The sequence below is a fragment of the Ostrea edulis genome, chromosome 1, assembly GCF_947568905.1.
Source record: "Ostrea edulis chromosome 1, xbOstEdul1.1, whole genome shotgun sequence".
Taxonomy (NCBI): Eukaryota; Metazoa; Mollusca; class Bivalvia; order Ostreida; family Ostreidae; genus Ostrea; species Ostrea edulis.
In genome coordinates, this window is record NC_079164.1 from 33,770,257 (window position 1) to 33,842,345 (window position 72,089).

Below are 72,089 nucleotides of genomic sequence, written 5' to 3' on the forward strand. Positions count from 1 at the left end.
CATTTAACCAAAATACAGTTGTAAATTGATCATTAATTTAATACATGAAATGCACCAATAAAAATATTTCTGAAGGAGTTTAATTTTTGAGTTCCCATTGAGTTTTCAAAAAGATTTATGAATAATACAAAAATAAAGGTGGTTTCATGGGAAACGTTTGTGGTAAATGTAGGTTTTTAGCAATATCAAAACATTTACAAATAGTTTTACATTATTGAAGTATCATATGTCCTTAAATAAAAGAAGAATTTCAATAAGGTTACCGTGTAGAATTATTTGAAACTAAACGATGCACATATAGTTTAATTATTTTTTCCCCTTATCGTTGTCGATGTATATATACATGCAGTTCCTAAGATCGGTAAAGTTGGCTACTAGTAACCAGCTACTAGTAACTGGCTACTTAAAAAGAGAAAAGTTGGCTACTAGTAGCCAACTACTTGAACCAGGAAAAGTTAGCTACTAGTATCCAGTTACTAGTAGCCAGCTACTAAAAGTATGAAAAGTTAGCTACTCGTAGCCAGCTACTACAAAATATAAAAGTTATAATTACTGATTATATAGTGATAGCTCGCTACCAGATAAAAGTTAATGAGTTTGAAAATTATTATCTATCAGATTTATTTCTAAAGAGGACGAGGAGTCGTATGAAATTTCATGCTCAATTATCCCCAATTACATAACGTTGCAATGCAAAATACGAATAAACTTTTTCAACTGAGTGTTTACTTTAAAAGTGATACGGATTGAATTCAGACCTTCAATCATTTGATATACCATCCATTTTGAGATATCTGCTACTTTTACAATTTGATTCGAGTTACCCTGAAATTTCAACATAAGTGTGAATACCGTAAGAAACTTTATGTTTGACTTTATGTTTGTATTAGATATCTGACGAATTTACGACTATACATATGGCAAGAAGTGATAGATGGTATTTTGGTACTCCACGAATTTTCAGATATCGCTCTTTAGGAAATCAGTTACTTATACATTTTGATTATCGGTACAATGAAATTTCAAGATCCGTGTGAACTCCGTGTTTATATCATAAATTTAACTAACTTACAACGATACGTATGGCAAGTAGTGATATTGGGTATCCTGATATGTCATCAATTTTCAGATATCACGCTTAAGGAAGTCAGCTACATATACCTTTTGATGGCAGGTAAACTGAAATTTCAAGTTTTTCGCAAATATCTTAAGGAACTCTGAGTTTGTATTAGATATCTGACGAATTTACAATTATCAAAGTGAAGAAGAGTGATATTAGGTATCTTGACATGCCATAAATTTCCAGATATCACGCTTAAGGAAGTCAGCTACTTATACCTTTTGATTCCTGGTATCCTGAAATTTCAAGTTTTTCATAAATATCTTAAAGAACTGTGTTTGTTTTAGATATCTGACTAGTTTACAACTGTCCATGTGAAGTGGAGTGGTACTAGGTATCTTGATATGCCATCAATTTCTAGATATCACGCTTAAGGAAGTCAGCTACTTATACCTTTTGATTCCTGGTATCCTGAAATTTCAAGTTTTCCGTAGATATCTTAAAGAACGCCTTGTTTGTATTAGATATCTGAGTAATTTATAACTATTCATGTGAAGTGGAATGATATTAGGTATCTTGATATGCCATCAATTTTCAGATATCACCCTTAAGGAAGTCAGCTACATATACCTTTTGATTGCAGGTAACATGAAATTTCAAGTTTTCTACCAATATTTTAAGGAACTCTGAGTTTGTATTAGATATCTGACGAATTTACAATTATCAAAGTGAAGAAGAGTGATATTAGGTATCTTGACATGCCATAAATTTCCAGATATCACGCTTAAGGAAGTCAGCTACTTATACCTTTTGATTCCTGGTATCCTGAAATTTCACGTTTTTCATAAATATCTTAAAGAACTGTGTTTGTTTTAGATATCTGACTAGTTTACAACTGTCCATGTGAAGTGGAGTGGTACTAGGTATCTTGATATGCCATCAATTTCTAGATATCACGCTTAAGGAAGCCAGCTACTTATACCTTTTGATTCCTGGTAACCTGAAATTTCAAATTTTTCATAAATATCTTAAAGAACTCCTTGTTTGTATTAGATATCTGACAAATTTACAACTATCCATGTGAAGTGGAATGGTATTAGATATCTTGATATGCCATCATTTTTCAGATATCACCCTTAAGGAAGTCAGCTACTTATACCTTTTGATTACAGGTAACCTGAAATTTCAAGTTTTCAACAATATTTTAAGGAACTCTGAGTTTGCATTAGATATCTGACTAATTTACAATTATCAAAGTGAAGAAGAGTGATATTAAGTATCTTCACATGCCATAAATCTCCAGATATCACGCTTAAGGAAGTCAGCTACTTATACCTTTTGATTCCTGGTATCCTGAAATTTCAAGTTTTTCATAAATATCTTAAAGAACCCAGTGCTTGTATTAGATATCTGACTAGTTTACAACTATCCATGTGAAGTGGAGTGGTACTAGGTATCTTGATATGCCATCATTTTTCAGATATCACTCTTAAGGAAGTCAACTACATATACCTTTTGATGGCAGGTAAACTGAAATTTCAAGTTTTCGCAAATATGTTGAGGAACTCTGTATTTGTATTAGATATCTGACTAATTTACAACTACCCAAGTGAAGTGGTGTGATATTAGATATCTTGATATGCCAACAATTTTCGGATATCATACTTAACGAAGTCAGTTACTTATACCTTTTGATTACAGGTAACCTGAAATTTCAAGTTTTCTACCAATATTTTAATGAACTCTGAGTTTGTATTAGATATCTGACGAATTTACAATTATCAAAGTGAAGAAGAGTGATATTAGGTATCTTGACATGCCATAAATTTCCAGATATCACGCTTAAGGAAGTCAGCTACTTATACCTTTTGATTCCTGGTATCCTGAAATTTCACGTTTTTCAAAAATATCTTATAGAACTATGTGCTTGAATTAGATATCAGACTAGTTTACAACTATCCATGTGAAGTGGAGTGATATTAAGTATCTTAATATGCCATCAAATTTTAGATATCACGCTTAAGGAAGTCAGCTACTTATACCTTTTGATTGCAGGTAAACTCAAATTTAAAGTTGTTAGAAGATAGTTTAAGGAGCTCCTTGTTTGTTTTAGATATCTGATTAATTTACCAATGCACACATGACAAGATGTGATATTAGGTATCTTGATATGCCATCAATTTTCAGATATCACGTTTAACGAAGTCAGCTACTTATACCTTTTGACTCTAGGTAGCCTGAAATTTCAAGTTTTTCATAAATATCTTAAAGAACTCTGTGCTTGTATTAGATATCTGATTAGTTTACAACTATCCATGTGAAGTGGAGTGGTACTAGGTATCTTGATATGCCATCAATTTTCAGATATCACCCTTAAGGAAGTCGGCTACTTATACCTTTTGATTGCAGGTAACCTGAAATTTCAAGTTTTTCATAAATTTCTCAAGGAACTCTGTGTTTGTACTAAGAATCTGACTAATTTACAATTAACCATGTGAAGAAGACTGATATTAGGTGTCTTGATATACCATCAATTTTTAGATATCACGCTTAAGGAAGTCAGCTACTTATACCTTTTGATTGCAGGTAAACTGAAATTTCAAGTTTTTCATAAATATCTTAAAGAACTCTGTATTTGTATTAGATATCTGACTAATTTACAACTATACACGTGAAGAGGTGTGATATTAGGTATCTTCATATGCCAACAATTTTGAGATATCACGCTTAAGGAAGTCCGCTACTTATACCTTTTGATTGCAGGTAACCTAAAATTTCAAGTTTTCCGTAGATATCTTAAGGAACTCTGCGTTTATATTCCATATCTGACTAAGTTCCAACTATCCACGTGAAGAGGAGTGATATTAGGGATCTTGATATGCCATCAATTTTCAGATATCACCCTTAAGGAAGTCAGCTACTTATACCTTTTGACTCCTCGACACCTGAAATTTCAACTTTTTCATAAATATCTTAAGTAACTCTGCTTTTGTATTAGATATCTGACTAACTTACAACTATGCACATGAAGAGGAGTGATATTAGGTATCTTGATATACAATTAATTTTCGGATATCACCCTTAAGGGAGTCAGCTACTTGTACATTTTGATTGCTGGTAAACTGAAATTTCAAGTGTTTAGTAAATATTTTGAGGATTTCCGTTTTTGTTTTAGATATCTGATTAATTTACCAATGCACATATGACAAGGAGTTATATTAAGTATCTTGATATGCCTTCAATTTTGAGATATCACGCTTAATGAAGTCAGCGTGAAGTACATTTTGATTGCAGGTAACCTGAAATTTCAAGTTTTTAGAAAATATTTTAAGGAGCTCCGTGTTTGTTTTAGATATTTGATTAATTTACCAATGCACACATGACAAGATGTGATATTAGGTATTTTGATCTGCCATCAATTTTCAGATATCACCCTTAAGGAAGTCAGCTACTTATACCATTTGATTCTAGGTAGACTGAAATTTCAAGTTTTCCGTACATATCTTAAGGAACTCTGCGTTTGTATTAGATATATCACTAATTTACCATCTCACATATGACAAGGAGTGATATTAAGTATCTTATTATGATATCAATTTTCAGATATCACGCTTAAGGAAGTTAGCTACTTAGACCTTTTGGTTCCTGGTTACCTGAAATTTCAAATGTTTTGTAGATATCTTTTAAGGAGCTGTGTGTTTGTATTAGATATCAGACTAATTATCTACTTTCAACCTGAAGAGGAGTGGTATTAGGTATCTTGAAATGCCATCAATTGTCAGATAGATATGTTAGATACTTGACTAATTTATCTTTGCCGATATTACAGAGCTTTATATGAACTGTCTTGATATGCAATCAATTTTGAGATATCACGTTCGACGAAGTCAGCTACTTATACCTTTTGATTCCAGACATCTTGAAATTTAAAGTGTTTTGTATATAGCTTAAGGAACTGTTAGATATCTGACTGTAAACTATCCACGTGAAGAGGTATGATAATAGGTATCAAGATACCTAATATCACTCCTCTTCACGTGGTTGGTTGTAAGTTAGTCAGATATCTAATACAAACGCAGAGATCCTCAAGATATTTACGGAAAACTTCAAATTTCAGGTTACTTAGAATCAAAACGTATAAGTAGCTAACTTCCTCAAGGGTGATATTTGAAAATTGATGGCATATCAAGATACCTAATACCACTCCACTTCATATGGATAGTTGTAAATTAGTCAGATATCTAATACAAACAAGGCGTTCTTTAAGATATTTATGAAAAACTTGAAATTTCAGGTTACCTGTAATCAAAAGGTATAAGTAGCTGACTTCCTTAAGGGTGATATCTGAAAATTGATGGCATATCAAGATATCTAATACCATTCCACTTCACATGGATAGTTGTAAATTTGTCAGATATCTAATACAAACAAGGAGTTCTTTAAGATATTTATGAAAAACTTGAAATTTCAGGTTACCAGGAATCAAAAGGTATAAGTAGCTGGCTTCGTTAAGTATGATATCCGAAAATTGTTGGCATATCAAGATATCTAATATCACACCACTTCACGTGGGTAGTTGTAAATTAGTCAGATATCTAATACAAATACAGAGTTCCTTAAGATATTAGCGAAAAACTTGAAATTTCAGTTTACCTGCCATCAAAAGGTATATGTAGCTGACTTCCTTAAGAGTGATATCTGAAAAATGATGGTATATCAAGATACCTAGTATCAGATTTTGTCATATGTGCATTGGTAAATTAATCAGATATTTCAAACAAAGACGGAGTTCCTTAATATATTTTCTAAAAACTTTACTTTTCTGGTTACCTGCAATCAAAAGGTATAAGTAGTTGGCTTCCTTAAGCGTGGTATCTCAAAATTAATGGCATATCAAGATACCTAGTACCACTCCACTTCACATGGATAGTTGTAAACTCGTCAGATATCTAATACAAGCACAGGGTTCTTTAAGATATTTATGAAAAACGTGAAATTTCAGGATACCAGGAATCAAAAGGTATAAGTAGCTGACTTCCTTAAGCGTGATATCTGGAAATTTATGGCATGTCAAGATACCTAATATCACTCTTCTTCACTTTGATAATTGTAAATTCGTCAGATATCTAATACAAACTCAGAGTTCCTTAAGATATTTGCGAAAAACTTGAAATTTCAGTTTACCTGCCATCAAAAGGTATATGTAGCTGACTTCCTTAAGCGTGATATCTGAAAATTGATGACATATCACGATACCCAATATCACTACTTGCCATACGTATCGTTGTAAGTTAGTTAAATTTATGATATAAACACGGAGTTCACACAGATCTTGAAATTTCATTGTACCGATAATCAAAATGTATAAGTAACTGATTTCCTAAAGAGCGATATCTGAAAATTCGTGGAGTACCAAAACACCATCTATCACTTCTTGCCATATGTATAGTCGTAAATTCGTCAGATATCTAATACAAACATAAAGTCAAACATAAAGTTTCTTACGGTATTCACACTTATGTTGAAATTTCAGGGTAACTCGAATCAAATTGTAAAAGTAGCAGATATCTCAAAATGGATGGTATATCAAATGATTGAAGGTCTGAATTCAATCCGTATCACTTTTAAAGTAAACACTCAGTTGAAAAAGTTTATTCGTATTTTGCATTGCAACGTTATGTAATTGGGGATAATTGAGCATGAAATTTCATACGACTCCTCGTCCTCTTTAGAAATAAATCTGATAGATAATAATTTTCAAACTCATTAACTTTTATCTGGTAGCGAGCTATCACTATATAATCAGTAATTATAACTTTTATATTTTGTAGTAGCTGGCTACAAGTAGCTAACTTTTCATACTTTTAGTAGCTGGCTACTAGTAACTGGATACTAGTAGCTAACTTTTCCTGGTTCAAGTAGCTGGCTACTAGTAGCCAACTTTTCTCTTTTTAAGTAGCCAGTTACTAGTAGCTGGTTACTAGTAGCCAACTTTACCGATCTCAGTTCCTAATATTTACATTTCATGAAATATTTTTAGCGCCAACATTATTGCATTGAAATCTTTTGGGGGAGGGTCTTCTCATTAGTAATCTAATTTTAGAATTGTATTCTTACATTTGTAACAAATATATCCCATATCATACATTGCCCGTCATATTTTCATAAGTAACCGGTTTTTCCCTGTTGAAACATCAATTTTAGATATGTCCGCACAAAAACAACGGAATGAGATTTGAGCATAAGAACAATTGTAATTATTGTATTAATCTTTTATGAAAATGTCTTTTAATTCTTTTCATGCTGACGTCACAATTATTTTTAATTTGTCGCGTTTTTGAATCTGCGAAATGTCTGGTTTGTTTTACAATGTAGCAGACGTCAATGTACAGCGAGATCGGAGGTGCTCTACAATTGAAATCTAACACAGAGAAACCGGTAAGAAGATTAAGGAGTTGATATATGATAAAGATGTAGTAATAAATGCAAAATATTCAACAAGTGCGAGTACATGATCTTGCAAGCAGAAACGGGAGATTGATACTAGTCAGCTGTTCCCCACAAGTAATCGTATAGTGCGATGTGTGATACATATTATGTTGCATTCAAATGACAAAGAAGGCCTTCTAAAAGAAAGAAAACTTGAATATATAACATTCATCTGTAGGCATTGTTTTAGTTGAATTGCGATACATTAACTGTATACTGCATGCTGATTCAATCCCGTCAGGATCCGTGTTAGAATAGACCCTCGGTACCCCCCTGCTTGTCGTAAAAGGAGACTTAATGGGGCGGTCCTTTGGATGAGACCGCAAAAACCGAGGTCCCATGTCACAGCAGGTGTGACTCGATAACGACCCTTCCCTGCTCAAAGGCCGTAAGCGCCGAGCATAGACCTACATTTTACAGCCCTTCACCGGCAATGGTGATGTCTCCATATGAATTGAACAATTCTCGAGTGGGACGTTAAACAATAAATGATATAATCGACTCTGATTAATATTACATGGTTTTCTCAACGCAACTAAGACAAAAAATGTAAGATGCATACAAAACACACTAACTTTGTACAACAAAATAGTATACAGTTGGTAGGTAAGAGAGTTAAGAAATTTTATATTAAAGTCGATACTGAATTACATGTAACAGATCAACACAAACGCTGTAGAGCTTTTTAACCGACTATCACGTCATATCAAAGCACATGAAACACAAACAAACATATCACTTAGAAACATTTCATGCAAGAATATACAGATAAGAATTATAGAGGGAAAATAAAACACGGTTAAAACAAAAGTGAATGTCAAACAAACACGCAAAATAGAATAACTTGCAACAAGTGGCCTCCAGGCCCCCGGTCTCCCGAGTATTAGTTAAAAGTATCACTACTGTAGCTCCCAGGGCTACGAAATGTAGAATAATTTTCCGGTTCTACATATCTAACATAAATTCTAATATTCAGCAGTAGTATACTTGCAACACAAAATGTGTTCTTTTAAAAAACACTAATGTCCCCGAAAGTGTCCATATTGATGAAAGACTTTACATATGATATGTTATATAACACCATATGACTATTCTGGACCAAGAGTCATAACTCTGGGTGGCAAAATTCACAAAACACACAAACTTTGTACAACAAAAGAGTATACAATTAACGGCAAACTAACAAATCGACTTTATGATAAACGGGATGATTTCAACTTCTCCATCGTCAGCTTCCCACATTTATGTAGCAATATTTCTTTATCGCCTGCATTTGGTATTTACATATCTCAACTGATTCGATACACAAGAGCTTGTTCTGCGTATAGTCAGTTTTTAAATCGAAGCAGGCTACTGATACACAAGTTGATGGTGCAGGGGTTCCAACAGTCTCGTTTGAGATGGACATTTCGCAAGTTCCATGGTCGTTATAACGATCTGGTTTGCCAGTGCAATCTTTCGTTAGTTTTCCTCACAAAGTATCGGCAAAATAAAAGAAGTCTTTCAATTGATAAAGACATTTAATCACTATGACCATTTTGGCTACACCCTGGGCCCAAATCCCTACCCCTGGGATCATGAAATTTATAGTTTTGTAGAGGACTACCTGCTTCTTCTATTTATTGATTGATTGATTGAATATTGGTTTACGTCCCTCTCGAAAATATTTAACTCATATGGAGACGTCACCACTGTCGGCGAAGGGCTGTAAAATTTAGGCCTATGCTCGGCGCTTATGGTCATTGAGCAGGGAGGGATCTTTATCGTGCCACATCTGCTGTGACACGGGACCTCGGTTTCTGTGGTTTCATCCGAAGGACCGATCTATTTAGTCGCCTTTTACGACAAGCAAGGGTGTACTGAGGACCTATTCTAACCCGGATCCCCACGGGATTCTATATATTTATTCAGTTGCAATTTAATATCAATAACATTAAACGTTATCTAAATGTTTTCACTTAAACACTATCTGCCAAGTTTGACGTCGCCTTGGAGTCAGAATCTCTACCCTGGGGATCATAAAATTTACACTTTTGGTAGAGGCCTTCTTGCTCTGCATGTCTGCATTCAATTTTTTCTTACAGATGTGCAGTTCAAGAGAAGAATTTTTTTTAAAGAATTGGACAACTTTAACGGTTTGTGCTCCAGCCTAAAACCCCGAAGGTGCAGGAATTCTTTTAATATGTCCCCTTATCCCAAAGATGCTTGATATTAAATTTGAAAAAAATTGAATGGATGGTTATCAAGAAGTTAATGTTCAATTCTCAACGCACAACGGCCGACGACGGACGCAGACCAATAGCAATAGGTCACCAACGTGGCTCAGGTGACTTAAAAAGCGAAGCACTATAAGTAAGTAAGCATATGAATATAATTTAGAATTTCTCTTAAGCCATACCACAGCAGAGGAGGTAGCAATAAACTATAAAAGTAGACAAATATATTTTGATAAGTCATATTAATCACAACGTACAAAATCAGCTGCACAGATAGAAAGAGCAGAAGCAACATAGAAACTAGGTGCACTTGACCTAAGATCAGCATTTGCAATTGCATGTAGGACCCGACTATCTGTCAATAAAGCTTTAAAACTGACTTAAGGTTGTAAGATCCCTAGCTTCATTTGGTAAAGAGTTCCAGATCTTAAGAGCACTTTGCAATCCAGACGTGGTTGTTTTCACACTGGACACAACAGCAGTATTTAAATATCTAAAGCTGTAAAGGGATTTTTAAATGTAATGAGATCATGAAGATTTGTTTATGATTTTTTTTTCATAACCAGAGTGCGTAGTGGTCTTGGGAGACGACAATTTTAATAAAAAGAACTCGATCTATAATCGTCATACACGTACATGAAACCGAGGATCCTTTCCTGCAGTTTCTCCATTTTTATAACATTCTTTTCAGCGTAAAAATACCAGGTAAGAGAATAATAACTAAACTTTTATAGAATAAAGGAATTAATGGTGAGCTTACTCAATCGATTATGATTGCATCCTATTATTTTCAAAACATTCAGTTGTACAGCCGCTTTCTTACGAATGTTAGCAATGTGAGAATTAGAATTTAATTCAATCGAAAGTCAATACTATGGTTAGTCGTAATAGTTTAAATTCATGTTAATTAATTTAAATGAAATATTTTTTATTGATTATTGTAAATTCTGGTTTATTATAATTAACAATAATCAAATTATTAATTAGATTATCTTATATACTTATACCTTTTACCGATTGTACAGTTATTAGACATATTTTACTACATCACAACGAAGAAACGATGTAAATAAAGTAAGTCGCAGTGTATACAAATGTGTTGATGTTTGTTTCTTTAATTTTTTAAAAAAAATTCTTTTCTTTCAATTCTATTTTTGTTAAGAGTTATCGGACTTGAATATACTTGTATTTGCCCTCGTGTTCCGCGGTAAATACCGGCATCGGAAAGATACCGATAATACTGTGCACCTCTACAATGTTGCTGCATACGATACAAATGAAAGGTGAAGACAATGAACAGTGATTAATCTCATAACTCCAATAAGAAATACAAAATATAGAGTTGGGAGAACACGGACTTTTGGATATACCAGAGGTGGGATCAGGTGCTTAGGAGGAGTAAGCATCCCCTGTCAACCGGTCCACCCGCCGTGAGCCCCATATCCCGATCAGGCAAACGGAGCTATCCGTAGTCAAAATCAGTGTGCCAAGAACGGCCTAACAATTGGCATGAAACATGTCAGACAGCATTTGACCCAATGATATGTTGTATTGGCAAACTAGATCGTTAAAACGACCATAGAATTTGCGAAATACTGACTTTATACGAGACTATAAAGTTGAGTTGTTAGTTTGCCATTAATATCTACTTTCAATGAAATGTCCAAGTATGAAGCAGAAATGGACGACTCTATGGTGTCTTTTATTTAGAGTTCACTGGGATATATCGACATATGAATGAAAATTATTATTGTTAATAGAGAATACGTCGTCAATATATCTAAATGCCGAAGGCCACAGCAAGAGATTTTTTCTTCTCAAGTAGAAGTTTTTGAATAACGTTTGCTTTATATGAATATAAGAATAAGTCAGCTAACCAAGGATCACGATTCGTGCCTATGGGAATTCCACCAGACTGTTGGAAGACCTGATCACCAAAGACCACGAAGATATTGTCAATGAGGAACTCTAGCATATTTTTTATTTCAACTTCAGAGTACTTGTGCGTAGAATCAGAGAAGAAATATGCATCTTTGAGTCTCACTTTCAATAATGTCAAATGAATTTGAAGCTTTCAACTGTTTCACAGTATCATAGTAACAGCAATTTTGACATAAAAATATGGGTATGTAATATTGAATAGTGAACAACTTACTCCAATGGATTTAGATAAATTAATAAATTATATCTTTGATTTACAAATCCTGGCCCGGCAATGGTGTGCCTCTGTTGGTCCAACCAAAAGTCATCAATTGTTGGAAGAAGATAGGTTCTCTGTATTTTGTGGAAAGTTGTATTCCTAAATATTGGTAGACGTATAAACTGAGAGAGCCATTCTACATTGCGAAAGTTATATCTAGAAAATAAAATTGCTGAAGCTAACAATAAATCACCACTATGCATTCTCTTGTTCAGAATTGACTGAGAACACCACTTTTTCAAAACATGGTCATTTCTGCATGCCAATGCCTAAAAATAAGCAAGAAATAATCAAAATTTGCTTGACAGATTTTGACCAATGTTGAGTGTGGTTCAATTTTGATGACAGCTGTAATGATATTAGTGTGATAAGTAGAATTGACTAACCCACTTAAATGTAATATAAAGCCAATGATATTCTTGACCAGAGTTACATCTGCAGCACACTTGTTACAAGTATTGTTGATATTGATAAGGGATACGAAGTGCATGAGGATTTGCTGATACACAAATAAAGGTGTCTGATATAAGGTTGTTGAAATTCTGATGTTATTCTAATAAGGCCAGGGTCCACATCTGTCTCATCATCCATCAATCCACCTTCGTCAGTACTGTCTTCGTCATGAAGATGACCATTTTTCGGCCCTCTCAAACAATGTATTGTTTAGTCGAACAGTAGAATTAACATTTGTGTACTTTGATCTCTCTTTTTGTAAGATAAGGTTGAAACTCACCAAACATAATACCAATAGTTGAAAATGAAATGTAACTAATCAAAGAAAACAATTTAATAAGTAACAATAATTAATTAGAGTTATTCGAAAACTGAGTTCATGTTTCTCATTTGAACTGTCATCTTCAGAGTCAGACCTTTCTATCTCTGATATTCCTATGACTGAAAGTCAGCAAATATCTGACTACACGTAATTATGCCATGTAATTTGTTTCTTAAAATAGAATCACAGACCCTCTTTTGTTTGACAGACCTCTAACACCCTCCCCGATATCTATCTATTTAAAAAACGGATGTCCCGTGTCACAGTAGGTGTGGTAAGCTGAAGAACCCTCACTGCTCAGTGGCCGTAAGCGCCGAGCATATGTCTAAATTTGAAGCCCTTCATCGGTCTTGGTGACATCTCCATATGAGTGAAAAAATCTCGAGAAGGCCGTTAAACAAGATACAATCAATCAACAATACTAAATTGACCAACGACATAAACAACAGTGAATTGTCAATTTTTCGGGACGACTCGTCCCTTAAGAACCCTGTCTGCCCTTCTTAAACACCTACCTTTCATATGGGGCCATCCATCTTCCCTCTCAGCTACAGATCTTTTGCTGGACCATGCATGTTTTCACCGGAATTTCTTTAGCAACTGACCACGTGTCTTAGTCTCGTATTTGCACCCATCTATATGCTAGGAATCATGGTGACACCTACTTGTTGTATATGAGCATTTTTATTAAGCACTTAGCTGTATTTGACATGTATCCTACAGTTATTGCATACATTTTTACGCATGTAATATCACTTCAAATATGGGGTATTTCCATTTTTTAAAAAAGTTGAGGCCTATAGTGCGAAACTGTCCCCTGCTTACTCAAGAGATGCACATCATACGTATTAATTTACCCCCGCGTTTATGTTATATTGACATATGCAGAGGAATATTAGATTACATACATACATGATAGTACGTGTAGTTATATCAGGATGAAAATTTACTCTCATGAATATTATTTTATCAAAATACTTACCATACAAAATATTACCTTTCTGAGTGTTTAGAACGAAAGCAGTTATACAGAAATCGTAAGAATAACCTTAGGAGCCCCACGAAATCGGAGGAAATTCTACAAAATCACATTTTAGTTTTAAACATCTTTAATATTCAAGTCAATGGGAAATGAATAGCCTAGTGGTTAGCAAACAAGAAACCAGGGTTCGATTCCAGCACCGGGCCAAGTTATTACAATTTCCGTATCAGATTTGATGTTTAAGGGAAAGTATTTCCTCGAAGTCGAACATTTCCATATTCATTTACATGATATTTATTTACAGTTTAGGGCTCACAGCGGCTGTGACCGGTCAACAGGGGATACTGACTCCCCTAGGCACCTGATCCCACCTCTGGTATGTCCAGGGGTCCGTGTTTGCCCAACTCTCTATTTTGTATTGCTTATAGGAGTTATGAGATTGATCACTGTTCATTATCTTCACCTTTCATGAATGTAATTTAGAATAAATACATGTCTTCGAAAAAGCTCCTGGTACTGGTTCTCATTAGAAAAATATGATACAGCCCATGATAACATTTCTCACATAGATAGGGATTTGTATGATACAGCCCATGATAACATTTCTCACATAGATAGGGATTTGTATGATACAGCCCATGATAACTTTTCTCACATAAATAGGGATTTAAATATGATACAGCCCATGATAACATTTCTCACATAGATAGGGATTTAAATATGATACATCCCATGATAACATTTCTCACATAGATAGGGATTTGTATGATACAGCCCATGATAACATTTCTCACATAGATAGGGATTTAAATATGATACAGCCCATGATAACATTTCTCACATAGATAGGGATTTGTATGATACAGCCCATGATAACATTTCTCACATAGATAGGGATTTGTATGATACAGCCCATGATAACATTTCTCACATAGATAGGGATTTGTATGATACAGCCCATGATAACATTTCTCACATAGATAGGGATTTGTATGATACAGCCCATGATAACATTTCTCACATAGATAGGGATTTGTATGATACAGCCCATGATAACATTTCTCACATAGATAGGGATTTAAATATGATACAGCCCATGATAACATTTCTCACATAGATAGGGATTTAAATATGATACATCCCATGATAACATTTCTCACATAGATAGGGATTTGGTCACTTTCAACTTGCATTTGAAAATTCTGCATATTTTATCAATGCATGTATGACACGTTTGCCTTACGCGGATATTTTTTTTTCATTTCGAAGAATGGTTGACTCTGAATACTCGTATACTGTACATTACATTTAATATAATTTTACATCATTGAGATTTGATGGGAAAAAGTAGAATTTGTAGTACATGTACTTTTATATTTCACTTCATTTCGTACAAGTAAACCTCTTCAATATATCAAAAATATAAGTTCCTGCACATCTCCCTTTCGATGACCCCGAACAGCTCTTTACTCTGTTGATATGCCGTTCTATAAAGAGATGGGAACCACGAGGAAGTGACAGACATGTATGGTACTCTATACAGAGCAAAGAACAGCATGCCAAGTACTTCTTGATTAGTTTTCAAAAGCGTTATCTTGCCAGCATGTAACATCATTTGAAGCGTTCGATTTCATTTTAAAAATCTATCACCGAAGTACATTATCACCCAGTCTATGTAGCAGGACAGATCTGTAAATGGGAGGGATAATTTTCATAATTATAGAAAAATCATGAAAATTTTGTGTTTTATATTCAACAGCAATCAACTTCAAAATTCGTAGCGCTTTTCTCTTGAACGACTCAGGGGTGACCAATATAGGACTCTTAATCAAATATTTTTCAACAATATGTCACATGACTATCCCTTAAAACCACAAACGCCGACGATGCTGGAATATCGAAAAAGCTCTTCGAGGACTTTCGTCCATGGCGAACTAAAAAGTTTGACAAACAGACCAATTTTAGGAACTGATGAGTTGTACTTTGATATCCAAAGTTTATACCAAACATTTTGAACTGATTTTATCGTTTGGGAAATATTTTAAATTTTATTTCTTTATCACGAATTTGCAAAAAATATGAATTATTTGTATTTTTCAAAGTATCATTATCGCTTCATCGGTCAAAAGCGATGATTACTCTCCCTTGGCACCTAATTCCAGCTCTGGTGTGTCCTAAGATTCGGATTTGTCTTTCTCTAAATTTTGTATTCTTTACAGCATATATGGGATTGATCAATAATACATGTATACATAATCCAGCATCCATATTTTTGTAGAGCAGGGGATTATTTTCTCCATGATCAAAACAACGGCGGACGGGAGGTTCGCAATTTACTCATGAAAAGTGAAGATAACTAAAGGTGACTAATCTCAAAAATCCCACAAAGAAGATAAGATTAAGAGTATGGTCAATCAACAGGGAATACTTGTTCCTCCTAGGCACCTGATTCCATCTCTGGTGTGTTTAGAGACCCGTGTTTGTGATTCTCTTGATTTTGTATTCTTTATAGGATTCATGAGATTGATCATTGTTCGTTATCTTTACTTGTTGATAGTAAATATTGTCAATAAATATTGTTCAATAATTTTTGTCCATACCCTGCCCATCTTTATTCATCATTCTAAAGCGCTGCATTTGGTTTGGTTGAAGATCACCAACTGAAGCATTATATTTCGATAATACTTATAAATGTACTTCAATCAATCAGAAACAATTAAGAATGGAAAGAAAATACATGTAAGGGATATTCAGCTAGCTGAATCACTTTAATCGTTTTGATATCAAATAGGGAACAAGGAAATATGTATGACAGCTTTATATTAATGATTTTATTTCAAGGGTTGAATCATTGGGTAGTCGTGGAATTAAATCCACTTTTTATATAGAAAAACGAAAACACTTTCAAAGAGGAGAGAATCAATACCGTCTTCGTCGATATTGTACAGAATCCATAGTTATTAAAAATCATCATATACATAAATATAGGAAACACCTTCCTCCCTTTCAGAATATGAATAAAGATAACGAACAGGGTAAAACAAATATAGATATTGTCAATGATATGCAAACACAGGGTGAAAATCAACCATGTCAACATACTACGACAGAGAAATTGTACATGTCTGTGAAAGTATGCAAATGTAAGATTAACATTAAATGATCAACTTGTATAATTGTAAGCTTTTGAATGGATTTGAATTTATCCTTATAATAAATGGGAGGTGTTTAACCAGTAGAAAAATTGAATCTACATATACTTACTATATTCATATACATGTACTGAAAAATTTAATCTTTTTATTCAAGAGTATAATTCTTTGATCCCAACGCAGGCGTCTTCATGGGTCCGTAGTTGGCCCCTTCTGAATTTCTGAAACTTATGGTATTTATGAGATTGATCACTGTTTGATACCTTCACGTTTTCATTCTCTGCAATATGTCTATTTTCCTCTTTACAACATACGTTAAATCTACATTTGGATTATTGAATAAAGTATAAGGATATCACCACTTTGCTATAAAATAGATATTTCTTCAAGTTTTTTAATGATATTATATTATCTCTAATAGACTACAAGTTTTTATGCTTTTATGAATTGATGAATCTTCATTTAACTGGCTGAGGCTATTACAGGTGCTCATCTGGAAGGGGAACCGGGAGTCCAAATTCTCCGCCCTGAACTCGGTGGAAAATAAGATAAACGTATCTACCTATTCTTAAGTACATTTTAAAGTTGTAAAAAACTAAGTGGTTGTTCTCAGACCCTTGGGAAATTATATATGGCGGAACGTACGGGGTCAGGGAAAAATGTCGGATCCGTGCATGTAAATGTAGTTACATTAACCCTATAGAAAGCAGCGTCAGCATATGATGAGCAAAATGCCAATTGGAGAATATAAATGTCATACGGGGAAATTAAGATCAAAATATTTGGTATAAATGCAATCTTCTCACACTAAGATACAAATCTGTACTACATTGTACGTTTCTACATGACATCGGCAATATCACGTCAAAACCTACAATGACAAAAAATACGAGCTCAACGCACAATTCCGATTTGTGACGTAAATGTCATACCGAAGGTCAATGTTAATATATATCTGAAATTCTATCATAAAAGTTCCCAAATGCTGACTTTAAATGAGATTGTTGAGCCCCATGCAACGTCACCTTATTTGTCAGTAACCTGACCAAAATGATAATACGCAGTACACGTTTTCATGAATCTAATTAATCACACCATATGTAGATAATGATGAAATGTTGCTACATAAATATGAAGGTTAACGACGGAAAACCTGTTTTCATTAGGTTAATTTTTAGTTTACCGTTAGCATCAATTTTAAGTAAAAATCAGATATGAAACTAATTATATAGTCGTTATAATGATCCAACTTTATAAATAGTAACCTTCATTAGGTCAAATACTGTTTGGCGTGTTTTCTACCAATTGTTTGACTGTTCTTTAGATACCGATTTTGATTACGGATTGCTCAGTTTACCTGATCAAGATGGGTGTGGCGGGTCAAAAGGACCGGCCTTGGCACATGAACGTAGCTCTGGTGTTTCCAAGGGTACATATTTCCTCTATTGTTCTCAATGTTTTAATTTTGTCTAGGATTTATCAGATTATCAGATGTTTTCGTATATGTATGACGTTTAAGGAAGATACCTTGCACTTTGTTGAGAAGTGATCCAAACATAGAATTAGACGGTCCAACGGAAGACGAATGCATGAAAAAAAATAAAATAATACAACCAATTAGCGAGTGGAACAAATTGATTTTAGGAAATTTGTTTGAAAGTACGCGATGAATTTTATCCATTATAGATAGCGTATGAATTGAATTTCAATTGTTTGAACTTTTTGTATTGCATTTGTAATTTTAGGAAATAACACTTCCTCGTTGTTGTTGGAATATAGACGTATAATGGCTGGACTGAATTCGTTGGTGCTAGAATTTGTTGTGTTTCTTCTCTCAACTAACTGTCAAAGAATATGTGGACCATAAAAGTAATATCTATATCTATCTATCTATCTATCTATCTATCTATCTATATATATATATTTATATACATGTATATCTGTGTGTGAATGTGTGTGCGTTTTCTCTTGATTTTGTTATTTTTTATTTAAATTTTTCCAGCATTAAACATACAAATACAAACATATACATGTACATGCATGCACAGCTACATATTTTCATACATGTTAACATATCTTCTATCAAGCCTAACATGTACAACTCATTTGAACAATTTGATTATAGAATAGACGTAACAATAATTATTCAATTTCCAAATTTAGTTATCGGGATGTAAATGAAAATAAATATTTGTGTTCAAAAAAAGATTTGAGGAAACCCTGATGAATGGTTCCCAACAAACAACTAAGATGCAGTATCTAACAGCAGGTGGTCTAAAATTCTCAAACATATTTCCTATTTTCGTGGAAAATTGATTATTATTACAAGATGTAGGGCTCACAGCGGGTGTGACCGGTGTGCTTACTCCTCCTAGACACCTGGTCCCACCCCGGTATGTCCAGGAGTCCGTGTTTGCCCCTATCTTGATTTTGTATTATTTATAGGATTGGTGAGTTCTCTTCAATTGTCCTTCATTGGGAATTGATTGATTGTATGTTGTTTAACATCCCTCTCGAGAATTTTTCACTCACGGAGACGTTACCATTTTTGGTGAAGGGCTGCAAAATTTAGGCCTATGTTCGGTGCTTATGGCCATTGAGCAGAGAGGGATCTCTATCGTGCCACACCTGCCGTGACATGGAACCTCAGTTTTTGCGGTCTCATTCAAAGGACCGCACCATTTAGATTCCCACACGACCATTTGGAATTGAAAGGGGAAAAAATAATATTTTATTTCAATAAGATGACCTGATTAGTGCACGCACTATTCTTACCCAGGGCCTTCCACTTGATACACACAATTATATATACAAGAATAATCACTTAAAACAGATTCTCAAAAACATGAACACAAGGTTATGTAACAAGATTCAGTCCATATTACTTGATATAATATTGAATATCAGTAATACACAATCACAAAATCTAATATTCCAGATTGCAAAAAGAAAAGAATTTGAATCTTCATTTCTAACAGGGGATGCTTACTCCTCCTAGGCACCTGATCCCACCTCTGGTGTGTCCAGGGGTCCGTGTTTGCCCAACTATCTATTTTGTATTGCTTATGGGAGTTAAGAGATTGATTACTGTTCGTTATCTTCACCTTACATGTAAACTTCCTGATTTATCAATAAAAGTTACGATACATTCTATTTTCGATCATAGTGAATAGATCCATAACACAATGACAAGCCGTTCTACACACTGATGGATACCGTGAGGAAGTGATATACTTGTACACTACAAATCAAATAAGAAGGATGGTATCATATCTATAATAACCCTTACTAGTATTTGAGAAAAAGTGAAAACAACGAACAGCGATTTATTACATAAAATCCTTTAAAGAAAACAAAATTGGGACCAGGACCAGCATGGACCTCTGGAAATACCAGAGGTGGGATTCCCAATCAATCTGTCTCATTGTTCATGAACCCTATATCTTGATCAGATAATCGGATTAATCCGTCGTCAAAATCAGTATGTAGATAACGTTCGGTCGAAAATTGGTATAAAACATGTCAAACAGAATTTGACCTAATGATACGCAGTATAGGCAAATAAGATCATTATAACGACTATAAGAGTTGGAATATTCTGATTTCCAACGAGACTCTTGAAACCTTTGTTACATCAATGAATTTGTTTTCAGCCTGCCTCGGTTTAAAAATTGATCATATATACACACTGATTTTGACTGCGGATAAACTCCGTTTACCTGAACAGGAAATAGGGCTCACGGCGGGTGTGACCGGTCGACGGGCGACGCTTACTCCTCCTGGGCACCTGGTACCACCTCTGGTGTGTCCAGAGGTCAAGGAACTGTGGCTAATCGGCGATCGTCAAGCTGACCATCATCAAATTCTACTTCATCACTTGTGTTGAAGACTTCTACAAATTAGAGCATTGACTAGTTTTAAGGGCATATCAATGAGAATTCGAATTTGATTATATATCGGACATTTGCTACATTCGATTTTTCTGATATTTGACTTTTCTAGACCCATTGTCTCGAGCTGCTGAGACTGTTGTACAGTTTGGGTGTAAATTCCAAGTACAACAGTATAGTGGTATGATTGATCAATATCAATAATGATTTTATGTGTGATTTCAAATAATCAAAGTACTGAATGTACTGAAACGAGGTGACGTTTGGCAGTGACTTCAGCTTGTCTTTGGACATGTCTTTGGACAAGAGGCATCATTTCTACATTTGCCATTGAAACTACATACAATTCAAAAGCTGCACCCTCTTCACGCCCAAAGAGCTTTCTCAAAAGAGCTTGTAAATTTGAAAAACCACTGACTGTCAACAAAACAGAACAACCGTCTGCCTTAACATTTGCGTTTGCATCACGTGCATGTGGATCGAAAACATGGAACAGATTGCCTGAGCAGAATACAGCAACAGAACTGCCATTGCATATAAATATACCTCCATCTTTGGTATTTGCAAAGCATAAATTCAGTGCTGTAGCAAGAGAGAGGAAAGGGCCGTTATCTTTAAAAGTGGATTGTATTTCCCGTGCATAAACTGGTAAAGCAGACACATGAAGCAACTGATTTTGAATGCAAACATTTTTGGGCAAGTCCTCTGGCTTAAGATGTTCATGTGGACAGGCCTGTCTTGCATGCTTGTATAAAACATCACCTTTTTCGAGAACAAAATGAATATCATTCGCATCCCAATCTCCAAACAATTTTTGGTTAACTGCATTAAATGCAATGCACACAAGTGAATTTGCTACACATTGTTTACCTCTGCTATATTCTGAGAAAGTTTCTGACCCTTGATGAAAGTTGGCAGACACGCATTTCAAAATTATGGGATCTTTTCTTACATTGTGACTTTTTCTTTTTTTGACAGATTTTGGGCTCTCCCTTTGATGACTATCAAAATCATGATTTTTTCTTTTTTTGCTACCCTTCATATCTGATGACGACAACAACTGTCAACTCTTGAAATAACTCATTCAATTCTTGAGTCAAAGTTAAACCAGTCCAAGAAAATTTCCACTCTTGAAATATCAACTCTTGAAAACAAGTGTCAACTCTTGAGATAATTCATTCAACTCTTGAGATAAATCATATTTCGTGACAAAGAAATGTAAACTTGATTTCCAATATATTACTTCCAATGGAGTTCTTTTCTTGAATAACAAATATATTCACAAAAACATGTTCATTTATATTTCTTAATCAATGTTTACAATTATCTGACTTGACCATGAAAGAGCGCGGGAAATGGCGCTCGGCCCTTTCGATCGAAGATTACATGTTTACACCCAGATTTAGTATTAAAATCTCAAAATATGCGTCCAAAAGAAATATTTTGGTAAAATTGTACGAAATTAACACATTGCGTTTCAGATAATTATCTTGAGTTAATGCGTTGGCAAGAATATGTCAGTTCTCTCAGGCAAGACGTTTTCTCCTTGTTGATAAACAGGATAGCGTGGCGCGTATGGATACAGAGAAATAGTGCAGAGTTTAATATTAAAATTCTAATTACACACAATTTCTGCTTGATAAATACAACATATCACATACAAGGAAGACTTCTTCAATCTGACATAAAACAGAATTTATATATAACAGTTTAATAAAAATGGAACATAGTATCAATGTGAACTATTTTTTGATAGGCGATAAATCGGCTAATTAACATAATTTTCAGACATAAGAGGAGACAGCTGTTTACCCAGAATTCCTAGAGAAAAATAGACCATGTTTTCCCCGTCTATATGTGAAAATGCGAATGAATACAGAAGCAAAGCAAATCGTTTCCTACAGTCCAATTCTGTTTTTCTAAGATCGTGGAATAAAATGTTGGCAAACGACAAATAATTTTGATCTTGTTTACAAACCTAAACACTAATTCGCGATTCCTTTTGATGTGTGGACTTTGTTTCATATCGAAGGGATAAAAATTGCGATTTCATAAATTCTTATTTAACTCGCTTATCGTAGAGGGTAAACATATGGATCCTATATCAATCTCAAAGTGAATTGTGACAGCTTTTACGTTGCATTAGCATATGTGACAACAAATTTCTTATATTAAAAATCAAAGTGATTTCGCAAATGGTAGTGATTAAAACAGGGCGCCATTGAAGCTGGGGTCTGACATACGAGGCTGACTTACGTCACCTCGAAAAATTACTGCGCTCCATCCAGTGATAGTAGACACATGTATGTATTAACATCTAGTGTGTGATTGGTGAAATAATATTAAGCCCAGAAGGCTCATTCAAGATTCGAAATTCAAAATACGAGATTCGAAATTCAAAATACGAGATTCGAATTTCGAAATTCAAAATCCAAATTAACCAATCAAAATGTAGGTCACCATAGATTAACGGTTAGAGGGTACATGCATATACATGTAAACTTGAAATATGACAGAAAGCTTATTCTTCTAATATGTTTACCAAACAAAGAAACATTTCTTCTAAAACTATAATTGGTTTGGTGTATGCTTAGCATGTAGACAGGCCCGTACAAAGCCGGAAGGGAGGCAGGCAGAAAACTTGTACCAGCTCCCACATATTAACTCTGCAGGTCAAATAATAACGAATACACATCATGATTTACCTTAAAGTGAAATCTTATATGAAGCCTATTAACCGATGATATCCCTCCAACAATTGATTAATCAATTATTCTAGTTTGATTTTTTTTTCAGTTATCTACATGTATATATAAACAATGGAGGAAATTTGAACCATGAATATATATTTATCTCGGATCTATGTTGTATCTTTTTACATTTGTACATTTGAAATTGGGATCTGATAAACATGGAATCCACACATTTCAGAGAAATTATCGCCGCCAAAAAAAAATCAGAAAAAGGGGGGATGGGTGTTGGTAGTAGTGTCGATACTTCAGGTGCCTGTGGATATTTGGTCAAACACTAAAATGGGTGGTTTGTTCCCAGTTAGTTTTCCCTTCCCCTCCCCCTTTTTGAAATTGCTGGCCGGCTACCGGTCTGGTTAAACACTCGATAATCAATACCGGAATTACATATGTACATTATAATTTTTCCTTCATACATGTAGTTCACAGGTGCTTGAGTTCTCCCCCCCCCCTCCGTATCATGAGTTGAGTTATAATATGTTTGTTGAACATCTCTTTAATGAATATCAACAATGTCTTGCATACCCAAAAGGTCCAAAATATATCAAAATAAGCCCTTTTTATAAATTTATACCCTCACTGAGTATTAAGGGTATTCAATAATAAGGCTTATTTTGAGTTATTTTGGCCTTTTGGAGTAGGCAAGACATTGTGACATGCATCAGAGAAATTTTGAACAAAAATAATTAAATCAACTCAAGTAGGCTATTCAGGTGATGGTAGCGAGGGGGGCTGAACCCATGCGCCTGTGCCATTGTTACCTCAAATATGTACAGTTATCTTCATGTAAAATGAAATATAAGAATATGATCATTCAAGCAGAAAAAATGGTATGCGGGTAAACCTATAGATTAATCGAAAATCGGAATCCATTGCTACGTGGTCTCATCAGTTAATTCTATCTATTTTGTATTGCTTGTACTTCGTTACTAGCTTGAAAATACGGATGTATATTTAATTGCTGTTACAAAATTTAGAAATTCATTTCAAAATTAAGGATTATCTCCCTCATGCATAGCTCTTATCCTTGGACGAATTTGGCTCCACATTTTTGGCACGCTGTTTTTGGCTATATTTAGCTCTAAAACTTCATAGTTATTTCAGATTTCAAAGATTTCGGTTGAGCATCACTGAAGAGACATTATTTGTCGAAATGCGCATCTGGTGCATCAAAATTGGTACCGTATAAGTTTTACATTGTAGGAGTTATGAGATTCATCACTGTTCGTTATCTTCACCTTGCATTCATATAATCTTCGATTCCATATCAATTAAAGTGTACTATTTGAGGTGTATTCGACCTGGTTCAACCCCCCGCCCCGCTTTCTATGAACCTGACTTTCTACAGGCCTGTTTGCATATAATGACATGATTTATAATGTCAAAGTATTGCCCATAATATGAATCAGTGGGACGCAAGATAATTTTTAAAACGTGGATAGATATTTTTCTGTCGTAATGACACATGTAGTTAAGTTTCCTGGACCCTAAAAAATGTAAAGAGAACAGAGTCCAGGGAGAAATATTTATTCATGGTTCGAATTTTCTCTATTGTTTATATATAATAGATAAGTACTTGACCTAAACACCCACAGCTACGGGCCTGCTAAGCATACATCATAACATTTATAGTTTTAAAATGAAAAGTTTCGCTGTTTGGTAAACATATTAGAAGAATATTCTTTTTGTCATATTTTAAGTTTATATGGATGTACTCTTTACCCTTTAATCTATTGTGACCTACATTTTGATTGGTTAATTTGGATTTTGAATTTCGAAATTCGAATCTCATATTCTGAATTTCGAATCTCGTATTTTGAATTTCGAATCTCGAATGAGCCTTCTGGGCTTTCGTAGAAAGCCGCCTCTTGTGTATATTTTCTAGACATAAACTTGGTCTACATATAGAGAAACAAAAAGGTACAGTTATATAATTTGAAATGATATAAAAATACCCCCAGCAAATGATAAAACCAAATGTAACCAAGATCAACAAACCTTTCAATCTACGCGAGTTTATGAACAAATAAACACTTATTTCCCTTGATATAAAACCTCAGTCAGCTAACCTAACCAAAGCCTACAAAACATTAATCAAATCAGCCAAATTATCAGGGGTCAACCTATTGAATGATTTGAAAATTCTTCAGAAGTTCATGATGCATTCGCTACATATTTGTTTTTACTCGTATTTTTAATGATGATAAATTGATATTGCATACTGCACATTACATTTAACATTATTTCCAACATGATTGCGAATTGAGAGGGAAACAAATGAAATTTGCAGTTCTTTTTTAATTTTCATTTGTTTGTACGACTAAACTTCCTTGATTAAGCAAAAATAAACAATTCCTTTACTTTGTTCCAATGACAGGTGGTTCCTGAAAGGGAACCATGAGGAAGTCATCGGTTTTACTTCCTTCCACGTATATAACAACGAAACCAATTGAATTTGAAAACAGCTACAAGTATGTCAAATGTGACCATGTTAACTCGTAGAATTGTTACAAGTATTTAACTTTATTACATCAACATGTCCACCAGACACCTAGTGTATATAGAAAGACTGATCAGAGAAAATAGATTATCATTGAAGCGATATCATGACAATTCTGTTTCTGCTTCAGTATTCCAGCAGTTTCTATATGGACGATATTGACATTTTCCAAACGCCGAACAGTACACACCATCTGCTTATGTTGAGTTTTACAATTTAGTGTGACTGGCTGGATTCAAGTAGCATATCATTATCGTCATTATACATGATTTATAAAGCGCCACATATGATATAAAGTTATTGTAAAGCACTGTACAGGATTATTAAAAAATGTACATGGAAATGACATAAATTTGGAAGTACATAAAACAAATTAAATATATATCAATAGAAAGAACAATTAAGATCTTCAATAAGTTAAGAAATGTGAGCATATGAAAATTTTAAGATTTGCATTAAAAAGAAATGCAACATTGTATACAGTCCGTGCATTAAGATAAACAAAATTCCAAGAGTAATCTGGATATGTTTTTAAAAAAAGCAAAATGTTAAGCAAAATGTGTTTCCAATCTTCTGGTCGGGCAATGTGTTCCGCAGAGCAGCACTAGACACACCAAACCGTCTATTTCCAGATATTTTGGTCCGTACGCGTGGCTGAACGAAAAACATCGAGTTTTCAGAATGTAGTGATCACGTTGGTGTATACCCTTTGACGAGTTCTTGTAGATAAAGCGGTGATGTTCCTTATAAAGCATTGAAAATAGATACATGTATCATCATCTTCTACTGGATTGATAGTTCGATGGGAAACCAGTGTAAAGAAACAAATACGGGTATGAATTGCACATATTTCGTGGTTCGTAAAATTATTCTAGCTGTGCTATTTTGGATCTTTTGAAGCCGAAACACTGAACTCACACTGATACTATACAATAAGGTATTTTCATAATCTAGCTGAGAGGTTGCGAGAGAACATACCAGGATCTGACACGCACTCCCAGATATCAATGGCCTTATTCGTCATATGTTACGTAACTGATGGTACATGGAACACGACTTGGCAATATCACGGACCTGGTTATCCATACTGAGTGTAGAGTCGAAATCTCTCCAAAAATTTTCACACAGGAAGATATTTTAATTTCCTTTCCATCCAAGTTGATAGAGAACTCACTGAATGCTTTAATTTTGTGTTTTGGCGCAAATACAATGCGCTATGTTTTTTCTTAGTTCAATTTCAGCATATTTGATATTCATCCAATTGCTTATTTCAGATAAGCAGGCGTCCAGTCTAAGTTGATCCAGTTGTTGTTAGGTTCTATAACCATGCAAAGATGTGTGACATCTCATGCTGTATTCTCAGAAAATGTTGCAAATGGATTTTGCGAACATGCTGTACAATTTTGGATGCAGAACAGAGCCTTGCAGAACACCAAACATACCACTTGAAAGATACTATACTTACATACATATTTCTTTTATTTAACATTGTCACTAAAATTTGTTTACTAAGACCACAACATATATTTTCCTCGATTCAAACACGGACCCCAGGAAACATCAGATTTGGGACAAGTCCGATGGAGGAGTAAGCGTCCCTCATGACCCCTCACACCCCTTTGAGTCGTATATCTTGATCAGGTAAACGAAGTAATCCGTAGTCAAAATCAATGAAAAAACTTAAGATATCGCACAGTATCCCATATCACCAATTATATAAAGAATACAAAATTGGTAGTAGGGCAAACAAAAATCTCTTGGGAATAATAATTTCCTACTGACTGTTCACACCCGTCGTTTTTAATCAGCTAGACGGTGTATTCCTTAGTCAAAATCAGTATGTAAAGAACGATCTAACAGTATTCGATCTGATGACAGGTTTGCAAATAGACCATGGAATTTGTAAAAAGATAGATTTAAATAGGATTGTTGAAAACCCTGTAACATAAATTAATTTGTAAGTAACATGCCTTTGTTTAAACACTGTTCATACGCAGAACGTGTTCTCACTTACTGAACCAATTAAGAGACAGAAACACCAAATACAGGTGATAATGGAATATTGTTACTTGTTACTTAAATTTCACGATGGAGAAACTGAAGTCATCCTATTTGTCATAAAGTTGAGTCTTTAACGTATATATGTTCAGTAAAACATCCAGCTATCAAAGAGATGTTGAATTAGCTGGGATAAATCGAATCAATATCTGAATGAAAGTAAATACTAATGATAGATAAAACATCGTGATCTACTTAAATTATAGTTGAGTGTCACAGCAAGATGTTTCTTCTCATGTTGAATCTCTTGAATAAGAACTGCCGTTTACGGCTACAAAAACAGGTCAGCTAATAAAGGAGCACAATCTCTGCATATGACAATGTCAAGACTGTTAGGAAACTTTATCTGCAAAGACTACATTGATATTGTCAATGAGAAACTCCAGTGTCTTTTTAATATCAATTTTGCAGTACCTGGGTATGGAATCTAAATTGTGTTTAACTGATCTCAAAACATGAATATTTATGAGTTCCCTTCTATATTTGTGTATTTTTGTTACTTGGTAGTTCTGCTAATTTCGACCGAAAATAGAAATCGGAACTTGTATCCAGTTTTTCATTTATTTCTTTATATGGTTTGTAAAGTCTGACACCCAGTCGCGAATTCAATTCATTTTAATTATAATAAGGGTTTTACGTATATCATTGATGCAACTGACTCCTATACTTTAACGGTAAAGTTCTGCAATTCAAAGTTCAGTTTTAAGGGACCTAGGAAATGATGAGAGATAGAAATGGAAATTTTATTAATATTTTGAATAATCACACTTTGACTTTCATGAAATATATCAATCATTTTAAAAGCAGAATTCAAGCTAGATTGCTGTTGCCATAACAATTATATTTTACTTCGTACATGTATTAGTTCACACCCTTCAATCAACAGGCAAAGATGGGTTAAACGGATATATTCGGTACTGGATTCTAATTGTAAAATGTTGGAAAAATTTGGAACTACTTTTTTCTTCTTGACATTTTGAAAATGATTTTTAAAAATCATCAACGCCTTATACCTTTTGTACCTATATTTTTTACTAAATACGTCACCAGACTGAAACAACACGTTAACATTTCAGAAAACAAACACAAATCTGACGTGTTATAATACATCACACAATGACTCCCATAAGTCACAACTGCACTAAGCGGCATAGTTCTAGTGGATATGACTTTAAACCCGCGGAGAATATGGAACTAATCTGGTTTAACGTAACTCTCGCGCCTGTCTAGTAAACCGTTTTTGATACATTAATCACTATATCCCTGCTGAATGCATAGTGCTGGGCGATATGTGAATTATACATGGTACCTCGCATTGCATTTTAGAGAATATTCTAAAATGAAATGTAAGGTGAACTAAACAACCTCAGGACACACTCTAAACAAAATACATAACTACCGGTATTTCGTTCCAAATGTCCTGCCCAATTGTTGTTCTATGTCGTATTAGTCAAGTTTTCAGTGGTGTTTGGAAAGTCATTCCCAAAACTTTTTAAAACAACCAATGGTAGAGTCGTTTCCGTTGGCAACATTCCATCAGTTATAGTTCTTGCATAACCTTATTTTTCGTTTCGTGTGAGTTTTCTATTTTAGCATTCTATGTATGTCTGTTAGTAAGTTTCTTACACTGTCACATTTAGAACCTGGTTGACAGATCTCTCATTAGTATCTGATGTTTTATGACGGTTAATCAAGCTCCAATGGGTTAAATGTAATTTTAAATGGCATTTTCGCAGAGCTCCACCTAATGACTAGTGGCGTCTCTACACGAGCGAATTCTCGAATGGGTCAGAAAACAGTATACAGGCAATAAAACATACATACGCTGTATATTTCAATTACGTGTATTTCTCATGGAATTATTTCAAATTGTATATGTAATATTACAAAATGTAGGGTGACTTATTTCTTTTGCTGAATGTGGTAAAAATCTGGGGGCAATGACTCTTACACTAGATAAACAGCAAATCATGTGCACTAAGCATGTGTTGTTCATATATTTCCAAGATGTACTGTATTCATTTACAATAAATTTCTGAATTTCAATATCATTGCAACGGAAACTATTTCCGTGCTATATCTAAGCGTATATCTTCCTGCTTGTGAAGTATAAAGTGATGGCTGGGTTAGATGTAAAGTTTGTGTTTGGAATGCTTGCACTCTTTTTCCAAAGTATCTGTAAAACCAACCAAAGAATATGTGGGCCACCACGGTAAGATATAATTCCATGTACCGGTGTTTTGAAACTGATATTTTAGAACTTCCAATATTTGTGTAGCAATATTTCGTTATCACCTGCATATGGTGTTTATGTTTTAACAGATTCGATACGCGAGTTTGTGGTCTGCGTATTACATGTGTCAGTTCTTTAGAAATCTAGTGACCAATAAGTAAATGTTACAGGGGTGTCAACAGTCTCGTTTAAAGTCAGCATTTTACAAATTCTATGGTCATTATAATTTGCAAATATAAGATATCACTGGATCGAATGGTGTCTGACTTGTTTCATACCAATTGTTTGTCTGTTCTTTACATACTGATTTTGACTACGGATTACACCGTTTACCTCATCAGGATATAAGGCTCACGGTGGTCATGGCCGGTCAATAAGGGATGCTTACTCCTCCTAATCACCTGTGATCCCACCTCTGATGTTCGTGTTTGCCACTCTCATCATTTAGCATTCAATATTGTATATCCATTTGAGGGTCGGATATTTGAAAAATGTTCTTCTGAGTGTATTTGTCTACCCTATTTTCTACTTTTGTCACCTTTTATTGAGTTTTCTCTTTCTTTTGACGCCAATCGGTAAATTGTGTGTATGCCTATACTGTATCAAGAAGCTATTCCTGCCCAATTATGAAGGGTATGTATGGAAATCCACAAAATGTTTTCTTGAACCTCCTATACTTATGAATTTAAGAATCTATGACATTACATGGAACAAAGCCAAACCCTTCCAAACCATTCCAAATAAGTTATGATATCTTCCTCTAGGTCTCAACACAGGGAGCACAATATCTGTTGTTGGCCGTTACACATTTTTGAGCTAAGGCCGTGGACAGGTAGAATTACCGAGATTGCTCACTGTTTTTTCTTCACTTGTTCAATTTAGACCTTGCATTATCTGCCATGAATTTCATAAAAGAATAGAACACTGACGATGATTTTGTGAATTCTTCATTATTGTTATTCGAGTTTTTGTTTGTTTGTTGTTAATATTTTTCTTTGTTTCTCTGTCTTGGTGGTGTATATGTTTACCTTTTCATTCATTTCGTTTATTGATTTTATGTACATGTATGTATCATATTGATTGATACATATTATTTGATTTCCGTATCAAATTTATGACTGCATGAATGTATAAAATATCTCGACTGTGAATGCTAGAAAACGCGCTAAACTTTCTTTAAGAAGACTTGGAGACACATATGGTAGTGTTCGTTTAATTTTGTCTATTTCGCATTTGTTAATAGGCCAAAGATGATTTCAAAAATTGTATATTTCAGTTAACGTCCATATTTTCACCTTTCATTGATCCTCCGGTAACCAGCTACATGTACATTTAAAGTGGAACATTACGTAATCAAAACTTATAGACTGGGAAGGAATCGTATAAATATGATTTATTGAAATATGGAGATTCTTGTATTATCATATTTTTTAAATATCTAATACTAGTATGATTTATATGTATCCATTTATCAAAATGATATCTACTTATGGGATTTCTCTAGGTGTATAATTTTGATCATGGAGTCATAAACAGTTTTGTTTTCACATAACCGATCAGAAGACATATGTTATATACTGTATACAAGGTAAAATTCGCTCTCGATTTATTTTCACTCACGACTATTAACTAAATGGGCAATTTTAAGCCTGAGCAAATTTAAATTCCTTTGTTACCTCGGACTAGAAAGAAAGAATTCCGGGTGAATTCATATCTGGATTAAATCATTTTCAAATGTGTATGTAGGAAGGTATCGGGGCAAAAATTCATTTGTATGGAGTGATAAATGCTGCAATCCACCTAATGTTCGCTATAGTTTAATTTTGGTCCATAGAACACACATAATGGATTTAAATAGTATAGAAATGGTGTTTCCTTATATGCCACAGATGGGAAAGTGTATGGCAAAAGCAATGTAATATTATATTTTATTACACCATCGGATACTAGTTAAAGGCTTGGGGTAAATGCATTTCAATTTATCAAAATATGAAAATACTAAATGAAACAAGTAACATTTCTGGTCATAAAAGTAACACAAAAATTAGATTCAATTCATACGAAATTCATTAAATACGAATTTGAAATCGTCAAGCCTAAGAAATACAGTCCATTAAAGTAATTTATAATTTGCATTTTGCCGTCACAAATTTGATGATTATGTTCGGTATAACATATCATTTTTAGGTAGTGTTATGCCTAAAAACATTGACACTGTGTAGGAATGAAAATATGATTTCATTTATTTTCAAAATTCAAATAAATACTTTCAAGAGGTTCAAACTGGATTTTTATAGTACATGTATTGTCAGTTCTTTCGGAAGTATATTTTTAATTTGTAAATTGAAGTAGAATTATGCAAATTAACAGAAAACAGTGGTAATAGTGCTTGTTTTAGAGCTAACCTTTTAGCACTAAAAATCTATTTTTGATTTAATGAAACAACATAGAAGAATCATAGCATTACACTCATAGATGATTTTCTTCTAATAATTCACGTATCAAGTAGTTTAACGCTAGTAGATTGGAAATAAATAATGACCTTTTTGCGAAATTTCATAGAAGTTAGAATGGCCTACAAAGAGTATTTTCAGTTTTCAAAACTACACCCATGGCTTACCTCAAAATTCAGATGAAGATTAATAACATGGGGGCTAAATTTTCATACAAATTCCAGGTAAATTATTTTGCCCGACTCTTTATTTTGTATTCTTTATATGAGTTATGAGTTTGTTCACTGTCCGTTATCTTCACCTTTCATACACATTTTTAAGAATCAGTGTTCTGATTGGGACAATATATCAACCACATTAACACAAGGAATTTACAACATTTAAATTAGTCACATTTAATATCCCAGTCAATGGGTCGAATGAATATGAGTTACCGTACCTATTCTGGATTCCTAAATTACATAAAAACCCTTACAAACAAAGATTCATAGCTAATCCAGTAAGTGCTCTACCAAGCCCCTATCTTTGCTCCTCATGACATATTAACAACTGTGAAGGAGAAACTTCAAACTTACTGTGCGGCTACATATGCCAGAAGTGGTGTACATCAAATGTGGATTCTAAAAATATTTCAAGAACTTTTAGTAAACTTGAAATTACAAAGTTTTCCCAAATCAAGAACATCAAAACCTATGACTTTACAACACTTTACACAAGCATTATTCACGATAAATTAAAAACTAGACTTTTTGACACCATAGACAATTGCTTCTTCAACACAAGAGACCCATGGGCCACATCGCTCACCGAGTCACCTTGGCTCATATTAAAATTTTTTCTATATATTCGCATGTAAAACTTTGATCCCTATTGTGGATCCAACCTACTCCCGGGGGTCATGAATTTTACAAAATTGAATATGCACTATGTCATGAGGCATTCATGTAAATGTAAACTTTTCTGGCCCAGTGATTTTTCATCAGAAGATTTTCCCTATATATTTGTATGTAAAATTTTGATCCCCTACTGTGGCCCTATCTTACCACCAGAGATCATGATTTTTACAAACTTTAATCAGCACTATGTCAGGAAGCTTTTGTGCAAATGTAAACTTCTTTAGCCCAATGGTTCTTAAGGAGAATTTTTTAAAAGATTTTTTCTATTTATTAATCATGTAAAATTTTGATTCCCTATTGTGGCCCCATCCTAACCCCAGGGACCATGCGTTTAACAACTTGAATCTGCACTATGTCAGGAAGCTTTGATGTAAATCTCAACTTTTCTGGCTCAGTGGTTCTTAAGAAGATTTTTCAAGATTTTCCTTATATATTTGTATGTAAAACTTTGATTCCCTATTGTCGCCTTACCTTACCCCTGGGGCCATGATTTTAACAAACATGAATCTGCATTATGTCAGAAAGCTCTCGTGTAAATTTCCACTTTCCTGGCCCAGTGGTTTTTGAGAAGAAGATTTTTAAAGATTTTTCCTATATATTTGTATGTAAAACTTTGAGCCCCTATTATGGCCCCATCCTACCCCGGATGCCATGATTTGAACAAACTTGAATCTGCACTTTGTCAGAAAGCTTTCATGTAAATATTAGCTCTTCCGGCCCAGCGGTTCTTGAGAAGAACATTTTTAAATTATCCCACACATTTTTGTGACTATCTCCCCTTTGAAGGGGGAATGGCCCTTCATTTGAACAAACGTGAACGTGTATATATATATATATATATATATATATATATAGAGAGAGAGAGAGAGAGAGAGAGAGAGAGAGAGAGAGAGAGAGAGAGCTCATATATATATATATATATATATATATATATATATATATTTCTATGTGCGTTAGTACGTTATAAGTATGAGGTAATTTTTATGAATCAAAAATATATGTTTGAAATCAGTTGTTTATGTTTCTGCACGTGTCTCAAGATCTGACTGTAATTTCTATGAATATATCAATTAAATTTATCTGTTTGAAACTCAATTGTTTTATCACGTTTCTGCACGTGTTTTGAAGATCTGACGGATCACCGGACTGCTGTCCTTACTTCTATATTGATGGTGACCAGTGTGTAGGTAAGTTGTGTACTAACAACAATCATTGACTGTGTTCCCTTAATTATTGACAAACACACGGTAGTGTCCAGCAGATTTTATCTGTGTAACTAATAAGTTTGAACGGAATAGCTGAATATGGGACAGTTGGGGTTTAAGGTTAATTTCCTATCAATGTCTGTATTTGTAACTCTCTCTAAAGTAATGATTTAGGTAACCTTCTGTTAAAAATGAAGAAGTCCGATTAGGATCCAGATGCTGAGTTTGACTTACACTTTCTGAATGTGTGACAAAATTAAATATCTACGGCATATTCCTTCTCAATTATTACTTATCTCAATATCTTGGACTTCCAACCACAGACAGTTGACCACTGGATTTAATTTCTATTCTTATTTTACGAAGATATTAATTTTCCCCATTTTGTGTACTAATGAAAAATATTCCGGTTGGTTGTATATTTACACACGTACACTGAAAAAAACCCCTCGTAAATGTGAGAAACACAAACTGTCATTTTCTGACACTGTCTCAATGTTTTCGCTCTAATTTTACCTTTAGAAACAATTGGACGAAATGAATTCGATGCACTGACCTGACAGACCCTCTAGTGTCCTCTGTGGACCGTCAGTTTTATGTGTACGCATTATAAATAGCCCCTATCCTCACTTTAAAGTAACAGACATTGTCACATAAAGAGGAGGATAACACAGGTCAAATCATCATTGATGTTACTTGACACACCATTGGCTACCCACTCCTATCTTAAAATCTTCGTTATAATCACACAGCAAGAAAACATAGATCGTGTGTGTTATGTTTATTACATTCATTAGAAATTCGAAAGCGTTGAAATAGTGGTCCAAGGATCAAAATTGAGTCCCAATAAGGGCCACAAAGCTTAACATAGTATTATCGAATTTTTTTATTGGTCATATGAATGTAGAAGAAAATAATTTTAGAACATCGTACCCTTAAGAAGTTATTGGGTCTATAGCAATGAACACATGTTACCAATACTCCCCATAAACCGTAAACGCTAGAGACATAGAACATGCACGAAAACATGACGCATAATAAGTTTAACAGAGAATATCCGCATTCTCACAATATCAAAGTTTTGTAACTGCATACCCTCCATACAAACACAAAACCTTTACATTGTGAGAATGGAAAATCCGAAGATGCATGTACATAATGATGGATAATATCCCTGAAAGTACAATATTTTACCATAAAGCACGCAAAACTTTTATTCATTAAGAAACGAGATCAACTAGAATGGAATTGTTCATCTTAACCTTTTGAATTAATTAAGTCAAGGTCCAGCATTTTTACGAACTACATGTACATTCTATTTAGTGTGCTAAGATACCCATAAGGTATGATAGGCATAAGTATTGATTGATTGAATATTGTTTAACGTCCCTCTCGAGAATATTTCACTCATATGGAGACGCCACCACTGCCGGTGAAAGGCTGCAAAATTTCGGCCTATGCTCGGCGCTTATGGCCTTTGAGCAGGGAGGGATCTTTAACGTGGCACACCTGCTGTGACACGGGACCTCGGTTTTTGCGGTCTCATTGTCGAAGGACAATGTCGCCATTTAGTCACCTCCTACGACAAGCAAGGGATACTGAGGATCTATTCTAACCCGGATCCCCACGGGATTCAAAGGATCTCCGAACTTAAGCCCTTTTTGGAGTAACAGTTATACTTGCATATCCATATTATCCATATTGCCACTTAGCCGTGGAGACACGAAGCCTTCAATGATGTACTTGCGTAAGGAAAAAGCTACAAGCAAATTTGAACCGATTGGATTCGAGGTCCCCTTACAACAGTTATTGCTCCTAAAGGTACATGTATTTCTGTCAAACACATTTTGGTATGTTTGAGTAGAGTAAGATGGAGAATTTGAAAGAAATGTAGCGTATTTCTTTGTTAGTTTCTTGCAGTTAAGTCTAATTAAAATGTCAGCAGATCTTTAGCCACGGCCACGTGATCTTCCACAAATAGCGGAAACGTTAAAAATTGCAAACATATTTCAGCACATTATTTCCTTCAAGGATTTCAAGTAAACAAGAGGCCCACAGGCCTTATCTGTCATCTGAATACTAGTGAAAAGGTATCACTACTCCCAAGTCCTATGGAATCTAGAAAGAAAATCCCTGTTTTGAATATCTAGCTAAATTCTAATGTTCAGCAACAGTGTAAAACAAGATGTGTTCTTAAAACTTCAATGCCCTCAAAAGTGCATACACTGTAATAATAATATCCTTTATTTATACAGGATTGCACAATTAGTTATATAAACTAGTTTACATTGTGGTCCTGTCAATAACATATATACATATCGAGAACACACACACACACACACACACACACACACACACACACACACACACACATATATATATATATATATATATATATATATATATATATATATATATCACAAAACATGGAAATATCACAGTTTACATACCTACAGATAAGAACTAAATGAAAAGAGACCATAAAAACATGAGTATCATTGAGGATCAAAATAATGTTTAAGATAGGCTGATTTAAAAGATGTGGTAGCTGTGCATTTTCTTATAAACTCTAGTAATGTGTTCTATAAAATTGCTGCTGAAATGATAAAAGATCTTCTTAAATATTCTGTTTTGGCTCTTTTAACATAAATAAAATTAGCAGAGCTCTGATGGAAGGCTTTACATAATATAATAGGTTTATTAACATTAAAACATTAAAAGATATGACTAATTCGGACCCATCCTATAGAGTCAAAACCCTGGGTGTGAATTTCACCATTTTTGTACATCCTTTTCTGTTATTCCTAGATTTTATACAGTATCAGCAAATTTTCACATAAATACTTTATATACAATCTATGTACTAAGTTTGTTCTATATACTAACTTCAATGCAAACATTCATTGTTAATCATACATACATGTATGGTAATTCTTTTTTTTTTCAACTTCTGTTGCATTTAATTGATGAACGAAAAGGTTACCGAATCAAGATGAGGTGGATAGACCTCTAATTATTCGAGAACAAGATTACTAGATTTTCCAATAGATTCTATAGAAAGTATTCAGGCTTTTGCTGCGCCATGAAAGCTTTCATCGCAGTTCAATTGAAACCGCATATTTGCTTACACAACGTAAACACTTCGTCCGCTACAAAAATGTAAGGAAATGTGTGCTTCTAGAACTAGAAGAACATACGATATCAAAACGAAGTGATGAAAATATTGTTAACTTAACATTGAGAAATATGTTCATATATGTTGACAACCATATCCCATAACTTTATTTTGAACAGAGTGCCTAGCGGGGTATAAACCAGATAAAAAAAATAACTGTACGGAGCCTTGTGATTTTCCTGATTATGGTGCCTACTGTCAAAATACTTGTAATTGTTCTCAAGAGGATTGTCATCACGTCAACGGATGCCCTGTGTTAGGTAATACAGAAGCAAATAAATCTTAGTTAATAGTTAAGGCACTTACTCCTTGTTTAAAATTCAGTGTCTCTTTAAATGATTCAAAGTCTAGTAATTTCTATATTATTTATTTCCTGGACATTAATGTATCTATAACAATACACTCATGTTCATATGTTGACATCCATATGCTATAATTTTATGTTGAACAGAGTGCCTAGCGGGGTATAAAACAGATAAAAGATATAACTGTACGGAGCCTTGTGATTTTCCTGATTATGGAGCCTACTGTGAAAGTACTTGTAATTGTTCTCAAGAGGATTGTCATCACGTCAACGGATGTCATGTGTTAGGTAATGAAGAAGCAAACAAATGTTACTTTTAAATAGTTAAGGTACAGCCAGTATTTGCAGTATTTGTTTACAAACAAGAGACCAATGGCCCACATCGCTCACGTGAGTCACCTTGGCCAAAGTATAAAGAGTTTCTCTAAATGTTCGCATGTAAAACTTTGATCCTATTGTGGTCCCAACCTACCCCAAGGGGCAATGGCTTTTACAAACTTGAATCAGCACTATGTCAGGAAGCTTTCATGTAAATGTAAACTTCTATTGGCCGAATGGTTCTTGAGAAGATTTTAAAAGATTATATATATATATATATATATATATATATATATATATATATATATATTTGTATGTTAACTTTTATCCCTTATTGTGGCCCCAACTCTACCCCTGGGGGCATGATTTTAGCAAACTTGAATTTGCACTATGTCAGGAAGCATTCATGTAAACTTGTAATTTCCTAGCCCAGTGGTTCTTGAGAAGATTTTTAAAGATTTTCTCTGTATACATTGTATTTGTATATAAAACTTTGTGGCCTCATCCTACCCCCAGGGCCATGATATGAACAAAACTAAATCTGCACTATGTCAGGGAACTTTCATGTGAATTGTAATTTCCTATCCGAGTGGATCTTAAGATTTTTCAAGATTTTCTCGATATATATGTATGTAAAACTTTGATACCCTATTGTGGCCTCATCCTAACCCAGGGCCATGATATGAACAAACTTAAATCTACACTATGTCAGGGAGCTTTCAAATAAATTTCAGCTCTTATGGCCCAGTGTTTCTTGAGAAGATTTTTAAAGATTTTCCCTATATATTTGTATGAAAAACTTTGATCCCCTATTGTGGCCCCACCCTATCTCCGGGGGTGATGACTTCAACAAACTTGAATCTCCACAGTGGTTCTGTAGAAGAAGTCGAAAATGTAAAAAAGTGTACTGACTGACGGACAGAGAGACGGTCAAACGACGGAAAACAATCGATCAGAAAAACTCATTTGAGCTTTCAGCTCAGATGAGCTAAAAAGGCTTCAGATCCCTGTTTACAGAAGCAAGTAAAATTTATAAGTATTTATCAAACGAAATTCGCATTAACAGCAATGCTTGCACTTGTAAATTTTGCGTTAATAAACTTAATCTTATTCTCAAACTTGATGAGGAAATTCGGGGTAAAGTGGACGTGTTGAAATCTGAAAGACTAGAGTTGATCGGATAATTATCTAAAGGGAGCTGTGTGGTTACGAATAATTTATGGTAAAATTACACCGGTGAAGTCAACAATGAAGCGTCCATTAGTTACAACAGCTAAAAAGTGTCTAGTTTGTTCTCAATCGACAATCCTCGGATTATTCCGCTACGAGCACGCAAATGACCTCCGAATGATTTTCTTTCCACCAAAAAAATTATGGAAGTTCACCTGTTGGTTGACTAATGAACATAAATATTCATGAGGTCGAAGATTTTTTTAATCGTACAGCCAGGGAATTTAAAGTGCTGTAAACGGTCATGACTTGTGACGATAAGGTACAGCTACCTATAGATGTCATTCTCGGTGCTTGATAATTCAATTTCAAAATCCATACCGGTATCATTTCGTTTTTATATTTCCCTTTAAATGATGATAATCATATGTGGATGTGAAAATGTTATTGCTTTAAGATAACGCTTTTTAGATCAACTGAGCTGAAAGCTCAGATGAGCTTTTCTGATCGCGTGTTGCCCATCCCTGTTTGTCTGTCTGTCCGTCTGTCTGTAAACTTTTCACATTTTCGACTTCTCCAGAACCATTGGACCAATTTCAACCAAACTTGTCACAAAGCGTCATCGGGTGAAGGACTTTCAAATTTTTTTCAAATGGAAGATAATCACAAATATGCAAAAATATGGTGGGTCCTTTAAAAATCTTCTCAAGAACCACTGGACCAGAAGAGCTGAAATTTACATGAAAGCTTTCCGACATAGTGCAAATTCAAGTTTATTCAAATCATGGCCCCCGGGGATATTATGGGGCTACAATTGGTGATCAAAGTTTTACATACAAATCTATATGGAAAATCTTTAAAAATCTTCTTCTCAAGAGCCACTGGGCTAAAAAAGTAGAATTTTACATGATAGCTTCCTGATGAAAGATGAAGATAGCGAAATTGAAGATAACTAACAGTGATCAATCTCACAACTCCTATAAACAATACAAAATAGACAGTTGGGCAAACACGGACCCCTGGACACACCAAAATGTGATTGCTGGTCAGGGGATCTTTACGCTTCCTAGGCATCTGCTCCCACCTCAGATGTGTCCAGGCGTCCGTGTTTGCCCAACTCTCTATTTTGTGTTCCTTACAGAAGTTATGAGATTGATTACTGATCATTATCTTTATCTTTTCATTCTACCTAAAGGTACCACAGCGAGTTTAGTAACTACAACAGAAACCACGCTCTTCAGTGCAATTGGAACTATTTCAGGTGAAGTAATTCGAATGCGAAAAATCTCAAGTTAGTCTGGGACATTTGACCTTCGAATGTAGAATTTCTTAGCATTTGGTGACTAGCATAGGGTTTTACTATCTCAGCAGTAAGTATCTTATGAATGAATGTTTTATATGCATCTAAGTTAAAGTCAGTTATAGTCCTTTCTATGCAAAAAATACGGAACCAAAAATATAGCACAAATGACGTCACACAGATTGCGGATAATAAATTTACAGAAAATCAGTACCCTGGAATTATCACTTATTTACAGATTTTCTTTCGTTGTTCAGGAATTATATCTGGTTATCATCAACAGGGTCTTGTTATCGCATGTGTGATAATACGAGCTCCTCCCACTTTGTTATCGCATGGGCGGTACTAACATCAGAATTACACAATAGAAACATGACAGAGATAATCAGTTTTCGTGAAGTTACTTTTGCTGATTCACGGGTAAAGCGTGCGCCGTCGATGTCTGGGGCGTTGAAGCAGACAAGGAGTGTTATGTAACAGACATACCCGTGACCTTTATTTCAGTCATTAATGTTGAATAGCTCTCTCTCTCTCTCTCTCTCTCTCTCTCTCTCTCTCTCATTTTATAAAGAGTTTGCTAATGCTTTTCCTACTTTAATATTTGTGTTATACATGTTTTCTTACAACATTTGTACAAATGGATGTAAAGAATTAAATTCCTGAAAAATAATGTATGAAGCCACCAATATGTGATTCATACTGACGGGGATAATCAGTTTTCGTTAAGTTAATTTTGCTGTTTTACGGGTAAAGTGTATTAAATTTTATTTACACATGCATCGTCCTACGATGGTATATGACAATTTACCATTGTATTGAAGGTATGGTTCATTAAAGGTAAAATGAAAAGCTTTTGAAATATGTGATAAGTTGGACATCTTCTAGCATCCTCGTAAAATTTACAGTATCAAAGAGACGCAGAAGGACCGCGCATCTATTTGATAATGTGAATATTACTCGGATGCTAGAAGATAACCATTTCTTATTAAATGGTTCTTTCATAAAGATAGTATACAACGATGTCATTGCTGTGCAAATGCTATGCTAGACCTAGTTAGTTAGCTATTTCAAGAAAATGATACCGGTGTGTGCATTTTGTCAATTATTCAATTAAAATACTTGAATATTTGATATTATTGGTGCGATGGTCTTATTAAATCTGTGCCACAATAGCCATATTGTGCAGACAATTCTGCTTATTGTCATAAGAATATTGTGTCAATTCATATTGTATATGCTTTTGCACCGAACTCGTATCGTTGATGTTTGATATCCATTTGGCAAGCTTCGACAGATTCCATTTTGAGGAAAATACACATCACACCAGCTCTTATTACCCATTTTTCATGTATAAAGAGATCATTGGATTAGGACATCAGACACTGCTTTCAATGTTGTGATGATGTATAAAATGTGGAAAGTCTTACTAGTCCACTAATATGAATCTGATGGGACTTCTTTTTTTCCAAAATACACAAGGACGTAAGCCTAGTTATGGACATCGAATATAGACGGGGTATCGTCTGGCTAGGAGATTATAAAAGTTGGCTCGGGCTCCAGCTCCAACTCTAGCTCGAAAAAAATATTTGGAGTATGGCTCCAAATAATTTTAAAAGTTATAAAACTGGGTCAAGCTCTGGCTCCAAATCAGGCTCAAAAGTTAGTCTCGAAATTTTGAGCCAGAGCACATAATCGAAATGTGGGTTATAAAAGTTTTGAGTATGGAACACACTCGCCAAATGAAGTATGCCATGCTTAATAGCTTACTCGAGATTTAAAGTATGTACTCAAAGTGTCGTTTGCTTTTATGAAAATTGCTGCATGCCGACAAATGACATATAGGGAACGTGCTCCACGCATTATCAGAGACAGATCATGCAACCCTTTAGAAGAATTATCTGCAGATGATGTTTTTGCAAGATATATATTCCACTCACACACCATTATGGATCTCTTGCGTCAGCTGCCAGACATATCATCTCCAACTCAGCGGGACCTTCCAATTCCACCCATCCTTCAATTACTAGTAACGCTGAGATTTCTAGGTTGGATTTTACAGATTTTATAAGGCTTGAAATATGTCCTAAATAGTAATTTTTACTATTTTCTGTCATTTTTAATGTGAAATTGATGAAATAATGCAAATTTTAAGGGTTTTTGGAAAAAAAGTAAGTTCTCCCCAAAAAAGTTATTAAATAAATAAAAATGTTGTCATTAATTCTCTGAGAGTAGAAGAAAATATCGCTTTCCTTTATCGTTTACATTTTCTAAACAAGATACCATGATTTACCTTAAATACTATAAGTTTAGGGGGGGGGGGGGGGGCTTACTGTCCCTGAAACGTTCTACTTCCCCACTTGATATATATGTATATATATATAAGGAAAAAGATTACTTGTGTAAAATTCTTGTGAAGTGAGACAAAATGATAATGGGGGGGGGGGGGGGGGGGGATGTGAGGTATTTATTGACTGTCAGAAACTGCCTAATTTTTGTACATGTACCAGCACTCGTCCTGTGCAACATGTGCATGTATAAGGGTTGAATTCATAACTGCAGGCTCTTACATTCTTTTCTCATTCAGAACTAACACCCCCCCCCCACACTTTTAAACCAAACAATAATTATGTTTTGTAATAATGAAAATGATTTATTCTATTTTGGTGAGTTATCTGCAATTTTCCTTGAATTTTCACAGTTGATAATCCTGACATTTGTGTTTTATAAATTAAATTGCTGATATAATAAGACAATTGCACGGGACTAGTGCTGGTACATGTACAAAAATTAGATTGTTTCTGACAGTCAATAAATACCTCACATCCCCCAACAATCCCCCCCCCCCCCCCCCATTATCATTTTTGCATTTACAAGTTTGGGTAAAAGCACGATTTATTATTATACCATCGTCTATGTTTTATACCATAGACTGTGTTTTTCTTCCAAATCCTTCTACCAGAGTTTACTCTGCTCCGTTTTTTGCCAATAGATAATAGCAACATACTTTGAATTGAAAAAGAGCATTTATTACAAACGCCAATGTAAGTTGTCTCACTTCACAAGAATTTTACACAAGTCATCTCTCCCCCCCCCCCCCCCCCCCCCATCTTAAAAAAGTAACTTGATGCTACATCTCAATGAATGCACGATACTGCCAAAATGTCAAACTGATTTGACAAGTATTTCAAAGACATTGTCAATAAATGTTTTTACTCCTTTCCCCAACATTTGAAACTTTTGTATCATTTGGCCGAGAGGTTAGAGCATTCGCACCGCATGCGGAAGGCAGGGGTTCGAATCCCGGCCGTGACAGACTTTTAAGTCGTTAAAACAGGTAGTTCCATCGCCAAACGCTCGGCATAAGATGTGAATGTCACGGATCCTCGGAGATGACCTTAAAAACGGATGACCCATGTCACAGTAGGTGTGTCACGCTATAGAACCCTCACTGCTCAATGGCCGTAAGCATAGGCCTAAATTTGAAGCCCTTCACCGATTTTGGTGACGTCTCCATATGAGTGAAATATTCTCGAGCGAGATATATATCTGTATATATATATATATATATATATATATATATATATATATATATATATTCCCTACTTTGTTATAAAATAAGTACAATCAAGGGTAAAATCCGAAATATTCCGCTTTGCGTTCACCGTTCAAGTGGGTAAGTAGAACGTTTCAGGGACAGTACCCTCCCCCTAAACTTAAAGAATTTAAGGTAAATCATGGTATCTTGTTTAGAAACATTTAAACGATAAAAGAAAGCAATAATTTCTTCTACTCTCAGAAAATTTTTTGGGAGAACTTACTTTTTTTCCAAAAAACCCCTTAAACTTTGAATTATTTCATCAATTTCACATTAAAAATGACAGAAAATAGTAAAAATGACTGCATAGGACATATTTCAAGCCCTATAAAATCTGTAAAATCCAACTTAGAAATCTCAGCGTTACTACACGGTTACCCATGTCCTAAATCATAGGATTTTTTTTTTATCTTTTGTGAAGGAATGTATTCCTGAAAAGACAGTTACAATTCGACCGAATGATAAACCGTGGTTCGATTCTTTATTAAGAAAAACAATACGGACTAGAGACCGATTACGTAATAAAGCTTTAAAGTTAAAAAACGAAGAACATTGGGAAGAATACAGGAAAGTTCGAAATAAAATTAATAACATGAAAAAGCACGCTATTTTAAATTACTATGATAACATTGAAACACATTTGAATGACTATTCAAAAAATAATAATAAATTATACTGGAAACTTATTAAAAGCGTGTTCCAGGTTAAAGCCGGCAATGAAATTCCGCCCATCCAATATATTTCCGATGACGGTATCAATATGGTAGCTTTTTCAGATAGAGAAAAGGCAGAAGTATTAAATAAATATTTTTCCTCAATATCAAATATTGACGACACAAACCACATTTTGCCCAATTCAAATAACTTAGGCAATGACAGCCTTACTGATATTTTTATAGAAGAACAAGAGGTCATAGATATAATATCCAATCTTCCTGTCAACAAGGCTATTGGGACCGATTGTATAAGTCACCGGATGCTAAAGTCAACAACACATGTCATTTCTAAACCACTATGTATGCTTTTCAATAAATCTCTGCGCGAAAAATCTTTTCCTAACTTCTGGAAAGAGTCACATGTTCTACCTCTTTTAAAAAAGGATGATCCTTCGTTGCCTAGTAATTATAGACCCGTGTCCCTTTTAAGCTGTGTTAGCAAAGTTATGGAAATAATAATTATTAAACATGTATATAATTTTTTTCATAAAAACAACTTATTCTACAAATACCAAGCTGGTTTTTTACCAGGTCATTCTACAGTTTTTCAACTATTAGAAACTTATCACAGCATTGCAAAAAGCATAGACGATAGTAAATCTTGTTGCATGGTCTTCTTTTGATAGAGTTTGGCACAAAGGTCTTCTATTTAAATTACAAACTTATGGGATCAAAGGTAATATTCTTGAATGGTTTTCTGATTATCTTTCTTGTCGCAGCCAAAAAATTATGTATAAAGACCATTTGTCTTCAAGTGCAAGTGTAAATGCAGGGGTACCCCAAGATTCTGTTCTTGGACCACTATTGTTTTTAATTTATGTTAATGATGTTGCTGAAAATATGCTGTCTTTTTGTAAATTATTTGCTGATGATAACTCCATTCAATATGCATCTAAGAACTTACATGAAATTGAATTTACGTTGAATCATGATCTTCGTGTTCTAGATGAATGGTCTAAACAATGGTTGTTAAAATTTAACCCCTCTAAAACAAAAGCTGTATTTTTTACATTGAATAAGGATATTGATCCTCATAAATTATTTTTTCAAAATTGTCATTTGGAATATGTGCCAGTGCACAAACATTTACTTCTACTTTGTGGTAATAATGCTTTATCTTCTGAGTTAAACAAGTGTATTTTTTCTTATGTTTTTAAGGAGAAGAACTCGTAAGTTATTTGAACTTGTTTCTGATCCTTTTGTATATCATGTATGTACAATAAAATATGTTCAAAACAAATCATAATGGATCGGTTATGCAAGAAAATTCGTTTGAAGTGTTTCCGGTTATGAGTTAAACGAGAACAACACGCCGCTTCGACAGGTAGGTAGATCTGAGTTTTTCTTGTTTATGATAATTTAACCACTGTTGACGAAAATCGGGGAATGTAGTCAGCTGTAGAAATGATTAAAGTACACGAAATAACCACAATTACCCATATCTAAAGCGGCAAGACGACACGAGATGATTTTCCGAGAACAGAAGGAGGTTGAAAAATTCTCACAACTCTCGATTGTCAGGTTCAATATCGGCTCAATCAGCTAACCAGTCGAAATAAGTTGACCACTCTAGGGACGATTTGTGCAAGTTAAAATTAAAATATTCTACTTTTTTGATGTTGGTGTTTGTATTTTGCCAAAATTCTATCCAAACGGGTCAGGTAATACTTATGGGGATAAGTTATGATTTGATGGAATGGTTAAGATTTAGAGGAAATTTTGGTTAATACACACCCCGCTGATAGATACAGTAGTATTACGCACCTGAATGAGTTTGTATTACGTGACGTAATTTAGATTAGTATGTACGATTCTGGATCTGCAATAACTTAGAATTTATTGAAATTAATTTTTTTTTTTGTTTGTAACGAAGGTATTTGAAAAATATTAGTCGTGTTAGGGAGAAAAAGATTGATACTGTTTTCGATTTGCGAATTCACCTCTATTCTTCTCCATGCAAAAAATGTATAAGCTGTAGATATTTTTCTTCAATGTACATGCATTGTACTCGTATATGTATATTTATTCAGGAACATATTCACAAAAACTAAATAAAGATGCTGCTTATCTGAAACCAAAGACGAGGCAATCAAGACTAGACCCAGATAGTAGGTCAACTGTATGTATAGTAGGTGCAGAGAATTGAAGAAGAGAGAGTGTATTATTCGAAGGTGTGTATAAGCAACTTATTTATGACTATGTAGAAAATTAACGGATTATGTAAATGTCGAATACTTATGCATGACGTTTAATTGTCAAATACTTAGGTAACGCTTATGATTTCTTGATGAAAGGTAAAGATAACGAACAGTGACCAATCTCATAACTCCTATAAGCAATGCAAAATAGAGAGTTGGGCAAACACGGACCCCTGGACACACCAGAGGTGGGATTAGGTGCCTAGGAGGAGTAAGCATCCCCCGTCAATCGGCTACACCCGCCATGAACCCCACATCCCGATCAGGCAAACGGAGTTATCCGCAGCAAAAATCAGTGTGCCAAGAACGGTCCACCAATCGCTACATGATGTTGCACAGAATATGTTGTTACTTTGTATTTTCTGGTCTAGTACTTTACTTCAATTTCAGAACACCAAATGTTAAAGTCTATAATTAGTTCATATTAGGATATAGAAATCTATTGATATCCTAGTAAAATGGTTAAGGGGCCATAGTCAGATTCCCGGGGGTGGGGGTGGGGTGGGGGGTGGTGATACACTATATACATGTAGGTGTCGATCTTGTGTCAATTTACTCTTTAGGATGAATTTATAAGCATGGAAGTTATCATGATATGGTCTTGTGATTATGATAACGTTTTCTCTACTTCACAGGGACCATTTAGACAGAGATCGCCTCCAAAAAATGTATTTACCGAATGCACCAAATCGACATGACAGAGAACAACCCATCAGGCAACATGATGGCTACAGAATAAACGACTCTAAGCTGTTGCAGCCGCAGAGACTTTGACTAAACTTTGATTACATGTCAGAAACTAATGTGTAATAAAAATACTAGTTAATTTTGAGCGTGGTAGAATAATTACTAAACTAACAAAAATGGACATTCGGAATATTCCTCATCTGACCAATGATATCAAATTAGTTTTGTCACCATTTGGCATCTTTTGTCCGCAAACTAAATTCCACATGAGAACCACTGAATGAAAATTAACCAAACGGGGTAGAGTTTCTCTAGAATTGCTGTTTCCCTAAATCAGATTCGTTAAGATGATTGTGAGAGTAGATGCTCTACAAAACCTACTTCTTTGTGAAATTTTTTAAAACATCGCTATAAAACAAAGCAAACGTTTTCTCTCTAAACTGCTATTAAGAGAGGTATCTACAATTTGATACCGGTTTTTTCTATGCAAAAAAATAACAGCCCGTAAAACATTATGTTGATACAAGCATCACTCAAAACATCCGTTTATACAAAGTGAAGTGTCTTACCTACTGTAACGTTTGCTTTGAAATGTTTTAGAAGAGAGCTTAAGAAGGGACAACTCTCAGATTGTAAAATTCTGATAAATCTGAACGGAAGTAAGCATAACCAGAGACCACACTCAAGTAATCTCTCTTTAATGTTAACTACCAAACAAAAACAACAAAAGCAAAACAAGTAAGTGACCGATGTCAATAAAGCTATGTTGAATTTTCATATGCAAAGTCAGTTTCCCCTTTTAATTGATGGTAACCTTTGTCGCATCCTTTATATTCACACCTGTGCTGAGTTCTTTCCATCTGTAGAATACAAAATAGAATAAATAGTGTATGTTAATATATAATAATACCACAGGCACTTGTTTCACAGGCACTTGTTTCATACATCATGAGTCTCCCTCCTTATTAAGGAGGGAAATTATCTTTAATTATTTGGAGCCATACTCCAGATCTTTTTTCGAGCTAGAGTTGGAGCTGGAGCCCGAGCCAACTTTTATAACCTCCTAGCCTGGGGGTCGATCCCGGCGCCGTTTTAAATCTGAGACAAAGAGTAAGCGTTGGCACAATAAAGAGCTGTTACTGCTTCAGCCCTGAGAACAGCGCATAAATTAAATATCGAGGCACTTTACCTAAAATTTGTGACGTCTCTGCATGAATGAAAATTTATCCGATGTTAAGAAAAAACCCATCAATATATAAACAAATAAAAGCTGCTATGTTTATGAAAGCTGTGGTCGTTAAAATGATCTTATTTAATAATACAACCTTCATACTGTCGATTGCTGCTTGACGTGGTTCATATCAACTGTTGTACTGCCTTTTACTTACTGATTTTGACACGGTGGGTATGTATGACCGGTCAAAAAGACATATTGCTCGATTTATTACACCTAAAATATTACATTGAGCTTTATAGGAAGAGTATATATATATATATATATATATATATATATATATATATATTAAAAGAAATAGAATAAACAGTACCCAAAGTTAAAAATTTAACGCCTGAGGATTATAAAACGGAAGCGCTTGCGTTAAATTTTTAACTTTGTGTACTGTTTATTCTATTTCTTTTAATATTTTATACCGGACACTGATTTTTTAAAAACAGAATTTGGATATATATATATATATATATATATATATATATATATATATATATATATATATATATATGTATGTATTTATGTATGTATGTATTCATCGAAATCTCTTGAAGAAAGTTACAAATACTTTCTCTTTTTGAAAATATAATATAAAATAGAATTAATCAGTTACCGCACAAATTTCAGAAAGTTAGATATTTCTTATTTTACGAAGGACAGATAATTCTTTCATCATTATTAAGATATTTAACAGAGAACATTCATTTTTTAGCTCACCTGAGTCGAAGGCTCAAGTGAGCTTTTCTGATCACATTTTGTCCGGCGTCCGTCTGTCCGTCTGTCTGTAAACTTTTCACATTTTCATCTTCTTCTCATGAACCACCAGGCCAATTTCAACCAAACTCGCCAAAAGGCATCCTTAGGTGTAAGGGATTCAAGTTTGTTCAAATGAAGGGCCACACTCTTTTCCAAGGGGGGATAATCAAGAGTTAGTGAAAATTTGTTGGCATCTTTTAAAAATCTTCTTCTCAAGAACCACTGGGCCAGAAGAGCTGAAATTTACCTGACAGCTTCCTGACATATTGCAGATTCAAGTTTGTTCAAATCATGGCCCCCGGTGGTAGGATGGGGCCACAATGGGGGGATCAAAGTTTTACATACAAATATATAGGGAAAAACTTTAAAAATCTTCTTCTCAAGAACCACTAAGCCAGAAAAGCTGAAATTTACATGAAAGCTTCCTGACATAATGCAGATTCAAGTTTGTTCAAATCATGGGCCCCGGGGGTTGGATGGGGCCACAATAGGGGATCAAAGTTTTACATACAAATATATAGGAAAAATCTTTAAAAATCTTCTTCTCAAGAACCACTGAGCCAGAAAAGCTGATTTTTACATGAAAACTTTCTGACATAGTGCAGATTCAAGTTTGTTCAAATCATGGCCCCCTGGGGTAGGATGGGGCCACAATAGGGGATCAAAGTTTTACATACAAATATATAGGGAAAAACTAAAAAATCTTCTTCTCAAGAACCACTAAGCCAGAAAAGCTGAGATTTACATGAAAGCTTCCTGACATAATGCAGATTCAAGTTTGTTCAAATCATGGGCCCCGGGGGTTGGATGGGGCCACAATAGGGGATCAAAGTTTTACATACAAATATATAGGAAAAATCTTCTTCTCAAGAACCACTGAGCCAGAAAAGCTGAGATTTACATGAAAGCTTCCTGACATAATGCAGATTCAAGTTTGTTCAAATCATGGGCCCCGGGGGTTGGATGGGGCCACAATAGGGGATCAAAGTTTTACATACAAATATATAGGAAAAATCTTCTTCTCAAGAACCACTGAGCCAGAAAAGCTGATTTTTACATGAAAACTTTCTGACATAGTGCAGATTCAAGTTTGTTCAAATCATGGCCCCCTGGGGTAGGATGGGGCCACAAGGGGGATCAAAGTTTTACATACAAATATATAGTTAAAATCTTCTTCTCAATAACCACTGAGTCAGAAAAGCTGATATTTACAAGAAAACTTTCTGACATAGTGCAGATTCAAGTTTGTTCAAATCATGGCCCCCGGGGGGTAGGATGGGGCCACAAGTGGGGGGGGGGTCAAAGTTTTACATACAAATATAGGAAAAAGCTTTAAAAATCTTCTTCTCAAGAACCATTGGGCCAAAGAAGTTGACATTTACATGAAAGCTTTCTGACATAGTGTAGATTCAAGTTTGCAAAGGGTAGTTTGGACCATAATAGGGACCAAGGTTTTACATGCAAATATATATGGAAAGTCTTTAGATATGGGCCAAGGTGACTCAGGTGAGCGATGTGGCCCATGGGCCTCTTGTTTATTTAAATAATTCAAAATTGTTCATTATCCTTTTGTTATACATTGAATACCTAAAGTCACGGGGCTAAAAACTTCACGGTAGGACAATTCGAGGAAACACCTGACACGGGATCTGATGACTAGTAGCAAGTAATAAGACCCCCTTGTTGACCGGTCCCACCCGCCATGATCCCTGCCTGGCCTCTATCTTGGTCTCGTAAACGGATCAAGCCATAGTCATAATCAATGAAAAAGTAAGATGATCACATAAGTCCCATATAGAATGCAAAACAGAGAGATTGGCAAACACATACCCATGAATAACCAAGAGGTGGGATCAGGTGCCTAGGAGGAGTAAGCACCCCTTGTCATATTATTTGATTTATCAAATGCAATGAATTATATCAGAAAATACGAATTTTCAAATGATATCACGCAAAGAAATTTGACCAAAGCTATGTTTTTTATCTGTAAGATGTAGGGAACATAACAAATCAGATCATCCCGTATTTCAAATCAAAACAACAACTCGATCACATGCATTTTATATATAGACGATACAAAGCCAGAGAATGAAATTCCATTTTACCCGAAATGGCAAGGAAAACGAAAATTTAATTTCTGGTGACGTTGTTTTTATTCAGCAGTGAATTTTCCGTTTCTTCGTGCCAAATTCCAAATGCTATTTTTAATGGTTTTCGGGTATTATATAAAAGAGTCCTCATTTTGATTTTTTATATCAATGAAAGAAACTGCTACTTATTGAATCAAGATAGATTATGAATAAACAGGGCACCCTCAATATAATTTTAAATTGGATAACATAATCAAATGACATTCCATCATAATGCTTCAACACTAATTCTTCTGTGCATTGTGGTGTCAAGTTTCAAAGTAAGTTGGGTTTTTCACGTGTATTCACATACAAATATGACTCGTCCTATTATATTTCGGATGCAACTAGATAACTTTGGTATAATAATATAGAATTCTTCACCTTCCTAAATATCATTGAAATGCAAATTTATCAACGTTACACTTTCTAGATTTTAAAGAAATGAACTTTACTGCCTTTCTGTCGTAGTCATGCAATTCATACTGTTGTTGAAACTCTGTATTTTTATCAAGGGTTTGTAATCCTATTTTCTTACTTTTTTGTTATAATTTGATATATGAATTAAAAGTGACATATCGTACAGAAAATCCTGCATTAGTAACCGTCCTATTGCTCATAAAACGTTTTTAAATAGGCTACTTTAGAACCATAGTTAGATATCAAGATTACAGTTAGAAAGTAAGGCAGGCAACCGGCAAACATGTTGATGTTACGGGGGTTTTAACAGTCTCGTTCAAATTCAATATTTCGCAGATTCTATTGTCGTTACAGATCGGTAAAGTTGGCTACTAGTAACCAGCTACTAGTAACTGGCTACTTAAAAAGTAGCTGGCTACTAGTAGCCAACTTTTCTCTTTTCAAGTAGCCAGTTACTAGTAGCTGGTTACTAGTAGCCAGCTTTACCGATCTTGTCGTTACAACGATCTAGTTTGCTAATACAACCTGCCATTAGGTCTAATATTTTCTGACGTGTTTCATACCAATTGTTAGGCCGTTCTGTACATACTGATTTTGACTACGGATTGCTCCGTTTACCTGATCAAGATATAAAGCTCGCGGCGGTTGTGACCGGTCGATAGGGGATGCGTACTCCTCCTAGGCACCTTATTCCACCTCTGGTATGTCATGGAGTCCGTGTTTGCTCTTGATTTTGTATTCTCTATAGAATTATGCGTCTGATCACTGTTCTTTATTTTCACCTTTCATGTCGTAATTGTGCGAGTTTAATTCCTTTGTTTATAAACATATCAAACTCTTCCACAATAAGAAATAGCAACTTCTGAGTCATGAAAATCGGCACAACTCGCTGTTTAGTCCCCAACCGATGAAGTTGAAGGGGACTTTAGGTTTGTCCGTCAGATCAGTTTTCGACCCTTTTTCTCTGTTCTTGCAGATATTTTTTTTTATTTGATACATTGCTTTGCCATAACAAGTTACGGATCAAGTTTGAATTTCGTCAAGGTCCGTTGATTTTTCACTACGTTATGGCCCTTGAACTTAGAAAAATAGAATGAATTATCAGTTTTTCGGACTTTTTTTGTGCTTGCAGATATTCATTTCATATTTGGTATATTGCTTTACCATAACAAGTTGCATTTCGTCTAAGTTCGTTGACTTTTCACTAAGTTATGGCCCTTGGGCTTATAAAAATGCCATGAATTACCAGGTTTTTTTTGGTCCTGTCATTCTGTCTAAAACTTTAACCTTGCTAATAACTTTTGAACAGTAAGTGATAGAGCTTTGATATTTCATATGAGTATTCCTTGTGACAAGACCTTTCCGTGGGTACCAACATTTTTGACCCTTGATCTTTGAGTTTGACCTACTTTTTGTTTTGTTTTGAAAACTTTAACCTTGTTAATAACTTTTGAACAGTGATAGAGCTTTGATATTTCATATGAGTATTCCTTGTGACAAGACCTTTCCGTGGGTACCAACATTTTTTACCCTTGATCTTTGAGTTTGACCTACTTTTTGTTTTGTTTTAAAAACTTTAACCTTGTTAATAACTTTTGAACAGTGATAGAGCTTTGATATTTCATATGATTATTCCTTGTGACAAGACCTTTCCATTGGTACTAAACCTTTTGACCTTGACATTTGACCTACTTTTAAATATTTTTTTTTACATTGGTCATAACTTCTAAATGGTAAATATTAGAGCTTTCATAATGTACATGAGCATTTCTGGTGACAAGATCTTTCTACTGGTACCAGGATATTTGTCCTTGTGACCTTGGCCATCTTCGGAAATGGCCATTATCCGGGGCATTTGTGTTTCACAAACACATCTTGTTCAATAAGTTATGGCCCTTGGACTTAGAAAAATAGCATGAATTATAGGTTTTCCGGATTTTTGGGGGGTCGCAGATATTCATTTGATAGTTGGTACATTGCTTTGCCATACCAAGTTTGAATTTCGTCTCGGTCCGTTGATTTTTCACTAAGTTATGGTCCTTGGACTTAGAAGAAATAGCATGAATCATTAGTTTACATCCAAGTTTCTTATTGTAGATAAGAGCTAGTACTACACTCATTATACATGTAACTGCTATCATAGTAATACAACAATGAAGCTAAATTATTCATGATCGCCTACATGTCATAGTTCATTGACTTGATTGAACACTTAAAACTAATTATAAATTTGTCGTTTTTTCCTGGTCTAGTCTTCCTATCCTGGTTCCCCAATTCTCCCTTTTACCATAACCTACATGTACATAATGAACTTTGAATATTGTTGCGGTCAAGTAATTTTGCGACCGGTAGGGAACTATGTATTGTGCCATGCAATACTCTCAAAATGCTTGTTTCTCTTAAAGTTGGATACCACGATTAATTCGATGAACTTGCATATCTATGTCTTCTTCATAACGATTGTATCTTGTATATTCGATAAATTTTCTTTTCTTATATTTTAATGTTTTAGGGATCTCAACCTCAACGCCAGTGGAAAAAGAAGAGTGTGGTAATACTTTGCTGAAATATCTTATTCCTATGGTTGGGGCTGTTCTTGTTGTGATTATGATCGTCATAAACATCGTGAATATATACTCCTACATGAAAGACCGTAAAGAAGAACCGATTGATGCAGATGTTTAATTTTCTTCTTAACGATGGATTCTTCTCATGTTTTAAGCCGCATGAGATTGCAACAACTATAGACAGAATGTATACAATAATTTTGCACACTGAAAAATTGGTGTCGCATATCTTGTTTTTGTGTCAATGTCATATGATAGACCGATTTTTCTCTCATATCTACGTATGTAAGATACAGATTATGAAATATATTTCTATCTTTCATATCACGTGACGTTTATCTTTCATACCCCATGTCGTAATACTCAATACACAATATCTCGACTGACGAACACTAGCGTTCGCAAAGCTCTTGTACAAAAAATGACAGATTGTAATGTCCTTGATAATCTCCAGGTGTATGTGATCGGACACAAAAATACACATTCCTTGAACAACTACCACACACTCAACAACAGTCACAAATTCCTCATATCGAAAATGCTGTCGAGTACATCTGTCATCCGGTGCATTATGCCAGTTCACAGAAACCCAGCCCACACGGTCTATTCGTTCAAGGCCTATCTCCACATTCACTCTGCCAATGTCTACTGTCCCTATATATGTGTCTCAGGTGAAACAAGTGCCCCCAATGTCCACGAGACACGTGTGGAAAACGAAAGTCTATACAGACCCATATCCACCAACAAAAACCACTTGGAATCTCTCCTCACACACTCATCATTAAATAACTGCTCAATTAATATCAATATCAATGCTCCTTTAAGAAGAAAGCGTGCAGATTCTGATTAGGTCTGTCAAAATGTTTCGCGCTGATGGACTGCCGAGTGACGTCACGCAGCACCCTGATTATTGATTTATTGTGTACTTATTCAAAGAGGAATAACTCTAATACAATTCACTTATACATTCGTAGGCCGATTTTTTGTCAGCAACGTAGTTGCCAAAATGAAGGTCGTAGAATTCGATTCTGGTGTTATTTTTAATGTACAGCGAAAAAATTATTAATTGGAAAATTCTCAAAATGGTGTCGCTAGGCACAAGGAAAAACGGAAAACTTCAAGAAATGTGAGAGAAAAATACTCAATCTCTACCCAGAGTTATCGTTCCTTACACTCACTTACAGCAAGGAACGACAACTCTGGGTAGAGATTGAAAAATACTCTCTTATGAGTTGCCATGAAATATCAAGGTGATTCCACCCTCAGGGTTGCAAAAAAAAAAAGCGGTCAAACCCTCGGCAAAGCTTCGGGTTTCACAGCTTTTTTGCAACCCTCGTGTGGAATCACCTTGATATTTCATGGTTACTCATAAGTCTTATATTCCTCTGAATATAGATATTTACATATTGGTCGGGTTTACTTTCTCATATTATATTATATATTATATAAAGCACAGAAATAGCAATGAACATAACTGACCTAAGTGAAGAAATATTTAATATAAAGCACAGAAAATTTCACTTTATTTGGATACCCACTTCCGCCCCTACCCGGGGTTGAACTCACGATCTGCGGAACCAAATCTCCTAGCAGCATGTCTTGCCTAGGTGGTCGAGCGGTCTAGCGCGCTGGTTACATGCTGCTAGGAGATTTGGTTCCGAAGGTCGTGAGTTCAACCACGGGTAGAGGCGGAAGTGGGTATCCAAATAAAGTGAAATTTTCTGTGCTTTATATATATATATATATAGTTACGTTTTATGAACTTTAAATCACAAGGTGTAGATTTGTGATGTTCATTCAGACTAACTACGTATGGTGGAATATTATGAATTCTGAACCCGAAGTTTAAAACTAGTTCAAAAATTATTTGTGAACGAACTATGAACAATAGAAATTAACTATAATTGATTTTATAGATCTTTATTGTTTTGTTTTGCATATTATTATGAAAAATGTTATATTTCATTGGTACAACGTTATTAAGTAACATTTAGGAGTTAAACGCTCTAACTTAGATAAGCATTTATGACGTTATCAGTTTGGGACATTACTATGTCATCAAAACAACCATTGTAAATGAAAGACAGATGTTTTTGAGAAAGAAAACAGTGGATTGCAGGGAATGACTCTCGAATATAAGACAGTGGCATGTACTAATCCTAACTAAATAACGTTGTAACAACCAAATAAGTTACCATTTTATATGTACAGTATATATAATTTCACCAAATGATCGTCGCAATAAATGTTATAAACTTTATACAAAATATTTTTATAACTATCAAGTCAAAGTATTATTTAAGGAATGACTAATTCTGGGACAAGTTATACGAGTATAACCTGGTTTGGGTCAGTTTACGCTTTATAATCCGCGTAGCGGATTATAAAAAAGCGTAAACTGACCCAAACCAGGTTATACTCGTGTAATTTGCCCCAGAACTAAAGTCATTCCTTATAATTTAATGCAAGAGACAAAGATTCTAACCTTCGTTTATCAAAATGTACATAAACTTGGAAAAATACAAGTCAAATGAGCCGCGTAATGATTCACTTAGCAACAACGACGAAGCGTCTGGCTGTAAAGGTCGCCATCTTTAATCTTAGTTCTACGGAGCCTAGCCTATTTATTAAAATATTGTATCAAATGTGAAGTTTGTCATGATAGAAAATATGTGTAGACTATGCATGCAATGCGTATTTCGCTGCCCTTTAGAGATAGAGATCGACTTTGAAGTCGCTCCTCTCCGACAGATTGAGAAAATACGGGAAATTGTATTGTTTAGGTCTACCCAAAATGAATCTTCAAATATCAGAAAATGCAATAATTTGCGGCTTTTAACTCTGAAAACTTCTACTACATGAAAACTTACCCTTGCATGCAACGTTATCGCTAATAGTAAATCCAACACAAGAAAATATGTACATGTATAAGCAAGTGACAATTGCGATCCACAAGTCAATGTGACTGACGTCATGTGATAAAATGTGACGTATGAATTTTTGTTTGCTTTGTTGAAAATGAAACACCCTCTTTCCCCAGTGAGAAATGTATTTCAAAATGAACAGGGCAATGCTTACTTGGTAAATTATAAATTCGAATATAATATCTTTGTTTTAATGTATTATTCGACCATCATACAGAGAAAGATGCTTTACAACAGTGATTTGCGTACAAGTAGATGCTAATATTGACAACGAGAAAACAATATGTGTATCAAACCGACGTATCTTATTGTACACGTTGACATTCTATTCCATAGAAGGATGAAAACAGGGCTGCGATGTAAATTTAGAGAGAGAAAAAAATAGTTCCGGCGTCTGGTTGTCAAGGGGGTGTGTCCCCATACCAAACCAGGTTATACAAAAATAACCTACGTCCCTCAATTGGAATTTGACCAATCAGAGACAAGGATACAATAAGAATTAAATTATTTAAAAGTGGACCAGCAATTGGTCGTCGCTCGTTATGTAAATTGCGATCAACGTACGTAACCATTTCAACCAGAAAATGAACAGCTACCCATGATTTTGTAACTACCCCATACCCTTAGTTCCGTTACATGAGAGAGAGAGAGAGAGAGAGAGAGAGAGAGAGAGAGAGAGAGAGAGGGGGGGGTACTGCTTTCAGCTAAAGTATAGTTTCATTTTCATACGCGATGTGAAGTCTGTAAGCTACTGTATAATAGAATCTTACTTGATTAGTAAAAACTTAATATCAATTAAAAATCTATTTTCGTTTTCGATAAAGTACCCTGAAATAACAGAAATGAGAGTAAAGTGGCGGAACGCAGCTTTCATAATGAATGATAGATTTGGGTTCTAGGGGAATGCTGAAACAAATTTAGAGATGGATCTTTATATGGGATCTGCATTCAAGTAGTGTTGATTAGCATCCGTTTTTTTTGTTTTTTTTTTTTTGCTTCAATGTTTCTCTGCTCGATGAAAAAGGTAGAAACCGGTTCGACAAGACTTTATCTGATGAAAATGTTGGTAAAAGACTTTTTTGGTTTTTCCTCTAAAACGTTTATGATTCTGAAAAAAAAAATTCAGATATTGTCCACATTCTTCGAGTTTTGAAAAACAGAAATTCTTTTTAGCCTTTCTGAGCAAGTAGCCTGGATTTTTACACGCTGCTTTGAATAATTGATGATGATTGTTTCGCCAGCGTCTTTCCTTTTCTTGTTTGCATCCCTCGGATCGTCCGAATACTGTTTTGTGTTTGGTCTGATGATGATAGTTTTGTAACAAGTGCAGCATTTATGTCCAGAAGTTCAGCAAGACCTTTGTTGTAGGATTTAACAATTTCATTCACCTGCACTGAGGAATCTGGTTTGGTGTTAACAGATGCACATAGCTCGTGAATGTTTCTTTCTATTTCACCCTGATCGATAGTATTAAACCTTCTGAAAGATATTTCTTTCTTTTGGTGTTTATGTTTATTAGGAAGCGTCTACCGCATAGTGATCACAACACACGTCTCATTTTACATCGCATAGAAATGGCTTTTGTATGTGCGGTGGTGAGAGCAGCATATTACTCGATGATCTTGTGATAAGTAAATCAAGAATGTGACCTTGATTGTGTGTTGGTTTCTTGACATGCTGAATGAGGTTACGATCATCTAAAGATTACAGAAATCTACACGCCTTTGTGTCACAGCGATTGTCAACATGAAAGTTAAAGTCACCAGTGATCACCAATTCTTGAGGATGCATGGTATTTTCATCAAGACCATTCTTGAACTTAGGCGATTTGTCGAAAATGGTGGTGGTCTATAAATGATGCATACGTTCATTTGTAGTTCGTTGTTGTTAATAGAAACTTCAAGATGCCCAAACTGGATGGTACAGGTCCGTTCACTACAGCCTCGTCAATAGATGATCCAAGTCAGGTTTCAGTGATGGCAATAAAATATAGGTCTTCGGATACTACGTAATCACATATTGACAAAGATTTGTTCTGTACAGATATACAGTTAATGGCAGCAAGTGAAAACGGTTTTTAGGAGGGTTTTCTATCCATTGGTGAAATTTGTTTAGTTGTTTTTGTTCTATCTGTTTTTGGTGGTTTCACACATATCAATATTACTATTTGTAACGTGTGTAGTGTTGTGTACTACTTGCACTCAAATGAAACCTGTGGCCAAGATTGTTCTAGAGTTTGGTATTTACTTCTTCTTGTGTACTACTTGCACTCGATTGACATTTGTGAACTAGATTGTTCTAGAGTTCGATATTTACTTCTTAAGTAGATTGATTGATTGATTGTATCTTGTTTAACGTCTCGCTCGAGAATTTTTCACTCATATGGAGACATCAAGTAGTAAGATGGCGTAATGGTTGCATCATTGTCTTTCAAGATTGTACAAGAAAATTTGTTTTTATTATAGATAAACTGTCAATAGGGAACTTTCGGGATGTGCCGGAACTACCGATTAGACTTGACGTTTATACATCACGGTCACGTGATAGTAAGCAGTTGTGCAGGATGTATCACTCTATTTATGTGGAGGTTCACGTCGAATCATGGCCGAAAGAAAATAATTCCTGGAACTTTGCATGTTTTATGGGACTTTCCTTATGAGGTAGGCTCTCCAATTTTTTATGAGATGTAAATTCAAGTATTGTGTTTGAAATTTTGTGAGTAAAAACCATGAAAGAAGGATTTAAATATTTTTTTGAATTTTTGTTGTAGAGGTGGGTGATTTGGCTTTTGACCAGCTGATTTTGCACGTGCTTGACTTCGATGTAAACAAACTCTCACGCCTTGCTGGATGGGTATGTATTTTTTGGTATGAAAATGCTCATTAACAACTGTACTACATGATGTGAAAGTACAACTTCTGAAAAGTTTACTTTAAGGCAGCAGGGTCAGGTCAAAGGTGAGTAATTTTGGTAAGAACATATAGGCAAAATTAATAGAGTGGTGCAACCTGCAGGGCAAAGTTGACATCGATACAACTGGTGTTTCGCTAAAGCTATGCGCTGTCCCAAAATGACGATCCAAATCACTATTGGTGCTTAGTATACAGATTATGGACTAGATTTTAGAGATGCGATGCTAACTTTGAAGTTATTGGAGCAGTTCAATATCTTCATTGAAGATGTCCCATAGAAGGATCCGATTAAACTGCTGCTCTGGCAATACTCATAAATCTTACACTATTTATTTATGATATCATATCTTGTTAGTGTTCATTTAAACAATAAAATGCTTTCTTTGTTGTTTCTTCGGGTGACAAAGGTAGAAAAAAATGCATAACTAGCATAAGCTACCTTCATCACCCGATGAAACAACAAAGAAAGACCTTCTATTGTTTATATTTATATTTTTATGTATTTATCAAAAATGTAAACTAGAATGAAGTTCTAAAATATATGGTTGGCCGGGACTTGGCCCATTAGCGTTAAACAGAACAGCCAATGCACCCTTTGACCTTGATGACTCTCCATAATTGGTAATAATTATGCAGATTAGTGGTACTAGAAAACTGGATTGAATTAGTTAAAATAAACATGTATTCATTGTATGATGAAAGCAGAGTCAATTTCAAAAGAAATATAAGAGAACAGGTTCAGTGACTATAACTATTAGAATATGATGGTGCTGATAAAATCAATGTAGTAAAATGATGTTCTTATGAAGTTTTTTTCCTTTAAATTTAATTACCATCAGACGATGTGAAGTTCAATTATACTGTATAAAATAATACGAGTAATGTTTTAGAATGAAAAAATATGATAAATTTATTTGACAACACATTAATAAAAATCATGTAAACCCATAATATACAAATTAAGTATGGTTCCACGAAAAAATCAGGCAAAATCGCATTTTTGTGATAAGTCCATGTTCACGAAATGAACCCAAACTTAGCATACTAACTCACCGTAAGATGTTTAGCAAATATACAAAGTAGTTTTGATTTATTTCGCCTTGTTCCAAAATTATGTGCAAATCTATACCAAACACTACTTGTAATCCCTTTGAAATCTAAAAACAGCAAAGTGGGTATGAAAATATATCATTATATAACATTAAACAAATAAAAAAGGCATGCTCTGAAATAAATATTTTTGTTGAAAGTTTCAATATAAAATTTTAAAACCTCTCTGAATGTTTCGATTTTAATGCAATTTCGGTTATCGTTCTTGAATTTAACCTAGGGGCGCTGCGTTGTCAACACGCTAAGTGCGCGGAATATGGCGGATCCAAAACTGAATGCTGTGTAGGACAATATTCCGACAGAGTGTGATCTACCCTCAAGCCTTATCTAAAGGAAACGAATATAATTACCTTCGGAGAGTGTCAGAAATACATTGATGCATATGGCGTCACTGAATATAGACCGTGTGTGGAGCAGCCGACAACGAAGACTGAGCACATATCTTATATGACATGTCACCAAGTCGGCGCATTCTGGTAATTTCAAATGGTGTGATTTACATATTTAATAAGTCAAAATTCGCAATATTTATTATTACTAGCATAAAAATCATAACGAATGTTGTATTATACTATGTAGCATTGTATGAGACGACTGTGTACAGATGACACCCACTCCAGTACTCCCTTGTTTCAAAAAGTCTTATACTTTCAACAGTTACGTTATGATATGTTTTAGGCCTAGACTAATTGACGGCATGTTTCATTTGTAATGGTCTGCAATAATAGCAGACATCTACGTATCCTCTACACAAACACTTCCTGTCTCAGATAGAAATGTAGATTATGCCTAACTGAGGATCAGTAGGAGTAGGTATCATCTCAAAAGAGTGTGGTTTTATGTACTACATGTAGATTTCAGTCGAATTTGCATATAAAAATGTAAGACATGATATGACTTTGTGAGATGCAATGTCTAGTATATAATGTAAACCTCGCTTGTTCAAATCATAGATAGCGTAGTGGTTAGGAATCTTGATTAGCATACTGGAGGTACCGGGTTAAATTCTTAGATTTGATTGGATTTTTTTTCTTCAATTTATTTTATATACACATCATTTTTTCCTTCAAGGTATTCTATATAAACACACACAATTTTTGAAATATTATTTCATATGCACAAAATCATTTGTTTTAGTGGTCACCATCCAGCTCTTGACAAATCAGAATCAATATATTTTAAAAATATATGCATACTATTAGACATATCAAAGAAAATATTTGGGGTCTGTAGTTTTTAAAGAATTCCATTTTATTGTCAAATAATTCATAATGTTAATTATAAATCTTCATAAGTTTTCATACCAGCATCATGGAGTGTCATTACCATCACTACATACTTTGGAAACCTCTGTGGTAAATACATAACATGTAGCACATATGTACCAATGAATCTAACAGTGTAAATGTTTTATAAACCGCAAACTTGGTAGAGCAGTATCATATGAATAATCCTGATATACAAGCACTATATGATCCCTTCTGATAATGAGGTCAAAGTCAACCCCCCAACCCCAACCCCAACCCCCCAACCCCCCATTATAGGAAAATATTGGTCACTCAGAAACCAGACTCAAAACCTGATACAGCTGTTGCCCTGACTAGTATCTGCACCTACTTGTCACTGATTTAGAATATCTGGAACACCTTCTCAATGCCATATACAAGTTTCTTTTAAGCATTTCATGTTTTCAAACGTTTTATATGCTGTTTTAGTATTTTTATTCTTTCTAACTACATGTATAATATAAATATCAATGTGTACTATGATTACTAGGCTCTGAGGTGTGTACTTTAATGGAAAGTTTTATGATATAAAATGTTCAAACATTTTCAAAAACTAAAGAAATATATATTATATATTGAGGAGAGAAAAATAAGTAAATTCTTGTGTCCTGAAAATCAGTGTCTATCTTATTGTATTTAAATATAGGTCTCTGCAAAACCCAAGGACATACTTAAAGCGGTGACAGGTGGAAAATCAATCAAACCAAGTGAAAGTACAAGACAATATTACAAAAGGAAAGCAAAGGAGTCCATAAATTCAATGTTGAACATCAAGATAGTCTAAAAAATAGAATCCAAACAAAATATCAAAACTTTATGAAGAAATAAACGACAAATTGTCAAATAAACATGAAAGCATTCTTATATATGGTGTTTATTCAAATTATTTCAACTGAAATTCCTAATGTACCTAAATTCGAAAGGGAAACAACTTAAAGTAACAAAGAGATCATATCATATAATATGAAACTATATACTGTAAAATCATTTGAATTCGTGGGGGCCAATTTTTGTGGATTGCTGAATTTTTACGGGTTCGTGGGGACGTAATTTCGTGGGGTTTTTATATTTGTTAGAAAGATAACTTTAGGATGTCTTTATTCGTTGAGGATGTAAATTCGTGGGTGCGGGGTACCCATGAATTCCACGAAAATTGAGCCACCACGAATTCATGATTGCACAGTAACATATTGAATGATACATATTGAAGAAATATCTTTCAGTTTGTGAAAGTACATGTATTTGTAAGATTTTTCAATGAGCTTCCTCTATTTCTATCTTTCTTTTATCATCTCTCTCCTTGGACGGAGGATCGGCTCTCCATTTGATAATTTCCATCCAACATGGGGTTGACAAAAAGGGACTAAGCGCTAGCATATTTTCCAAGGCGACTGGATACACATTAACTACTGGGAATATATTCTATTTCTTAGGACATTGGGAAGTATGATATAGTTATATATTTCATAACTCTAATTATACCTGATGGGAACATGTAGTACATCTATTTGCTATTCAATTATTACATATATATACAGTCAAACCTCATTATCTTAACTTGATGAAAAGCTTCGAGGTACCTTAGGATTCGAGATATCAGGGGTAAAATAGTTCAAGAATAAGTGGTTCGGACTCCAAATCACTTTGACATATCAAGTATGGTATTCAAGATATCAGTGTTTAAGATAATGAAGTTTAACTGTACTCACAAGTTTTATTTCACTGTCAACAATTTTTTGTACCATATACAATTAGATAAAACACCAACTCTCCCCCACTGTACCATCATACTTGCATCTTTTACCTTCCGAAATATTGATTAATCTCAAAATAAAATCAGCATTAAAAATTACTTTCATCCTTAACTTCAACTTGTTCGTGCATAATCTCATGTCAGAGTAGGTGATTGTATTCCGAAAATTTAATACAAACAAGAAATGTTTGTAAAACACATATGCCCCCCCCCCCTCCCCCGGTGCAAAACTGAAAAGGTTATGTACACACATCATTTAATTGATAGTAGTATCATCAATTCAAAATATTGAGCAGACAATATCTTTCTATGTCAGGAGTGGATTGACCATGTGACCTATAAACCACTAGGGGTCATCGACTCCTTATGCTGTTCCAATGTGTCAAGTTTGGTGTCAATCAAGCAATAAATTCTTAAAATATGGGAGACAATATATTACTATGTCCAGTTCAACCAATGACATTTGAATATGTGAATGCAAAATCAATAGGGGTCATCTTCTCCTAAAGATGTACCAGTGTACCAAGTTTGATGTCTGTCAAGCAAATGGTTCTCAAGATATTGAGCTGAAAGTATATTCCAATATCCAGTCTGACCCTTGACCTTTGACCATGTGACCTCAAAATCAATAGGTGTCATCTTCTTCTGAAGATGTATCAGTGTACCAAGTTTGATGTCTGTCAAGCAAAGGGTTTTCAAAATATTGAGCGGACAGTATATTCCTATGTCTAGAGTAGATTGACCCTTAATGAAAAACAATAGGGGCCCTCTTCTACTCATAACCAACCCACATATTAAATATCATTATGATCACCGGTCGACAGGTGCAAAGTAATCTGCCTCTCTTTTTTGAAGGGGGGATGGGATAAAAATGCAGTACCCAAATGGTACCAAATAAATATTTCTTATTAGAAAATGCATTATATTTGTGAAAAATGAAAACATATATTACCTACGTACAATGTATCCATATATAACTCTTAATCTAAAGAACATGTCTGATATGCTTCTGTCTGGTTTCAGATGCATTTCAAGCTGAAATAAATATATATAAATAAATAACTATAAATCTAACTGCTAAGAAATATGAATTTGAGAGACTTTCATAATCATAAATTATTACAATGCTTTCAAATTATATCTTGATAGACTAGTGCACTTACAGAATTAATCTCAAAACTATGTAAACTGATCTTAATTATCATGATTTAATTTCTACATGCTCTGAGAAATTTAAAAAACAATGAAGAATGATATTTAATAACTCATCCAGTCTGGGTCATTCAATAATACTGGACATTCATTTCTAGTCTTTGACTGGATCTAGCCAAGAAATAGTCAAAATAATTCTTCCATAACATTGAAGGTCCAAAGTTTTTTTTAAGTTCACTTGCTACCTGTTTTTGTCTGTCACTGTGCATATGTGCAGGTTGTGTGTCATTTGTAAACTTCTCACATTTTCAATTCATTCTCAAAAACCGCTGATTAAAAGCTTATTTCAATTACACTTGCCACAAAGTATCCTTAGGTGAGAGGGGATTCTTTTTTTTAATTGAAGGGTAGTGCCCCCTTCCAAGGAGAGATAATCAAGAAAAGGTGATGTTATTAAAAAATTCCCTTCTCAAGAAGAGTTGAATCTTATATGAAAGCCTCCTGACAGTGTAAATTCATTTTTTTAAAATCATGACCCCTGGGGGTAGGGTGGGGTCACAGAAGTGGATCAAAGTTTGACATAGGAATATATAGGAAGAAATCTTAAAAGATCTTCTCAAGAAAACCATGGCTGGCCGTATTAAAATTGGGATCATCCTTAAATTGTTCCGATTCCAGTTTGTTCAAATCATGACCCCCAGAAGTAGGATGGGGCCACAATAGATGGTTGAAATATTGTGAAGTCTAACTTAAATGAGATCACCAGAAAATTTTCACCCTTGCCTTGTACAGCATTGCAACCCATGAAATAATTGAAAATTTTTACACCATGCATTTTTGACCAATCACAAAAGAGAAAGTGCACAGTTAAAAAAACCCTGTGAAATACTTCCTTGTAAGATGGTAATCATGCCCTGTGTATATTTAGCAAACAGTTAATATTTAAAGAGCAGCCAGAGATATTCCACAAATTCTTCTTGCATTCCAAAGAAAGTTAAATAATAACCATAAAATATCAAAATAACCTGTATAGTTTGTAAAATATCATCAAAATTGGTTAATTTTTCAGGTCCTCTCCTGTTGTTTAAATTTAATTTGGGAATAATTTTTCTCTTTAGATACTCAATGCTGTAACAAAATAAGGTGCAATTACAAAATGGATATATTGAATATATCTAACAATAATTTATATTCCTTCATTTGCTAAATTCTTACTTCTTGTCAAATACAATATTAAAAGACTAATTAGAAATAATCTGTTAAACTTTCATGGACAACACCGGCTTTTCAAACATCATTTAAATTTTTTTATATTAAAGGATTTAAATGTATGTGACTACATTGAATATATCTTCTTTTTTTTCAATTTACTGTTTTTAGTTTGCTTTTATGTCTAAGCAAATTTTACAGCCTTTCATCTGCATTACTACCAAATTTTGTTTGAAAGCTTTATTTTTATTTCATTTTTTCTTCTTATTTTTTTTCATCTTAACCTTTTTGTATACACTGTACATGTAAACTGTTATTTAATTTCATTCATTTTACTATTATCAATTCTTTCCTTATTTTTAGTTATAACGGTTATAATCCTTCTTTACGAAAGCCGACTGGGCTCATTTTTGAAAAAGTAAAAAGAATATCTTAACTCGTTATAGCAAGTTAATCATCTTGCTATAACTAGTTAGTATCTCGTTAAAAGGAATTGATTATCTCATTATAACGAGTTGGTATCTCGTTATAACGAGACAATTACCTCGTTATAATGAATTAGCTATCTCATTATAACAGGATAAGTATCTATTACATGTATCTATGGAAATGTTGTCTCAATCCCATGGGGATCCGGTTTTGAATAAGTCCTCAATACCCCTTGCTTGTCGTAAGAAGAGACTAAATGGGGCGGTCCTTCGTCTGAGACCGCAAAAACTGAGGTCCCGTGTCACAGCAGGCGTAACACGATAAAGATCCCTCCCTGCTCAAAGGCAGTAAGTGCAGGCATAGGCCTAAATTTTGCAGCCCTTCACCGGCATTCGGGAGGTCTCCATATGAGTGAAAGATTCTCGAGTGGGACGTTAAACAATATGAAATCAATCAATCAATCTATGGAAATGTTAAGTTAAGGCCTGTTCTTTCCAAATTCTAAACATAACGATTAGAAATTAAATAAAGTTAATAAAATATCTGGCTTACACACGATTATCTTATGATAACTATCATGTAGGAATTTTATTCGTCGTAAATATGACAAAAAAACTGTTAATTGTAACCCCGAACAAATGAATTGGTGCCGATACATTTTCTTTTATTTAACAAAAATACTGATTTTCCATTGTCAAGAATAAATTTAAATTCTATCGCTTTGATATACCACATAGGTTTGACAACATTTTCGATCTAACTCGATATTTGAGCAACAAATCAGCCAGCCTAGATGCAGATGATTTTATCGAGAATATAAATATACTTGTATTTATATGGACTATAATGAAAGCACGTAGAACTAGAGACATTCCCCCTTTATTGACAGTGTACATTACTGTAATTCTTTTTTTTTTCCATTCAAAAATTATCTTTGCAATCGAAAGTAAGATATGTTGGGTTATTTACCCCTCCCATTTAAACAAAGTATTATCGAGTGTTGAGTATGTAAGATTGAAGAAGTGGAGGTAACAAGCGTTGACAGTCACAACCCGCCGTAAGCCCATACCTTGATCAGGTAAATGGAGTAATCCGCAGTCAAAAGTAATATATAAAGAATGTCCTAACAATTGGTATATATAACACATGCACGTCAGACAGTATTTGACCCCATGAATTGAACCCATGTACTGAAAGACGAACACTTGCAACCCCCACACACCCGTTTACGATTTTTCTATATGCCTACCTTTGTGGTATTTGGTCATTCATTTTGTCTGTGATTGTCGATTTAAGAGCTCTGTAGAGCTCTTATTATTTGTTTATGCTTTGTACACAGTGCCGACTTTAAATAAAATGTACTTGCTTACTTATTTCAGGGCAATACCTGTATCCATAGTGGGGAAAAAGGCTGAAAAACTGTTTTACCAACTTTTAGCCCCAAAGTGGGTCATGGTGCACCAATCCAGCTGAAATGCAAACTTTTACGCTTCTTGAGGGAGAAGTTGTGACCAAATTTAAAAGTTGCACATTCATCCGTTACGGAAAAAGTTCGGAAAACATGACCACGAACAGACAGAGACACGGACAATGCCATAAAGCATATCATAATACGTCCCGACCAATGACGGGCGTATAAAAATCATTACTCAAGTGAAGGGGTCGACATTGAGTTGACATCAATATTTCTTAAAATGTCCATCGTATTTTCATTCTGTAAACAGAAAAACCATCTGGACCAAGGCTTCCGAGTCATAGATACTTTTGTATTCTAATTAATTAAAAAATAAGAAAACTCCATGCCGGAATGAAAAAAAAAAATTTACAATTCAATTCATTTATTTACTCAAACAATTCACAATGGTACATGAGGTACATAAATATACTTTTATAATTATATAAACAATATTGCCAAGGGTACAAGTATATGAATAGTACATGTACATGCACCTTTATGTTCATTAACACAAAATAGATATCTGGGCATAATGCATACTAAGAGATTCGGGAATTTGAATAATATACATGTCAGGGAGGACAGCAGACTAACTCCTGGATTTTAAAGATAAATATGTATCTATTTTTTTAATGTTTTAAATCCTAGTGGACGATGTTGTCAGAAAACAATTTTTTACCTGTGATTAAAACGACATGTTTTAAAAAATCATAACGATAAAAAGAAATTACCATCCATATAATGCATATTAAACAGCTAAATGAAAATATATGTAGTTTTTAAAAAAAATGCATATTCTATTCTTTTTAAGTAATTAGGTATTGATAGATACTCAGTGGAGGAATTCAATGGCTGTCAAATGTCATAAGTAAAATGTTACCAACTTCTATTAATTTGTATTGTTTAATCACTTAAAAAGGAATATTAAATTTTGTTGCCAAAAAAAAATGTTGCCTAGAATAGTGAGATACCTGTGTATATAAATGATCTTTTTAACATTTTATGTAACAAAATTTAATATTTATTACAATGTAAGTTAGGATGAACTTAGGACGTGTCCTACATTTTTAACCTGACTTAAGAACATACCTGCAGGTCTTTACAATCCTTTTCATGGTATTACAATAAGACGTCCGAGAATGTATATAATGTTTTGATATCACAAGTTAACAGTTATTGATGCTTTGGCATTCAGCTTATAACTTTTATAATTGATACAGATATTTTCATTTTTACAATATTCAGCGAGTATTGACAAATATATGTAAGTTGTATTCCAAGCAAGCTGTTAGAACTTGACCAGATAATAGACAAAATTCTTCAGATATCATCGATTCTGAGAAAAATATTGTATCAGAAACAGATCAAATGTCGCAAGAGAATAATGTGAAACAACAACAAAAAATATATGCCGTAACTTTATTTCCGACACAAACATGCTATCACATTTTAGCAGCGTGTTTTAAAGAAAATCATTGATTTAAAACAACTTAAACGTAAAAAATAAAACCTGTAAGGGAAAAAAACGACTGTGATAAAGATAGCCTGCTCCTGATTCCACAGTCGCCATGAAAAGCTATCCCTATTGATATCGAAGATTAAACTGTTTCAGTTAAAAAAATTAAATCAGAAATAGCGGCATCTTTGCTAGACAATGGTTTGCGGTCCATTTCGCTCCGAAACGGAGTGGACGGAAAAAGATGAAGAAGTGGAAGAGGTTTTAAAATAGAGTTAATGAAGATTGGGTTCATGTCAAATCATGGTCAGCAAATGCACATAATGAAAACATTTTAGATCCCAAAGGATGGTTATGTTCCAATATCATGAACAGGACACAGCGATAAAAAAAATTATCCCAGCAGTTCAAACAAATTAAAGGGTATGTTGCTCCGATTTTTGATAATGAATCTACTACTTGGAAATACATTAATTGGTATCATTAAAGATCGTAGTATCTATGTAAAGGATATAAGCTAAAGTTGAAGCGTTGATAATTTTTTTGCGTCGATTTCATCAGTACACGAAGATGAACCTACACTTCCAGCATTTTCTTTATTTTGTAATAGTGTATTCAACAGCATTAAAATTGTGGAGCAAGATATTATTGACATAATTTCTATTCTCCAGGTCAACAAGGCTGTAGGGCCAGATAAAATAAGCCATAGAATGTTAAAAGCTACAATCTATAGTGTCTCAACCCCGTTGTGTTTTCTGTTTAATCGGTCTTTAAAAGAATGTGAATTTCCTAAACAATGGAAGGTAGCTAACGTACTTCCTTTGTTTAAAAAAGGTGACCCATCAGTATTGGCAAATTATAGACCTGTATCATTGTTGAGTTGTGTTGGTAAAATTATGGAACGTGTTATTTTTAAATATGTATACAATTATTTTCACTCAAATGATCTTTTTTACAAATACCAAGCTATTTTTTTTACC

General features: G+C 34.4%; 1 protein-coding gene across 1 annotated transcript; it reads left to right on the forward strand.

The window, feature by feature from the left end:
* The first annotated feature begins 30,096 nt into the window (after nucleotides 1–30,096).
* Nucleotides 30,097–55,746, forward strand: LOC125659251 (multiple epidermal growth factor-like domains protein 11). Its single transcript, XM_048890858.2, has 6 exons — nucleotides 30,097–30,284; nucleotides 34,783–34,841; nucleotides 38,154–38,294; nucleotides 38,486–38,626; nucleotides 41,022–41,087; nucleotides 55,368–55,746. The coding sequence occupies exons 1-6, from the start codon at nucleotides 30,190–30,192 to the stop codon at nucleotides 55,538–55,540; spliced, it is 675 nt and encodes a 224-aa protein (XP_048746815.2). The 5' UTR covers nucleotides 30,097–30,189; the 3' UTR covers nucleotides 55,541–55,746.
* The last annotated feature ends 16,343 nt before the right edge of the window (nucleotides 55,747–72,089 follow it).

Excerpts from the sequence above, each read along its gene's own strand:
- LOC125659251 (XM_048890858.2), top strand. The coding sequence starts at position 30,190 with ATGGCTGGGTTAGATGTAAAGTTTGTGTTTGGAATGCTTGCACTCTTT. Across the intron at positions 30,285-34,782 it reads AGAATATGTGGGCCACCACG|ATCTGACGGATCACCGGACT; the intron begins GTAAGATATAAT and ends CGTGTTTTGAAG. Across the intron at positions 41,088-55,367 it reads TGCAATTGGAACTATTTCAG|GGATCTCAACCTCAACGCCA; the intron begins GTGAAGTAATTC and ends TTAATGTTTTAG.